This window comes from Brassica napus, chromosome A10, assembly GCF_020379485.1.
Source record: "Brassica napus cultivar Da-Ae chromosome A10, Da-Ae, whole genome shotgun sequence".
NCBI lineage: Eukaryota > Viridiplantae > Streptophyta > Magnoliopsida > Brassicales > Brassicaceae > Brassica > Brassica napus.
In genome coordinates this window covers 9374925-9437373 of record NC_063443.1, presented here as the reverse complement: position 1 = coordinate 9437373, position 62449 = coordinate 9374925, and the positions used below count along the sequence as shown (strand labels likewise).

Sequence of the window (62449 nt, the reverse complement as noted above, 5' to 3'; positions counted from 1 at the left end):
ACGTATACGTTCAACATGTAAAACCTCATAAAGCTCAATCATTAACTGCAGATATCCTAAAGCCATGAATCAATATCCATCCCACCAACTCCACACTATATATACCCCTTATCAATTTCTTCATTCCCCTCTTCACCACAGTCACAGAAATCAATTTATAGGAGCTACCGAAGGCAACAGAGACATCGGAATCAACCGGCAAGCCCCCCATGTCTCTCTTCTTCATTGACGTTGTTGCTGGTTTGGATCAGTATGAGCTATGGATTAGATTAAATTTAGTTTTAGGAAGCTAGACACACAGGTGGCTTCGTAATTGGGATGGAGCTCTTCCTATTGATCAACAGGTATGAACTCATCTTTATATTGGGCTCGGTAAAATTCTAATTGGTGACTGAAACTATTCTATCACAGGGTCGTGTCATATAGGTGTTCATCTCTTCAAGTCCGTGTAACGACCTACAGCTCAATTTCTTTGCAATCAAAAGCAAATAGATATAATGTGTTCTCGACCACAGCCTCATCGTCTGTTTCATTCACAACTCGGTTAGCTTGAAGAGAATGGCATGGTGTTTGAGTTGGACAGATTCATGTTCCATTCATCTAAAGAATTTGAAGCGAACTCTATCGAAGGTTTTTTGGTCGTGGTAATCGTTTGAAGAAAGGAATTTTGGTGCACCTTCGGCATAAATAGTAGGCACCTGCAAACTCATTTAACAATTGAATTTCATCTTTATTCCCTTCTAAGTTTTAACAAACTTTAGATGGACATTTGCAGGGGCCGTATCATGAATGCTTACCTGTTGGATCAGCCTGCCAATGAGTCTTATAAGAGCCTACAAACTACAACTGATCTGTAAGTCAACACAAAAGGCATAGGAGATCCCCTTTTTACTTACTGTGTAACTCATTGCCGATTTCTTACTTATGAGTCTGTGAAATATATAACCTTAGATTCCAATTCTTCAGGCGAGTTCTTAATTGAGTATTTATCTTCGTCTGTCTTCTTTGCTCATTTTAATTTATAGTGGTGAACTCCATCTGACTCAAAAATATGCTTTAGGTCAGCTCAAAACCAAGATGTTGCTGTTATGGTCAATGCGTCTGAGGTCACAAAGGTCAAGACGTTAACCATTCGTGAGACCTTTGCCTTCTTGAAACAGGAACCAGCTCAGGTAATTAGTAATTAGTTTGATACAATAACCCATACATACTAAGTACGTATAATGCATACTCTTTCCTAATTGTAGGCCGCCTTTTTAGATGTTTGCATTCACGTTCCTTCTTACGACAAGGTAACATGGTTTTCAATTGATAGAATAACCATTTCGTTTTTTGTCTTTTTTTTTGTACCATCAAGTAACTTCCTTTGTGTTTCTCTAGGGAGTTCCTGCTGAGATCTTAGAGCCGATTGTGGGAAAATGGTTGATACCAGTAGGCAGTAGACCTAGATAACTGGAAGTTAAGAAGAAGAGGTCAAGTAGGTTTGTAATGTTTATGTGTTTTTGATATTGTAGTGATTATGGCATTAATGATTTGTTTCATTTTAAATCTGTGTTGCAGGTAAATCTCATGATTCCCTACATTGTATCTAGAGGCTATGGTCAAAATATTTAGTGCCTGCTCAGAGAAGATGATAATGATGTCTGAGAAACTCTTAAGAGAGAAGGAAGTCTCAAGCGGATTGGACACAATCAAGTTGGATCTTGAAGCATAATTCTAGAGTCTTTTCATATTGTAGGCCTTACTCCGCTTACCGTGTTGAACTGCAAATTTTGTTATGTCACAAAGAGTCCCATGTCATTAAGGTTTTTGATTTTTGAATATGCTCTTCATCAAGTGTTTATAGTAAGCTGATTAATTCTTCTATATTTCTGTTAGATCACATGCGGTTTATGAAACTCTTTTTTTGAGGCATAGCATCCGTCTTCTTTCTACTTCCTGTATTGGAATTTGGAAGTTTTCATAGATCTTTCCGAGGCAATGGTGAATTTCCACAGTGATCTGAAGATTATAAATGATTGCCTTGGTGCTCGGTCCTCATTTTGTTATTTTCCCTAGCAGGAAATAAATGTTGAGAAACTTCAGCAAAGTGACTACTCTAATCTCAAACATGAAGAAATTAAGTTACTTATGTTTTTACACTTCGGAATTCAGTCTGCTACTTGATATCTGAGTTCAAATGACAACCTAGAGCTCTCTATATATTGTGATGCAGATTGGAGTTCGTGTCCAGCATCTCGTCGGTCATTAAGTTCGTATGTGGTTTTACTAGGTGGATCCCCGATTGACTGGAAAACGAAGAAACAGGATACGGTCTCACTCTCGTCTGCAGAGGCCGAGTATCGAGCGATGGCTCAGGCAATTAAAGAGATGAAATGGATAGTTCCATTGGTCACGGATCTTGGTGTGTCTGTTACCAAACCGGTGCCATTCTTTTGCGACAATCAGGCTGCAATACACATTGCCGCCAATCCTGTCTTTCATGAAAGAACAAAACACATTGAACGTGATTGTCATTGTGTTCGAGATGCTGTTAAAGCTGGTCTTATCTCTACTCGGCATGTGCGAACTAAAGATCAGCTAGCCGACATTTTGACTAAGGCACTTGGCAAACCGCAGTTCGAGTTGTTATTATCCAAGTTGGGTGTTACGAACCTTCACACTCCAACTTGAGGGGGAGTATTAGGGAATATACGATAATTCCCAATTCTGTTAGGATGTTTCCATATCTGTTTAGGAAACATTCAAAGTCGGTGTAGAATATTTAACAATTCTTTGTCGAGTCTTTTGTATAAATACATTGTCTTGTACATTCTTGTTCAATAAGAAAGTCTTTTCAGAATCTAGAGTGCTAGATTTACAATATCATTGTTGTTTGAGAATTTAGACAAGAATCTCAACCTCTCATTAAACCCCCTGTTTATGCATTGGTCATCAACTATTCGTCGAATAAGGCTTACAATAAGGACATACAAAATCTTTCTTTTTTTAGTTTCTCATCTAATAAATATCATTTTATTGACATGCTCCCTCCAAAATTACGGTGTAATAACAAAAAGTCAAAAACTAACTAACCTTTATGGGGATAACTACTAACGGGTGGTAAACTGAATATGAGCTTCCACCTATCACTGTCAGAATCACTGTGGAAACTGAAAGAGGTTTTTATTGTTCTCTTAATTTGAAAAATTTATTGAATTTTATAAGACAAATATTTTCAGCCACATTCCACTTTTTAATTTTGACATATACATAACAAACATGTAGATTATAGAACTTTGTTGAGTTGCTCAGTCTGCAATTCATATCTCTGTTGATAATTTGTTATGTGCTACAATCATACGATGATTGTGCATGTACATAGGAAAATAGTATTTTACTTGAATTTGACTAATTAGATTATTTTATGTTGTTTAGATATATTTCGCTAAAAATTAATATTTAAAATAATTTAAAATTAACTTTAAATTTTACTGTACATATTTCAAATATCGAAAGATTAAATTTAAAGGAAATAAATCACATAAACTTAATAAAAAACTTATATTACTTTAATGTGATGAAAAATAAATATCAGTTAATTAATAAATAACTCAACTATTACATTTTAAAAATCAGTCGTTATTCATATTATTGAACTTTCCTAAATATAATTTTACAATATACTTAATCATGTAAACATAACAAACAGTATAAAACTGAAACAAAACACCCACTTTACTCATAGAAAAAAAAAAGAGAAACAAAAATTAAAATTTAAGTTTCCAAAAAAGTTTCCTTCAAATTTAAATGTTGTATTCTTAGGTGAATATATAAATTTACAAATTTTAAGGTTTAACAACAATTTCATGACTTTGAAATTTTTCTGCCTTATAAACCTATGTTAAACGGGGCAATATTTTTTTAAAAAATCTCAAAGTCTGCAAGGAATTTAATTATATATACACTTAAGTTGGTTAATTATTTGGTATTACGAGTTAATGTTGGTTTATATACTAATAGTTTTTGTTTATAAATTTTTTAATTTTTTTTTAAACTATTAGATTTATTAAATAACACTGAAATTTATTTAAATATTGTTTTAATATAATCAAAACTAAAAAAATATGAGCAAGTATTGCATCATGGACAAAAATGAGTCTTGATCAATGATAAAATCATAAATAGTCTGCTAAATTTCTACATTTGAAATTCTCAAACATCCATCACAAACACAACCTTATATCTGTCTCTTCTTCTCTACTCTCACTCAAATCCAAATGACTAAAGCAAATTACAAACTGATAAAACTATTCACTTTCACAAAACAAAATCGGAGACGAAGCCAAATGCTTAGCAAGTCTCTCAAATGGTTCCTAACTTGAACAAAAAACCCAGACATGTGAACATAACCTTGGATGTTATAACTTTTGCAAAATAACTTTTCACCAGTAACATATAACACTATAATAGTCAAAAACCCGGGCGTAGCCCGGAAAAATCTCTAGTAATAAGTAAAAGATCGATTGTATTGTCTTTTTCCTCGACATACTTATTATCTAGATCAAAGTAAATATTCGTATTGATGCTAGTTTATACCAAAGTACATATACATGTTAGTAAAATCAAACAAATAAATAAATTGTTTAGTTAGTTAGATCAGTCATATACATGTGGTATTGAGTAAAGTCTATGACGTACCATTTTTTGGTGGAAGTAAGCAAAGACGAAACAAACGGTTCGAAAACCCTTTAAAACAAACCTTTATTGGGTAAGATCAATAAAAGGCGACGTGTTGATGTTAAACTTGTTATGGACGGCTAAATGAATGTTTTTGAGTTTGGCATTGTTAGGGCTTTGGTCAAATGAGCTTTATTAACAAAGCTCATCCATTTTCCTCTCCTTCACCACAATTTTTTTTTGTACTCCTCCCACATTTTCTCTTTTTAAGATGTCGTGAACCACTTCTATTGTATATAAGATTTGATAGATTAAAATTTGATTGCTAAATCATTTCTTATATTATTCACAGTTCAAAGAATCTTTACACGATAGTTGTCTTCATCAATAATAGCAAGTATTACGTACTCTACGATAGTTTAAATCTTTTATAATGTTTGATGTAATCGTGAACTAGAAAATCTACTTGAGAAATTGTGATCATTTTGTTAAAATCCTCGCCTGGTCAATGTTAATATCTTTTAGTTGAGAGTAGTACATTGGATTTGTTGATATCAGTATTTGTTTACATTCTTGTCTCCTTACGTGGATCGAGTATCACCTTGATCTAATGAAAACATAATAAGATAATCCAACACATGAGAACACGTACGTCGGACTTTAGGCTTATACATTTGATTATTAAAAGAAAAACAAAAATACAATGTCGGTCTTGTATGGAGCTTTGGAAAGAAGTTTGAGTTATATTTATGTATTTTAAATATTGGAAGATCAATCAGTGTGAAGCACAAAATACAAAAATGGGTCGGTAGAATTTTGTTGTGCTTGTTGACCTGTAATGCGATATATATCTTTCATGGGTTTGAATTGTCAAATCAAATCTACTATTAGTATGTGCATATGCAGTGTTATGAAAACAAAATTAAACGCTAGAGTTGAGAATGAACGTATGCATCCTTCTTAGTTTTAGATCTGCATGTCCTTATCTAAAGCACTATATATACACATAAATATCATTGTTCTTCTTGTTATCACTTCGAATTTCAACAATTATTTTTACAATGTCAATGAAAATGGCCTACAATACCTAAATATCACAACTCAACAGTAACTGCTTTTATTATTGGCTCTTTCTTTTTAAAACCATTATTAATACTTTAAACAGTAAAGAAAAAGAAAAGAAAATTAGAAATCAAAGATTCTTGTTTACATCACAATCTATACTATTAAAAGGGAATGAGTTTTAAAAAATCTACCTATGAAAAGTTGTTGGACCCTTTCATTAGACTTAAGTATTTTTTTGGTCTCACCTTATATTTCTCTAACTATGCAATAGTCAATTACCTTATATTTCTCTAACTATGGAATAATCAATTACCTTATATTTTTCTAATTTAATTTAACAATATATTCTAAATATATATATTCTAAATATATTGTTATGATGATTTTTGATAAGAATATATTATAGATGCGATTGAAAATTTATGTTATTAAAAGAAAATATTTTTAAAAATATTTATAAAAGAATTTATAACATCTATATAAAACTCTTTATTTTTTATCCTACCATTAACTACAATAACTATAAATAATTTAAATAATTTAAATAAATCCTATAATTATTTCTCATTTTGTATGATACACTTCTCTAATTATTTTTCTTATTATCATCCAATGTTATTGTTGTTATTCAATAACGTTATATACATCATATATTATGCTCAAAGATGGATATAAAATATTTAGATATCAATTATTAAAATGAAAGCATATATCATACAGCATATTATATCATGTCATCTAACATTATATAATTCTATATATTTACAAAATCAAATTTAATAAAAAAAACACTTTAGCAAATCATTTGTTAAAACAAAATTATATATATTTACGTTAAATTATTTTTTATTACATTAATATATTAGAAGTTTCATTCATATCTTAAAATATTATTGAAGATTATTTTTTTCCTACCATGTAAACCAAATGTCGGGTCACACTTGATTGCATGTTTTTTCGAAGTTTGGATGCTTTAAATTAACGAGTTTTCATTAAATCTAAACCAGCTTATGTACAAGTCATCGTGTTTACTGGTTCGACGACGGGTCCAAACTTGATATAAAAGTATTGTTCTCATCTAATTGGAAATAATTTATTTTAAAATAATAGACGCACTGAATCTGATCAATCCATATAATTTTTTTTTTTTAAAAGTAATCAAACGATTAAAAATATAATTACATAATAATAATTTTTTTTGACATAATACAATTTTGTAACATAATAATGTATAACAAGAATAAAATACTAATTCATATCATATATTTTTATCAACTGAAAAAGCGCGGGTCAAAATCTAGTGTTTAATTAATTATATGAATGGATCATATCGTCGAATTAGCGAACCTCAGTATCTGAACGGTAGTTGACAAAAAAAAAAGTATCTGGACGGTAAGACTCACAACATAACATGTTAGAAAACTTATGTCCAACCCGGTTCCATAACGGACCTAGACGGACCAAATATGCGGGTCTATAACGCCTTTGACACCCCCTACGCGTGGTTACTAACTAGTAATCACCTACGGCTACAGTAAGATATACCACCTTCTCATCATGCACCATTGTGACTAATCGGTAAATGTTAAGCTGACACCCCCTACGCGAGGTTACTAACTAGTAATCAATTATTGTTGTAACGTTAGCCTGTTAGGTAAGGTTATAACTTCAAACGAACGCATCAAACCCACGTGTAACTCAGATAAGCCTCCATCACCATACCTTAGGTAAAGGACCCACTTGTGATTCTGCGAAAAGCCCACACAATAAGGACCACATTTATATTTAATTTCACAATTTTTCCTAATATATATACACACTCACCTATGCTTTCTTTTTTTTTTTGTAGATAAGAACCACCGAACCATAACTCCAAAGAAGAGAGTTCCCGAGGCAAATGAGATCACTCACCATGCCAATTCTCCTCCCTACCTCTTCCTTCAAAAAAACAGCCACCGTCATCATCGCCGGGGTCTTTTCTTTAGCGGCGGCTGTTAGTTTCACCGTTCCTTCAGTCTCACATGTCATGGCGTCTTGCTTTCTGATCTTCTACGATAACACAGTCTTCCTCGTAAAGCCACCGTATCTTTACTTAGTCACCAACTGTATCATCGTCTCCATCGTAGCTACGTCTAAGCTGACGCAGAAAGCGTCTGCCCATATCGATGATCCTGAGTTCTCTGATGTAGTAACGCCAGAGACGTTAGAACCGGTGCCTTCTGATATAGATGCCGGTTACTTAAACGTGGCGCACGTCGTCTCTTATACCGGAGTTGAAGAGAACGATGCACCAGTTGAAGATGTCTCCGAAGTCAACAGTGATGATAACGTGATAGTGGATAGTCAACAAGATCAACATGCAGAGACAGAGAAGCCAAAACCGAGTAGTGCCTCGCCCGAACAGGAATCGAAGGAGCCAAAACCGAAGAGTGATTCTCCGGCGGTTTCCGTTGTGAAGCCGTTGAGGAAACCGCCGAGATTCAGTCAACAAAGATCGCTTAAAAATATTGAAGAAGGTATATATTCTCATTCATATGTGATATGTCTCGACGAATCATTTATGGTAGGGGCAAATGCGTAATTTAACAATTTCCAAAATTTCAGCAGGAGGTGGTGGAAGTAAAAAGTCAAAGGGCTCGAGGAGGGAGGACACGCTGGAGACGACGTGGAGGAAGATAACGGAAGAACGCTCGACGCCGTTAAAGAAGCACTTGACTAAATCCGACACGTGGCACGAAAGGTCGCACGTGCAAAAGAAGGAGAAGATGACCAAGTCTGACAACTTATATGAGGCGGAGGAGACGTTGAAGTTGAAACGAGAGCCGTCTCCGGGTCAGGAAGAGCTGAACAGGCGTGTGGAGGCGTTTATCAAGAAGTTCAACGAAGAGATGAGATTGCAAAGATTAGAATCTTTGGCCAAGTATAACGAAATGGTTAATGGAGGGCCTCGTTTGTAATATTCTTGTTTTCCTTTTTAGCTGTCGATGGAAAGGAGACTTGAGTGGCTTTTTTGTGGTCTTTCCAAGGAACAAATCTAAGAAATAATGCAAGGAGGAAGACAAAACAATGTGTACTTATGCCAAAAAGGATATGTGTACTTATGTGTAGTATGTAATATTGTTATATTTCTATTTTCTATGGCGTCAAGAAAACACATTAATATGTGAACAAAGACTGGACTAGTTTGAGTTGTGAACAGAGACCAGAGAGACTAGTTGGATAAATATTGCGTAAACTTGGTGCATTTACCCCAAAGAACTTTGTTGTACGTGAACCAAAGTTTGAACATACTCGATTAATTTCTTTGCAAATAAAAAATAATTGACGAGTAACTAATGAGCATATATATTATTCATGATCATGATGTTTCAGTCGTATACATATATCATTCCCATAATGTCTAGTGAGGTGTTGTTTGTAAACCTCAGATTTACCGCAACACACTATAACTTTATTCTCCCCATCGACCGCGAAATTGATCCCATAAATTTAATACACTGGTGTGGTGAGAAAAGGGTGGCGACGCAACGTTCCATTGATAGGAGCTTGCTTCGTGATGAGGCTCCAGTGGCAGTATTCTCAAGTTTAATTGCCATCATTCAATCTATTTGTGATATACGCCAGTCTCAAGTAGCTAACATACAAAGTCGTTGTTGCTCTCTGTATTCATTAATAAAGCCAAAACATGACAAGAATGAAATATTAACCAGAAGAAGCACACTTCCAATCTCTCTATAGAGGAATCAAAACTTATTAAAATAATCTCAGTTAGATTGTGATGACGGATGACCATAAGCAAGCCAATAAGTGTTTCCATTCACAAACATATGATCTTTCTGACGATAGATCCTGCTAGGAGTAGGATTTACTGAGAGCATACACATCGGTTACCTTGTAGTGATTTCTTGGTTGGATCCACCAGTTTTCCCCTTTACAGGATTCCAAAACACGACTATTGTTATCGTACATAGCAACACGACTATTGTTATGGTACTTTGAGTATATCGACTACTTCTATAAAATTTGAATCACCAAATATGAATTAACCATTAATAACTTTTTAACTACACATAATGTCACTAGAAACTAACTAATCTTAATTTTTAGCATTAATTATTTTTAGCAAAAAATTCTTTAAAAATACAACCAATTAATTTTATTTATTGTCAACGTTAATGATTGTTTCAAATGACAATATATTTAATAAAAAAATGTTAACGTAAACACTTAATTAATTTTATCTATAATTTATTATTGTATATATAAATTAATACAAATAATATAAAATCATTTTTTCCATTTCGTAAATATTAAAACAAATCATTTTTTTCCTATAAAACAAGTAGTGCGTTTATATTATAATAACTACTATTTTTAAAATAGTAAATAATAATGTACATGAATAATATAAAACTGACATAAAAATAATTAACAATTCAATGAATCACTTATTTATTGAATTACTAATAATTTTGTAAGTATAAAAGTTTGAATTAAAATACAAAACAACATTCAACAGTGTATATAATTAGTATCACAATACTAAAAGCAAGATATGGAGAGATTTTAGCATGTCCACGTCACCAAAAATAATCAGCCAATCACAACATTTCATCTGGACACGTCACATAGGCTGAATCACATTCTGTTACGTTTGGGCCTTTGGTGAGTATTTTTTTTATGGGTTTCGTTATCAAGTACTCTCTCATGCGATTAAATTACAATTACGGATTGTATGTTTTTGTTGGGCTTTCTACAAGGGATGGCTGGCCCAGTGCCATGTGTAATCAAGCTTCTTTGTTTTCAAAGCCGCATTCTATGAAACCTAATTTCATCTTCTCTATCGTAAAACAAAACTGAGCAACGGAATCACCATGATTTATGTTGCAGCCATAAACTCGACATTTAATCTCAGTAAAGTCTTCCCCCACTACTTCTCATTACATCAGAAACTTCGATCTCTTCAGATTCTTAACGATTTGGAAGCTATAAATAAGCGTTTCTGGCTTCATGATTATCACAGAATCATTGATTTTTCCTACTTATAACTCAAACACAGAACGGCGAGAACGATGGCTGCTTCCCAGATCTCCCTTTCCGAGTTGAGGCCAGGTCGTTGTGCTCGGGTCGTTGTGACAGGCCTACTCAGATTTTGAGAAGCTATGAATGTTAAGAAAAGTGGTCAACTAATGGGTGTCGATATGTTTCTCTTGGATGATCAGATAAGTTTAGAAGTTTTTTGTATTACGTCTTTGTTGTCATGCCCTCGGATTCTAGGTTCTGATTACAAATATCCTTATTTTGCAGTCTTCTCTCATCCAAGCATTTGTATCTGTTCATCGGCTGAACACTTTCCGAGAACTTCGGGAAGGAGCTATATATGAGCTTAGTGGATTTGATGTGACTAAAAGCAACAATTGTTTCAAGCTTTGTGATTCTGTTGTGGCTATCTCGTTAAACAAGTTTACAAAGATGGTTGAAGTGCCTGCAGTTGCTAATCCGATCCCTACTGAGATGTTCAGGTTCCGATCTGCTGAGCAACTCATGTCGTTAGGTAATACTAACGTTGAGCTTCCAGGTATGTCTTCATCTCTACTCCATCCGACGTCCCACCAGTTTCACCTGAAAGGAATCCACCGAAGAAGGATCGAAATGCATAGACTTTGAAAAAGCATATATGACGAACTAAGCCAATGTGTTGACATACGTTTTGTCTTTTGTTCCTCAGTTTATGTTGGTACAGTTGGTCCACTATCTAATTTATAATTTTGTCGTAGATGTTTTTGTTTCTATTTGCTTGACATTGGAAGTTTTTAATTTTACTCTTTCCTTATTTTATAATGAACCCACTCTTATGGTATACATGACTTGAAACATAGATGAAACATATAAGTCTACATATTACAAAAATCACTCCAAATCTCTTAACAATGCTGAGATAGTTCCATTTCTTTGTTGATTTGTTGATTTATCCAAAAGATTTAATTAATTAGTTGCAGTTGTTGTTAGTGATTGGTTCTGCCCTCATTATAAATCTACTAAGGGCTTAAACATAGCAGCACAGTGAGAATTTAAACACTGAAGACTCGAGAAATAAGCAAAATTATGGTTATTGCAAACAGAATAATAGTTACAAAAGTTAGTAACCTTTAAAAAGTTTAGTAGATTATATATTATGTATGCTTCATATTACTTCATGTTACTGTAAATCCACTATTGGTTTGGACTCTGATGATTTGTGGTTGTATCATATGACCAGTCTGCATATGACCGTGGATATCTTTACTTATTCATAAATTGATTTTATACAAAGATAGCTATTGCGGCGTAACATTTCCTGCAAAAAATTATTAGGGCCACCATGAGTGAGAAGATGCTATTAATATTAAAGCGGTTTGAAAACGGAAATGACATAAATTTATAAATCATTTTACTAATAAAAATTCATACAGCATCATATCTTATATATTAAAACAGAAGTCATGACTTCTTTTCATGTGTGATTTTTTTTAATTTGGACCATTCCTAAAAAATATCATATTTTACATAAGTTCATTATTATATTTTTTAACATCATTATCTTTTTATTTGAAATACAAATGAATATATTTAAAATGTTCTAACAAAATCTTTTAAAAATCTTCTTAGAATCTTTTTAAATTTACTTTCAAAAATTAGTTAGTTTTAATTTAAATTATCATAAAATATAATTAGAAATTAAAATTGAATATATTTTTGATTTATAAACGAAAATTTAAATAAAATAAAATTAATTAATTTCACAAATACATTTACTAATAATTTTTAAAGATTTTGTTAGAAATAAATATTTATTTTAATTTTAATTTTTTCAAATTTGTTTTCTAATAAAATAAAAATCATGATTTTTAGATGAGTGATATTTTTATTTGGACCATCATTTAAATTTTATATTAAATGTATATCACTAATGCTAATATACATAATATTTTTAACTACTTTAATCATAATATCTTTTATATCTTTTATTTTTTTTTAAAAAAAAATTAAAATTCTAACAAATCTCTTGAAAAAGATTATAATAAGATCTTAATTGTCATAAATTGAATATAAATATTTTCAACTAATTTTGTAATTAGTAATGAAATGTTACTAAAAGAATAAAATTATATCCTATTTTATCAATTTTATAATAATATCTATCATTTTATAATAAAAATATTATATTGAACAAAGTATGATAAAATTATTTTAAATTGATAAGTTAACATATTTTATTTTCATAAATATAAAATATTTATGCTAAAAATATAATATGTTGGTAGAACGGGTTAATATTAGTAAACTATATAATACATTTATAAAAATTTAACTTATCTTAAACTTTTTAATATACAGTAATTTATTATATAAAATTAATAAACATTAGAAAATTACTAAAAAAATCTAGCGATTTGAATTACGGATCATGATTATAATAAATTAAATACAAAATTGTCTTCATATATGTTGTTTCATGCATTAAAAAATTTAGTTTAGTAATCAAACGCAAATTCAATAAGACAAATATATAATAAGCAACATATATATGTGATGATTTTAATTTACAGCATGAAAACTATAAAATTATTATTTTTGGCATAATTGTACAAAAATTTAAATATGTGAGTAACATTAAAAATATATAATGATTATGTAAAACAATTATATATATATATAAATGTGAAAATATATATCCGCACGGTTGTGCGGGTGGAAATCTAGTCATTTTTAAAAGACGCCAAAATTATCTTTTTTCATAATTATCAGCTTAGTACAGGCTATTGTTTTAAATAGTAAACATTCCCTCGAAAAGAAATAACATTTAAAACATATTACCTTTAGGCCTCTTCAAACCTTCATGCAGCACTGGATATAGAAAAAAAGCATAGAAATGCATAGAAAACGGCAACGCGTGTCAGGCAACCAAAAGCATGTTTTAGCTGACACCTGATATCTATAATCTGGTAGGGCCAAACCAGGGGAGAGAACAAAAAAGAAAACGAAGATGGAAGAGAATAATAACCTCCATGAGTCTCTGCCACGATCAAAGAAAGAACATATTAGTTTTTTTCGCCGGTGAGTTGGTGTTTGTTCTTTTGGCTCTTTACTTTCTCGACAAAGCCAAGTCTACCTCATTTTTACGTCTCTGAGTTCCAAATTTTTTTCACATATATATCTCTTTGTTAATAACTTTGCATAAATTAAGTACGTACGTACTTCGGTTAAAATGTATACTGACATATACTTAGAATAATTAAATAAAGATCCATGTAATAACTTATAGCATCATAAACTTTAACTTCTTACTTTAGCGAACGAAAATTACTACTTACAAACTTATGTTAACTCGGTATCAGTTATTATGCTTTAAAAAAAAATATGTTAACTTAAGTTAGTCATATGTTATAAAGAACATGAGGCAACACTTAATAAGCGAATGGAGGATCACACAGAAGCAAAAAATTGGTGGAGGAGAAAGGTATTATCACATACATAAATTCTGCAATCGCAAATCATTAAGAGACAGTAGATAATCTACGTACGAATTTAGAAATGAGAGGAGAGGAGATATAAACTCGCATGGAGAAGATTACTAACATGAGGTTAAGCTACTATTATCGAACCAAAAATGGAGTGTAACTGAAGAGATACTAACAGAAAAAAGAAAAGGCTTTCAGAAAAGAGAAACTAAACACTTAGAAAAGATCACTAATGTAAAAGGCACCACACAAATAAATTGATACTTTATTTATTTGTGGAGGATGAGAGTATATAACGATTAATTATTAAAAATAAATAAAATTTTACGAGCATCCTTAAATCAATGTACTAAAGTGAAATAAAATCAAAATATCCTCATTTTTCTTTGGATCAAATAATATTTACTAACTTAATTAAAAGTGTTTAGTCTTGAGTTACATAACGCAAGAGCTAAATATGACTTTGCCAGTGACTCCGCTTCAACATTAGACAAACGAGGAATAATCAAAAGAACACAATTGAAATGTTATACTGAAATAGAGGATTATCAAACACGATGCCACTGACTCAGAACGAACATCCTCATATTTTATTATGAATATTTTCTTATATCCCATAAAATTGGTATTACATATACAAAATTGCTTCCAATTATATACTAAAAACGAAATCATGTTTTCAAATTATTGTATTAAAATAATTTTAAATAATTATTATTAAAAACTAATGTAAACATCTAAAATATACACAAAATAAAAAAACCACTCTAAGACAAAACTTAACGAAGTTAAAATGCTCAAGAGCCTTGGAAAATGTTTTATACATATGTTTAATGAAAAACATTAGCAAATTATTTATTTTTTTAAAAAAAATTACCATAATACTTTGATTAAAAAATTGTGAAAATTATTTTTTTCACCAATAAATATTAAGAATACCAACGGATTTCGTATAGGTGAGAGCTTTTCATTTCTCTTCTGCTCTTTGATTTTTATAATTTGTTAATGTTGTATTGCAAATAAAAGTATTACTGATTAATAAAATATTATCCATCTTTTTAGATGTTATGAGGCTGAAGAGAGGCGTGAAGACGGGAAAAAACATCCTATTAATTTCAAAGATACGCATGTATTATAAACCAACATCCAGATATATAAAAATGTAGGTTAAAATTATATTTTTACAAAACAAAATTCTGTAAATTCATTAGATTTTAAGAAAACTATACATTTAGAAACATGCATTAACATTAATGATCTATTTACGTATTTTTCAGTGACAAACCCGCCCGTAGGACGGGCCAAACCCTAGTATAATAAAAAGCAAAATAACATTCAATACCGTAATAATTCAATGCTAATATCACAATATTTATGTACAATAAATATATATCGTATGTTTTTAAAAGTTAAAATCAACACCCTCAAATTCTAGTGGTTTTTAAAACGGACTTCCCTTTAAAGCTAAACTAGATTTCTACCCGCACAACCGTGCGGGTATATATTTTCGCATTTATATATATAGATATTTGTTTTACATAATTATTATATATTTTTAATGTTACTCATATATTTAAATGTTTGTATAATTATGCCAAATATAATAATTTTATACTTTTCATGCTGTAAATTAAAATCATCACATATATATGTTGCTTATTATATATTTATCCTATTGAATTTGAGTTTGATTACTAAACTAAATTTTTTAATGCATGAAACAACATATATGCAAATAATTTTGTATTTAATTTATTATAATCATGATCCGTAATTCAAATCGCTAGATTTTTTTAGTAATTTTTTAATGTTTATTAATTTTATATAATAAATTACTGTATATTAAAAACGTTTAAGATAAGTTAAATTTTTATACATGCATTATATAGTTTACTAATATTAACCCGTTCTACCAATATATTATATTTTTAGCATAAATATTATATATTTATGAAAATAAAATATGTTAACTTATCAATTTAAAATAATTTTATCATATTTTGTTCAATATAACATTTTTATTTTTAAATGATAGATATTATTATAAAATCGATAAAATAGGATATAATTTTATTCTTTTAGTAACATTTCATTACTAATTACAAAATTAGTTGAAAATAATTATATTCAATTTATGAAAATTAAGATCTTATTATAATCTTTTTCAAGAGATTTGTTAGAATTTTAAATGTTTTTAAAAAAATTAAAAGATATAAAAGATATTATGATTAAAGTAGTTAAAAATATTATATATATTACCATTAGTGATAGTTTACAAAAAAAAATTACCATTAGTGATATACATCTAATAGAAAATTTAAATGATGGTCCAAATAAAAATATCATTCATCAAAAAATCATGATTTTCATTTTATTAGAAAACAAATTTGAAAAAATTAAAATAGAAATAAATATTTATTTCTAAAAAAATATTTAAACATTATGAGTAAATTTATTTTTGAAATTAATTAATTTTATTTTATTTAAATTTTCGTTTATAAATCAAAACTATATTCAATTTTAATTTCTAATTATATTTTATGATAATTTAAATTAAACTATCTAATTTTCGAAATTAAATTTAAAAAGATTCTAAGAAGATTTTAAAAAGATTTTGTTACAACATTTTAAATATTTTAATTTGTATTTCAATTAAAAAGATAAAGATATTAAAAGATATAATAATGAACTTATGTAAAATATGATATTTTCTAGGAATTGTCCAAACTAAAAAAAATCACACATGAAAAGAAGTCATGACTTCTGTTTTAATATATTAGATGAGAAAATATATTTAAAAATTATTTTATATTTAATTTATACTAAATTTTGACCCGTATTTCAAAACTGGATTTCTTTTTACCAATATTTTTATGCTTATTCATTTTAGATAATTTATTATTGTATATATAAAAGTATAAGATATGTTAATTTTTAGACATGTATTATACTCCCTCTGTCCGTTTTTAAATGACGTTTTACACTTTTCACTTAAAACAAGATAGCTTATACAATTACTTGACTATCCTCATTCATTAATTGACGTATTCTTACGTAAGTTGAATTTGTTAACTAATAAGAATAATATTAAGGGTAAAAACAGTCATTATCATCACATTTTACCTAGTTTTCTGGAAAACGTCATTTATATTGGAACAAGATATCAATTCCAAAACGTCATTTAAAAACGAACGGAGGGAGTATAGTTTGTTAATTTTAAGCCGTTCTATCATCATATTATATTTAAAATAAATAGTTTATATTTATGAAAATAAAATTTATAAATTTATCAATTGAATATAATTTTATTATATTTATTTTAGTATAATAATTATATTTTAACATGATCATGACTATAAAAGTAGATAAAATAGGATATATTTTATTTATTTTCATTTCTAAACAATAACTTAAAATACATTAAGTTATTTTTTAAATATTTTTACACAGATTTATTAGAATTTTTAAAATATAATAAAATATATAAATATATATTATATTTAAAATGAAAATATATTATGATTAAAGTAGTTACAAAGATTTTATATTATTAACTTTAAAGAAATACATGTTAATTTTTATACATGTATTATATAGTTTGATAATGTTAACCCATCTTACCAACATATTAGATTTTATTTTTGAACATAAATATTTTATAATTAAGAAAATAAAATATATAAATTTAATACAATTTTATTATATTTAGCTCAATATAATAATTTTATTTTAATATGATTGATTATGATTATATAATAAATAAAATATTATAGATTTTTTTTATTTTTCATTTTATATAACTGAATATATTAATGTATAATAATATTTTAAAATAATTTCGAAATTAGTGAAAATATTTAAATATAGTTTCGAAAATGAAGATCTTGTAAAAATCTTTTTAAACAGATTTGTTAGAATTTTAAAATAAATATATTTATATTTTAAATGAAAAGATATTATGATTAAAATATTTTAAAAATTTTATTTATTATTAGTCTGAATTAAAATGTAGTATGAATTTTTATGAATAGGTCCATTAGGTCCTTTTTTTTTAAAATCACACATGAATCAAGGTTGTGACTTCTGTTTTAATATATAAGATTGACTTGCGACCTTCACTGCTGATGGGCTAAATCTTTTGAGGGGCCAAAAAAATTATGTGTCCAGTCCCTCTTTCTATCTTATCTTAAACCCTACGTCACTCTCAACCTGGAGATCGCATGTACTAATCGAGTGTTGGGATGATTCTTTCACGGGCCTAAACTTTTGTGTTTAAAAGCCTACGAAACAACCTAACAACTTGGAAAGGCCTAGATGTTTTCACTATTTTTTTCCGTTACTTTATAATTGTAATTGCCAAGAAAACAATATATAAATTTTATTGATATCACATCGCGCAATGAGTGACTTTATAGTATCAAGTAAGTAATATTTAAAGCATATAAAGTACCATCTCCGATAGTTTCCCTCATTTTTTCTCTCAAAATAAGATTGTGATTTGCTCCAATAATTCTCTTCATTTTCTCCTTCAATTCTTAATATATTCATTTTCAACTTCTTATTTATTGCAAATAACACCTTTATTTTATAAGATTTTAGACTATACTCATCTATTTTTAAATTTTACAATTTAACCAAACTTTTTATAAAAAACAAATATTTATTACATTAATAAAATTACATTACAACATACAAAGTAATAGTAGAATTTTACTTAAACAATACTATTATTATATTTGTCCACTTTGTATTAGTTACGTATCTCAATAGTATTGTTTTTTATTTTATTTTATTTTAATTATATATTATAATTTATAAAATTATATATTATATTTTAATAACTTATTATTGGTAATTATATTTCAAGAAGATTAATCAGTATATACATATTGGATATAAAGTTATTAAACTTATGTTTAGTGTTAAGGGTCTGACTGGTTCAAACGCAGCGGTTGCGGTTGCGGCTGCGGGCGTTTGCGGATGCGGGTGGTTGCGGTTTCTAGCGGTTTTAAGAGATTTGTACGACTGGTTCTGCGGTTAGAAATTGGTGCGTTTGCGGGATACTTATGACTGGTTAACTACCAAATACAGCAGCGGTTAAATAATAAATTAATAATATTTACATTTTATATAATTATAAAAATATCAAAAATTATAATATTATAATAAATATGTAAATTATATTTTCAAAGTTATAGTTTTAAATTTTTAAAATTATAGAAAATATTTTTATTTTAAAATTTTATAATATTAATTAAAATATAATAGATATATTTTAGTATTTTTATAATTCCATTTTAAAAAAATTATTGAATATTTTTATTTTTGTATTTATATGGTTTTTAAAGAAAAAGAAAAAAAAATTATCTTCCCGCAACCGCCCGCAACCGCAAACGCTAGCTGGAACCAGCTTTTGATTTTAAGAGGTTCGGAGCGGTTTGAAGCGATTTGTAGCGGTTTGTATGATTATTTCGAAACGCTGTCAACCGCTACCAACCGCAAAAGCTGCGTTTGCGGGTGGTAGCGGGGAAACCAATCAAGCTCTTAATGTTTTGTTTATGCATAAAATAAAAATTGTCAAAAATAAATGAACATTATGTAAATAAAAAAAGTTTGACATCAAAATGAGGTTGTGAATAGTGTTCCCTCAAATTTGAGGAAATACTATTCATATCCTCATTTTTTTCCCTCAAAATAAAATACCATTAGAAATAGATTTTCCATATTTTTTTATGTTTTTCCTCATTTTGATGCACCATTGATACTTTAAGTAAGTAATATTTAAAGCATATAAATCAATTGTCATTTTCTATTTAGCTGGTCTTACCAAACTTTGCAACAAAACCAAATTTACAAAAGACACTTTGGCCCACTTTAGGTTTCTACTTTCTTGCAAACATCACTCGCAAGTATTAAAAATAAAAGTTGTGGTCGACATCGATTCGTGGGGACCTTTTTTAAGATATGCATGGATAATGGATTGTGGAGAGTGTATTTTTTTTTTTGCTAAAAGGTAAATATCATTAACAAGATAATGAAGGTCTGATTACAAGGAATTGCAATCAAAATATGCAACTAAGCCATTCAGATGAAAAGGGCCGCAAAAAAATAAAAACCCTAAACATCTAATTAAGATCACAAGTTTGATCAAGAGAACAAGACTTTGACCTATCAGTTAAGCATCAAACATCAGCAAAGGTTCCTTACAAGCGCTTCCAGGTACCAATAATGGTGACGAGGAGAAGGCTATGCAGAGTCGGTTTACCTTAGAGGAAATCCAAAGAGTTTCTTTGCCGCGACGACGGAGAGGCAGCTACCACTCCGGTGCAGGCTTAGGAAGACTCCACAGATTCTCTCAGCCGCGACGACAGAGGGCCAGGCAATCCACTCCGGTGCAGGCTGAGGTACGCTCCGTTGAAACCAAAACCAGAAGCCTCTCGGAGAGCTCACACTCGAAAGAGGAGCAGCCGGAGCTTGTAGACGGAGTTGAAGATTGGGAGAAGCCATACGACTTCTCAAAAACAGGCAAAATCCATCAAAAGCAAGTCTCTTCCGGCGTGGTTTTTAGAGACACAATGGGTCTGTCCTCAAGGACCCTGAGCATCAACCATCAAAGCACAACAGAGAGAAACAGAGCAACAACAGATATTACCATGGAAGCTGATACTTGAAGCTAAGAGAAGAGGCTCTCAGCGGAGAACCACCACTCCGCCGCTCTCAGAGGAACAAATCCTGAGGAGAGGCTCTACGCGCCTTGGATCTACGCGACTGACATACCACCAGGAGGCAAGTCGGACGTGATGAGAGGAGAGGCAGTGACGCTTCCAAACTATTCACGATGGCTTGGGCTTAGATCTGACCCAGATCTAACGCTGGCGGTTTGGAGAGGCGGAAAGGCAAGGCCACCATGATTCACGAGACCGTCTCGACCTCGACTAAGTTCCAGGGAAGAGAGGCACTCACCAAACTTCCGATTAGATTTGTAGTGACAAAAATCCAGAACCTAGAGACAAGAAGGAGGAGACAGTGATTCTGAAACGTGGTGGATATGGTTGAGGCAAGCTACAACTAACAAGTGGAGGAGGCCGACAGCCAAGGCTGCCGCCGGCCTCTTCGAACAAGATTCAGGTGAAAAAACTAGGGTTTAGTCGGCGGAGATGGAGAGATCAAAGAGAAAAAGTTACTTCTCTCTCCTCTCTCTTAGTTTTTAAGTTTTGCTTTGCTTTGTTGGGACGGCCCTTTTTAAATCATATTAACTGGAACGATACAAACTACAAACATACGTTTCTTCCTTAATCTATTACGACGTGTTGGTTCTAAGAAGTTCAAGAATTATCATATATTTGATATCAAAACCAGAAACGTTCAACGCTAAAATCTTGAGCTCACATGTAGCATATGAATGTGATAGTGAGCATATGATGCGTATAACGTGATCATAGCTTTGATTTCTATTATGATTTTGTCTTCGAATCGTTCCTTCTTTGATTTTTTTTTTGTTTTGAAATAACTTCTTTGAAATTATATATTGATCTGCGTAGAAACATTACTGATACTCTATTGTCTGATTTAAATAATTACTTTCAGACATTTTTGGTCATTACTGTTTTGGTGTAGTGGATCAATAGCTAAGACGTTAATTCATACTTGCATAATCATGCATAATTGAAATTAGTCCAGTTAGGCATATAAACATTAACTATATATATATAATATCAACTACAACCACATAAGTAATTATTTAATCATCCATTAACTTCTACTAGGTGAAATAAGCATGGGGGTACGTACTAGCCAATTAGTTTAGGGGATAATTGCAAGGAACACAAAATAGTGGGCAATTTGGGGGTTTGCGTTTGGCAATTTTTATTAAAGCAATAAAACAAATTGACGTTATAACAAATAGAGTAAATCATTAAGATAGTGAACAATCCAGATAAATGCTTTTTCGTACTGTATTTCCGACTGCAACATGGCATGTGAATACATATACTAGCTTGGCGAACTTCAATATATGTAAGTAACCCGTCTACTGTGTAAAACCCTTGTCTCCTCCGTGAACATAATCAACAACTAGAGCTTGCGTCCGTCCGGATATTGGTTATTTTAGTTTTATAAATTAATATTTATTTTTCATGATTAGTGTTATATATTTTAGATATGTTGTCATATAATTAATTATCTATAAAAGATTAAGATTGAATCGGGTAATATAGTTATTTTTGGCACAAATATTTCGAATCCGTTTTAGATACATTTGTTATTTTGATATTTTTAGGTTCCTAAACATCAAAACCGAACCATCTAATTCCGGGAGGATCCCACTCGAAACCTACACATAAATTTATAATATCCAAACAGAGTCTAATTTCAAACTCAAAAAATTGATACCCAAAAGAAACAATCCATACCTGAATGGTACCTGAGTGTCCATGTCTAACTGATTCTATAAACAAATTAAAAAAAAAAAACTCTTTCTATGTGTTTAGCTAAATTAAATTAAATAGATTTTTTTATTTAGTAAAATAGTTATATGGTGTGAAAAATTAAGTGACAATATATGTAATATGTTTTATTATTTGATTTAAGTTATTATTTTGTTCACATAAACTATATCTTTGAATTATGTGTTTGGATACGTAATTTTTCACCAATTAAAATTAAGAGAAAATAGTAAAATAAACTAAAACAAATTTTAACCATTTGCAAAACCCGATTATTTTACATTTCGATTTTATAATTGATACAAAGTTAATGTTACTTAACTAATAAATAAAAATCTACAATATTGTTATATTGTAATATAATTAATGATGTCATGTATTGTTAAAGTAATATAATTAATAAAGTAGTTAAGATGAATGAAAATAAGGAAATAAAAGATGTAATAAAGATGTTGAAAATAAGGTTAGTTCTACAAGTGAAATTATTAAAGGACACTATACTTTTTTTATACTGATATCTATGTTTTCAGAAATTCTCATTTATATTGTTATCCAAGTTCCAAACAATACCAAAAGCTACTTCAGTTTTAATAATATAGATGTAAAAGTTCAAAAAAAACAATGTAAAAAGTTCATATTTTATTACTCTAGTTAATATAGACATATACTGCATGTGAGAACCCTAATTAAATTAATAGTTCACACTATGGAAACCCTAATTAAATCACTCTAATCTCAGATCAGTATAAGAACAATAAACTTACCAATATACAGTAAAACCTCTATACATTAATAATGTTGGGATTTTAAAATTTTATTAATTTATAGAGATACTAATTTACAAAAATTCCCTTATTTAAGCTTTTTATTTTAAGATATATTCATTCCGAGATAATAAAAATATTTGATTTTAGCTTATAGATATTAATTGTTATTTTTTGTATTTGACATTTGTATTAATTTTATTATATTATTTGGTGTATATAATATGTATTGCATAAAATTTAAATGTGGTTTTAAATATAATATTACTAAATCTCATCAAAAATATATTAAGTGTTAAGAAAATATAATGGTAATACCGTTGTGAATATAAAATGAAAAATATAATAATAGGTTCTTGCTTATTTAAAAAAAACAAAATTATTAATTTATAAATTTAATGGGACCATATATTTACATAGAATTTTCTAAAAAAATATGATCTTATTATTTTATCGATTTGTGTCAAATTTTAAACTGATACAAGTTACGACTTGCAAAATTTATTAATTTATCAAATATTAATTTATTGAGATTCTATATTTTTATTTAACCACTTCTACTTTTCTTTTCTTTTTTGAAAGGGTCACTTCTGTCTTCTACTATATTAATCTCAGTATTTGCCATAAACCCGTCAATGGTTCTACAACATTCACACAGTCACGTATATCGAGTCACCGACTATGCGACTGTACACAGACGCCGTACGGCTTCAACCATCACCACATGTCCGTAATGATTAAAGGTCTTAAATCCACTGGTAACTGTTTGCAATAAATTAATTGTTAGGCTGAGTTAATTACGTTTTCGAACACGAGCACAACAAGAACAACAAAACAAGGAAAAAAGGAAGAATGTTGGTGACTTTAGGACAAAAGGATCGGGATAGACATGAAGAGACATGAGTGTAAATGAGGACATTCCCTTGTGAATATGTCAGAAGATATATTTAGAATTTTAGATATTACTCTCCACCATCCTCAATGATGCTAAGCATTTAACTTTTTTTTTTCGGTAAAATGTAAAGATTATATTTCCAACTTTTCTGTTTTTGACAGAGATTACATGTGAGAACTAGTAGCAGAGGTAAAATAGTGAAACTAAACACAAGCTATAATACAAAATCTAAGAGCATTCGCAATGGTGAGGTTCACTATGGAATCCTTAGGCTTAGTTTACTATTTTTTTTTGTTAATAGTTAAGGACTCTAATCCAATATGTAAGTCCAATGGCGAATCTCACTTTTGGAATCCTTATTAATAAAAAATTATATTTTTTTTAAAAAGTGAAATTAATTTTTTTTATTTATAACATGATTTAATAGAAATTTTAAAAGTGGTTTCTATAAGTTATTTTTTTTTAATTTTTTTTTCAATGTTCTATAGCAATTCTAATATTTTAATGAGTTCTAAAAGTGGTTTCTATAAGTTATTTTTTTTTCAAGTTTCTACAGCAATTATAATCTTTTAATGAGTTTTAAAAGTGCTTTCTATAAGTTATTTTTTTTTTCAAGTTTCTATAGCAATTCTAATCTTTTAATCAATTTTAAAAGTGGTTTCTATAAGTTAATTTTTTTTAAAAAAAAATTCAAATTTCTATAGCAATTCTAATCTTTTAATGAGTTTTAAAAGTGGTTTCTATAAGTGATCGGAAGACGTTAGTTCCGATGATGATCGGAAAAGAGCTTGCCATGTCACTAAGGATTTGCTCCTTAAAACCTCTTAATTTAGGACTGCTCCTTACCAAACTGAACTTTGTTAATATTATTTTATTCCAATTAGTCTAGGATTATGTGATAAGGACCCTCAAAATATACCGTTGTGGGTGGTCTAGAGCTCGAAAGAGGAAAGCAGGAGCATCCAATTACTGGAGGACAGCTACACATTTAACTTATTGCCTAGACTACACATCTATTTAGTCTAACTAGTATTAATAGTTTTAACAAAGTATTACTAGTAGTCATTACCATCATGTAGATTTATGTCATAATTTGGTTTTTCATTAAAAATGTCATAAATTGGTTTTGTTTACTAGATGTTTCTTTTCCTTTGGTTACCAACTTACTATGAAATAAAATTCATATAAATACGATCATATGTGTTATGTATCTCTTTTTCAGTTTTTTTTTTGTAGTTGGATCTACCTGACCTATTAAAAGTACATGTAATGAGACATGATCCTGAAAACGATAGGATAACTCATAGCTGATTTAACATTTCAGTTGTTTTGGCAATTAAACTATGGTGTGATCGTTCCGGTGTTGTCAATATCGTTCGCCCCAATTTATATTTCTTTATATTCCAAGTTATTTCCAATAAAAGTTAAAAAAAAGTAGTTATTTCCAATAACCTCTCAAGGAAACTACAAGGCTACAACATTTTAACATAAAATTCCACCTCTTTTTAAAAGTATTTGTAGAGACACTTTAGTATAAAAGCTGTTTCACGAATTTTAAAGCTACAAAATTACTCTATTTTCATTTTTTTTCAAGAAATGAAATCATATACTCCCTCCATTTTATAAAGATATACTTTTTAGTATGTTCACATAAATTAAAAAAAAAACACATTAAACTGCCATAATAAATATATCATTTTCTGCAATTTTTAATTTTTAATAATTTTTAACAAATAGTAATTCAATAAAGTCAATTAATATTTTTGAAGTTTACAATTTTTTCATAGAAAAAGATAAAAAATATATCTTTGTGAAACAATTTTTTTTCTCTAAAATGTCTATCTTAATAAAATGGGGGGAGTAGTTGACAATGTCAGATAATAATAAATAACATTAAAATGATAATATTGTATGGCATAGTTTCTATTGTATACATTGTATACATGTTCGAATTTTCTTAATTTCTTATCTTTTGAGATTTTTTTCAAAAATATGATATTCTGATTTTCTGCGAAATTGTAAGAAAATTGTATTGATCATTGATTCTCCATGCATATTGATCATTGATAATTTGATATATTTATTATAAAGAATAATTTTTTCACTTCCAGGAAAAAATTATAATATAGTTAATATTTATAAAAAAATATATAATTATTATAAAGAATAATTTATTATAGTTCTTTAAATATTATAATATAGTTCATATTTATAATTATATAAACTATATTATAGAAATTCAGGGACCTTTGAAACAAACAAATTCAGGGACCTATTCGGTTTTTGGTTTGATTTAGTTTGGTTTAGTTTGGTTTTTGGTTCGGTTCAGTTCGGTTTTTGGTTCGGTTTCAGCTTTCATGTTCTAAAAATACAGGATCCACTAGTTTAATTGATAGGATCCTAACTCAAACCGAACCTTGTTTTTCGGTTTGGTTCGGTTTGGTTCGTTTTGGTTATAGATTGTGCCCATGCCTAGTTTTAGTTTTGCAATTTGAAAATACAATATTTTAGAGGAGAAAATGTTTGAATATGATTTGTAAAGTTTTTTCATATATATCATTTTTTATAAATTAATTAAAATCTCAGTAATAGCATATTAAATTTCATATTTGATTATATAAAACAATTTTAAAATAAAATTTAGATTTTTAAAAATTATATTAGTATCACTGTTTATTTTTTTATACGAATCATGCAGTTATACTATTTATTATACATGTTACCATTTATAATTTATTTTGAACCGCTTATTCTAGATGACCCCAATTGTTATACATCATGCGTTTCTCTTATATAAACCGCAGTTAAACCATAGTGCACTGTTCAATTCGCTTGTCCCGCACCGTTCAATTCATTGTTACCATTCAGAGCCTAAACTGACGATGCTCTAAAGTTACTATTCTGAGCTTAAACTGACGGTGCTCTAAAGGTTTGCATCTAATGTGCAACCATTTTTTAATTAAAACATCATTAGTGTTTAAGAAATGATTCGTGGTCTGGTCAAATTAATAAGGTGACCAATTAATGAAAAAATAATTGTCTGAAACATTAATTTCTCGTTATTGTTATAGGTATAAAGCTTCAGTGCGACATCTTAGTGCTCTTTCATTGCTAGATTAGCGGAAGCCACGTTTATACTTTGTTCATTTAATAATAAAAATAATTTATCTACAAAACTCTATTATTGTGCATATGTGGCATAAATTATTGATATACAATACTAATATTTTATTAATTTACAGAGTTATTAATTCACATAAGATTGTATTTTTTAAGAATTTTAAAATTTAAAGTATATTTTGATGTAAAAAATAAGTAGAACACTTGATTTTACAGTATATGTAGTGATTCAATTGTAAGAATACAAATTTTATGTTGTTTTTATTTTATTATTTGATGTATAAAAAATATTTACCTTAAATTTAAATACATTTTAAGTGTAAAATGACAAAATAACATCAGGCATGTATTTAGAAATGTTAAGAAAATTAAATATAGACTTCACTATGAATAAAAATAAACTATACAATATATATTTTACATTTATATAAACTGATATACATTAATTATTAATTTATGTCTATTTTGAGATTATATATTAACATTTTTTTAAAGAAAAATATTATCTTATTGTCTTGTCGAACTGTAATATATTTTACATTGGTCTAATTCAAAACCGATAAAATTTATTAATTTATCGCATTTATTAATTTCTCGAATATTACTTTATGGAGATTCTACATATGGACTTTGTATTTGAGAGCTAGACACTATTTACTCAGTCATCAAAGTAAATACCAATATGAATGTAATCTTCCAAAGAAAATACTGTGCAATTATATAGACTGAGATTTTTCAAAGATATGGTAGCATAATATTCAATCAAAAACTTAGGGTTGTAAATTTGTGAATATTGACCAAGAACTATACCCTAATCATTTATATTAGTATCATCCTTATGTTTTTAATCTATATTTAAATTGTGTAAGTTATGATAGACAATGCAAATTTTTGTAGATATAATAATATATTAATATTATGTACTTTTATTGTCATTTGTAATAAGTTAACATCTTCTTAATTTAATTGCATGAAATATGAACTTAACATAATTACATAACTAACTTTTGAAAAATTACCCGGATATATTGTTTCTATTATTTTGTCCTAAAGATAAAGATGTTAGGTTTGAGTCCCGGTCTCCGTGGGACAATGTTTTTAAATCCAACCCTGATATCGTACCGGACAACTCTCCGAGTCACTAGAGTACTGGGTCGACCACATGTGAATTGCAAGTTAATAAATTAATTATTATTATTATATATGACTATATTAGTTATTGAAAAATATAAAAGATATTTTACATTTTAAAAGTATATAGACAATTATTTTTTTTTCTTTATTTTATTTTAATTTCACGTACAAAATACCAAAAATAATTTATATAATTTAACAATTTTTGTAATAAATTAAGAGTTGTGACATATAATAAAATATCAAAATTTCATAAGTATTTAAATGTCTAATATGATAATAAAATTAAATTTTAAATCAAAAATAAACCAAACATAAAACATCAATGGTAATAGATTGACCATAACAAAAATAAATTAATATCAAATCACATCAATTGATTTTGATTCTCTTTATCATCGTTTACTTTATTTTCTTCGGATACCTTAGTGTAATCTTTATCAAATTTTAAAGTCAGAAATAAAATAGTTTAATGGATATTATGTATGATAAAACATCAGAAAATTCAGTGAAAATTTTAAAAGTACCTTCAAGATTTTATGGGTCACTTTTCATTTATGGGATACTTTCAACAAGAACATTTTCTAATTCATTATAAGTAATAATAGAACCTTAAAACCTAATTTTAATTTTAAATAAAAATATATTTTACTAACGTAATAAAAAAGTTTAAGAAAAAAATGTAAAAGCTACTTACTGGTTTAACCAGTGATTCAACCAGACTTGGATTTTAAGTTTTAACAGAGTTTTGCGAGTTTTATCAAGTTTTTGGATAATGATTTTTTTTTTAAAACCTAACTGAATTACATTTTGAATTATCGAGTTTACCAGATCGACCGTGGATCCACGGGTTTCAAAACACTGCTGCGGGGTTGGCAATCGGTCCACCGGGAAATATTGCAATAAAGAAAAAATATTTGCAAATTAAAGTTTGTGGAGAAGAGTCGAGAGGGTAGTTGGAGTTGAGAGACTTGAATAGATGTACGTGAGTGCCTTGATTCAAGGGTGTTATCGGCAAGTTCTGATAAAGCAAAACCTTAACAACCATTAATCTTTCCTCCAACGTGTCACGCTCTATAACAAATACTTTTTGACTTTTTGTCATTTGTGGATCTATTTCAAATATTAAATCTCTGTGTCAACGTCTATTCATGCTCACGAAATTAGTATATTTGTATTTCCAGTTTTAGATAATCATGGATCATTACTTTTGGTTTTAATGTTTTAACTTTTAAGGCTTCGAATGGTGCATATCGTCCCGCTCCGCCCCGCAGTTAACAGTAACAAAAATCTCTACATATACTATATATCTATACATTTTTATAACTGTTAAAACCGTACTACAGTTGAACCGCTTGTTCCTCATCGCTCAAACCGCAGTCACCATTCAGAGCCTTAGACTGGGCTTGAGCTTTGAATACAAAATAAAATAAAATAATTAACTACCTTTTGAAAAATAAGACAAAGTAAATGGACATACATATTAAAACATAAAGCTTAAGATTTTGTTTGAGAAAAATCAGGATATTAGTGTTAGAAAACTAAAAGTTAAGTAGAAAAAAAATCCACTACGAAGCTTTTTATGGTTATTACTTATTAAATAATTAAAGGATTAGTGTTTCAAAATAAGTACATTATTTTCTTTTAACAGGTCGCCTTAGTTAATTATTAGGTGTATTTTGTGGTTAGCAGTTAGATGATCAAAATATAAAAGAACAATGAAGAAAATAAAAGATATGAATAATTTTAAATTAAGTTACAAAAATAAAACTTAAAGCAATTTTAATCAAATATATTTTAAATTAAAAATAGAAAACAAAGTAGTAATTTTAATATTTTTTTATAATAACATAAAACAAAACCAGTGATATGATAAAGTTTATGAATTTGGTTAACTTAGACATAAATTTGATTAACGATCTATCTATCAACGGGAAGTCATCTATAGATGAAAATATGTAGTAGATGTTTAGAATAAATATCAGCATTGAAGTAAGCTCTAAGGTAAGTTTTTCATAATACATTATAAATTTAATATAATTAACATATTAATTAAAAATTAAAAGAAAAATTAGACCAACAGAAAATGTCAAGTTATAAATGAGTCTTTTAATTTTATTAACTTAATTAGTAAAAAAATTCCTAAGTATCTATTTGACGAAGAGGCCTCATAGTTAATGATTTTGTAACGTTCCGACAGCTCACAACTAATGGGCCATCCACGCCCGTTCACTTGGCCCGTGGATCTCATTCCATCTGACGGACAGTGCGTTAATTTTTAAAGATCCGAAAGTCTTATTTACTGACCTTACAATTATCACATGATCTTTCCCCGTACTCACACAGTATCACAAATCACTTTCCGATAGGTTATCCATCATTCTACTGCTTCATCTCAAGCACGTTTAACTCTGGAGTTCTAAACGGATGTGCGGCGGAAAAGGTAATCGCACTTTGGTGACATATGTAGCCAAATCAATCCATTTAGTTCTTTTCATATATCATAAGTCGGGATGTTATGGATTTGATATTAAGTTAACTACCATAAGGATTGATTTGTTGAAGATCCAGTTACTTCAGTGTGAAGGGGGATTCCTTTTTTTTTTTGAACAACATAGGGTACATTCTTTTATGACAAGAGCGTTCTGTGTGATGCAGATGACAGCGGCAACGTTATTTTCGCGACCAACGTTCTTACGAATATATAAATATTTAATCAAGTCATTAATATAATTCAAATTGGACCATCTTTTGTCTGAACAACCAAAAAAAAAAAAAAACGGAAAAAATTTGAAATTAGTTTGTTGGTCGAAGAAGAAGAAGAGAGGATTTATTTCATTGCTCTTTCCAATAGAAAAAGCAGCAAAAGTTGCAGAGAAAAAAATCATCATTTTCTCAGAAGAGGAAGAAGAAGAGAATATTAGGGTTTACCTCAGGAAACGATTCGTGTGCTCCGCTTTTCAAATCATTTTCTCTTCATCCTTCGTGCAAGGGACCAGGTTTTTGTTGATCTCCCGTTTAGTCAAAATCTGTTTTATTTTATTTTTATATTTTATTTCCAAATCTCTTACCAGAAATGGAGGAGCCCTCGAGATTTTGAATTTCTCTTGAGAGATTCTGCGCTGAATATCTGAAATGTTGTTTGTTTATTATTAAATAGGCTGTGTTTGTTTCCCCAAACGACGTTCCTCGTTCACTGCACCTGTTTGTGAAATTTAGGGTTTATGAAGCGTGCTTGTCGATTAAAAGACTCCAAATGATGTTATCTGCGTCGCTAGCGAAAAGCTCGCTAGAGGAGATGCTCGAGTCTCTCCGGCAGAAAGATGAGTGCCAACAGCAGCCTCGAGACATCCCTCCGGCGCTTCCTTCTCGCCCTACCTCCAGGGCTCGTCTTCCCTCCGCTCGCCGCTCGCTTCCGGCCAACTTTAGTGTTTCTAGTGTCATTGAAGATCAGAATCAGAACGGGAGTGTTGCTTCTTCTAGGCAGCCTGAAGCGGAAGGGAAGAGGCGGAAAGAGAAGGATTTAAGAGTTAAGAGGAAGAGTTTCGGAAGCAAGAAGATGAGGAGGACTGGTCCTAGCTCTGAGTCTCCTTACGCTGCAGAGAAGGAGGAGGATGAAGAGGAAGTTGTGAAGGTAACTGCTAAGGTTAGTCCGGTGGAGGAGCAGAAACCTGAGTGGAACGATAATGTTGACTATTTCATTAAAAAGGTAAATTGATTTTTGAATTTTATCTCCAAGGGAGTGTTCATCTCAGAGTCAGAGGTTAGGGATGAGAGATCAGGAATGAGTCTTTAGTGTAACTTGAGCAGTGAGATTTAGGTGTCCTAGTTGTGATTACTTTTCTACCTAAGAAATGAGATCTAGAACTTTGTTTCGTTTTGTGTTCCAGAAACTTCGAGTTTGGTGCCGGGTTGCAAATGGGCAGTGGCAGCTGGGGAAGATACAGTCTACTGCTGCTGATACGTCTCTTGTTATGTTGTCCACTGCAAATGTAAGTTTATTTGTTACCTTGTTGCACTTTCCATATGAAACTGAAAAGTTTCTGCCTTCTGACTATCCAAATCTTGTGGTTTTTGTTGCTACCAAAGGTTGTGGAAGTGTCTACTGAAGATCTCTTTCCTGCAAACCCAGATATTCTGGAAGGTGTTGAAAACCTTATACAGCTTAGCTATTTAAATGAACCTTCTGTTCTTTTTAACCTTCGTGTCAGATACTCGCAAGACGTTATTTATGTGAGTTGTTTACTACTGCAAATAATTCTTTTACTCTTTTGATTTCTTGTGATTTTTCATAGCTAACTTGGCGTTTTTTTTCCTTTCCCGTAGAGCAAAGCAGGACCAGTGTTGATTGCGGTCAATCCGTTCAAGAACGTTGACATATACGGAGATGATTTCATCTCAGCTTATCAGAAGAAGGATGTGGATGCTCCTCATGTATATGCTGTGGCAGGTGCAGCTTATGATGAGATGATGAGAGGTGAGGGGACACATTTATAATCACGCTTTTTTTTTGTATTTACATGACTTCAGTAATCCTAATCGGTCTTCCACTGAGCAATCTGGCACTTACATTTTGAACCTTTCTACATGCAGAAGAGAAGAACCAGTCTATAATTATAAGGTACGCGTAGCTTTGTATATTTCTGGATTATTTTGTATACGTGAGGTGTTTTTTTCTGGTATTTACATCAAAAATGTTTATGCAGTGGAGAAAGTGGTGCTGGGAAAACTGAGACTGCGAAATTTGCAATGCAGTATTTGGCAGCTCTTGGTGGAGGCAGCTGTGGAGTAGAGTATGAAATCCTCAAGACAACTTGCATTCTCGAAGCCTTTGGAAATTCTAAAACATCAAGAAATGCTAACTCTAGCAGATTTGTGAGTTGTAGTTTTCTCCATTCCGTATTTTGTCAAGTTATTATCATGTTAATAGAGAAGTTGAACATTAGATCTTAACTGGCGCAGGGTAAACTCATAGAAATTCATTTTAGTGCAATGGGAAAGATATGTGGAGCCAAACTTGAAACTTGTGAGTATAATCTAAGCATACATACATTGTTTATCATATTGTATGTATTGGGAGCTCACTTGTTTCTTTTGTCTTCTTCTCCATGTTTTGCATAACTACTCTTTGGTAAATGCGCACAGTTCTGCTAGAGAAGGTAACTTTTGTTTCCATTGAGAATCCTTTTTCATCTGGCTTTCACTACTCAGCCATCGGTCACTAACTGGTAGTAGTATCCTTTGACCAGTCAAGAGTGGTTCAGCTGTGCAATGGCGAAAGATCCTACCACATATTTTATGAGTTTTGTGCAGGTGCTTCGCCTGTTCTCAAAGGTAACATAACTGAAATCTCCGAAATTTAACACTCTTTATCGTTCTTTAGAAATGCCTTGCTGAAATAGAAATACAGACAGACTTCAAATATTTGCATACTTTGTCTTGTGGCTAAACTATTGTTACAATGATTTTTTTTTTGTAGAGAGGTTGAAGCTTAAAACAGCAAGTGAGTATACTTACCTAAACCAGAGTGATTGCTTGACCATCGACCGTGTTGATGATGCTCAGAAATTTCGCAAGCTACTTGTAATCTTTCTGTTTTTTTTTCCCCTGCTTGCTTCTGATTCCATGGTTAAGATGCCAAAGTTTTATTATGGTTTTTCTCTTCTTTTGTAGGAAGCTTTTGACATTGTTCAAATCCCTAAAGAACATCAGGAGCGTGTATTTGCATTGCTTGCGGCGGTGTTGTGGCTAGGGAATGTATCTTTCCGAGTTACTGACAACGAAAATCATGTGGAGGTGGTCGCAGATGAAGGTAGAATCTCTTATCTTAATTCATCAAAAACAGTGACTTGGTGATGCTTTCTTGACACTTGGCTGCTATTTCTTACAGCTGTCACCAATGCCGCTATGTTAATGGGGTGCAACTCAGAAGAGCTTATGGTGGTTTTGTCTACCCGTAAACTTCAAGCTGGTACAGATTGTATTTCAAAAAAACTGACGTTGCGGCAGGTACCGTCTAATAGTCATAAGCTTGATTCTTATATACATGTACATCGATCATAAGGTACTGTATAAATTTCTGGACTGTTTTTACCTGCAGGCAACGAACATGAGGGATGGAATAGCAAAATTTATTTATGCAAGCCTTTTCGACTGGCTTGTTGAGCAAATAAACATTGCATTAGAAGTCGGTAAATCACTCACAGGGAGATCTATAAGCATCCTTGATATATATGGGTTTGAATCATTTAAGGTTAGTAGTACCCATACATTGTTTTAGATTTCTTATTACTATCGTTCTCTTTGAACTCCTGACTCCTGAGACGATGATTTGTTTCTCTTTGGTTTCAGAATAATAGCTTTGAACAATTCTGTATAAACTATGCAAATGAAAGGTTGCAGCAACACTTCAACCGGCATTTATTTAAACTTGAACAAGAGGTGATTTGTTTTGGTCTAAAATGATATGATAGTGTGTGCTTTCTGCTATACTGTTCCATTCAATATTGTTCTTCTCTGTTCAGGAATATGAAGAGGATGGAATTGATTGGACCAAGGTCGAATTTGTAGACAATCAAGAGTGCTTAGATCTAATTGAAAAGGTAATCAGTGTCCACTTTTGTTTTATTTGCTTCAAGAAGGAAAGAGATATGTTACTAGTTTGCTCTATGTTATAAGGACGTTTTCTGCATGTTTTAAAAAAGTAATCTCTTGCATATGTCTTGCCTGTGCAGAAACCCATTGGTTTATTGACCCTACTAGACGAGGAATCAAATTTTCCGAAAGCAACTGATTTGACCTTTGCAAACAAGCTCAAGCAACATTTGAAGACCAACTCTTGCTTCAAAGGAGAGAGAGGTCGAGCCTTCAGAGTTAATCATTATGCTGGAGAGGTCAGTTGATCCCCTTAGATCAAAAACCAGTCTCTACATCCTGATTGTGTACAGCTTTTCTTGTACTTATGGGGGTTGTTCTTTGAATTTTTTTTTTTTGTTTGCAGGTTCTCTACGATACAAATGGTTTTTTGGAAAAGAACAGGGATCCGTTGCCTGCTGATCTTATCAATCTTTTATCATCATGCGACTGCCAGTTGCTGAAATTGTTTTCTACTAAAATGCGTGGCAAATCTCAGAAGCCGCTTATGTTATCAGACTCCACAAATCAAACTGTCGGGACTAAGTTCAAGGTAAAGAGGCTTGAATGATGCAGTTTTGCAATCTTTCTCAACTCACGTTGCATCCTCATATGGTTATTTATCTCTTTACAGGGTCAACTTTTCAAGTTGATGAACAAGTTGGAAAACACAACCCCTCACTTCATTAGATGCATAAAGCCAAATTCGAAGCAGCTTCCCAGAGTTTATGAAGAGGATCTTGTCCTACAACAGCTTAGATGTTGTGGCGTGTTGGAGGTTGTTAGAATATCAAGATCTGGATATCCAACACGTTTGACACATCAAGAGTTTGCAGGAAGATATGGCTTCTTATTGTCAGACAAAAAGGTTTCTCAGGATCCTTTGAGCGTATCAATCGCTGTTCTGAAACAGTACGATGTTCATCCTGAGATGTATCAAGTTGGGTATACAAAACTGTACCTACGAACTGGGCAAGTGAGTAACTCTTTACGCAGAGATTTAGAGGCTGTTTCCTGATTTTACACAATTCTTATGCGCTTCAAATTCAATTTTTTCACAGATTGGTGTCTTTGAAGATAGGAGAAAGAAAGTTCTTCAAGGCATAGTGGGCTTACAAAAGCATCTCCGTGGTCGCCTGTCTCGTGAATACTTCCAAAATATGAGAAACGGAGCATTGGTACTTCAGTCATATGTACGAGGTGAAAATGGTAGAAGAATGTTTGATACTAAAGCAAAGATCCATGCGGTGTCTGTTTCTGAAGCTAGTGCAGGAGAGTTGACTGCAGTCATAAACTTGCAATCTGGTATCTTATTTGCTGAACTAAAAATTTAGGTTATCCAATGTGGAATATATGGATCTTAATGCTCATCATTCTTTTATCTCTCTTGCAGCGGTCCGTGGATGGTTGTCTCGGAAAAGATTCAACAGTATGCAAAGACAGAAAGAACTTGTCGATGTGACGACTAAATCAAAGAGGAAAGGAGGCAGGAGGGTTTCAGAAGACAAGGTACTTACTATCAAAAGAAAAATTGTACACTTCTGAATCAAACACTATAACACTCTCTCGTTTGTGATGTAGGATTTGCCGGTAGAGCGGTTCCAAGTTCAACAATCAGCTATGTCTGATCTCCAGAAGCGGGTTTTGAAATCTGAAGAAGCTTTAGTGCAGAAGGAAGAAGAAAACACAGCATTGAGAGATCAGTTGAGACAATTTGAGGAGAGATGGTCAGAGTATGAAATAAAGATGAAGTCGATGGAGGACACTTGGCAAAAACAAATGTCATCGTTGCAGGTTAGTTCCTCAGGACCTCATCCTTGACTGATTCAAGACACAAACATAAAATAAAGATTAAGAAATGTTTCCTTTTTCTCTCAGATGAGTCTTGCTGCTGCTCGAAAGAGTCTAGCTACAGAAAACAATACAGGTCAAGCAGGAGGAAGACAAGACGCATCGATGTCACCTTTCGGCTATGACTCGGAGGACACAATGTCTACTGGAACTCCCGGAGTGAGAACTCCCACAACTAAGTTCAGCAACGGGAACACTCCAGAACTCAGAATCAGGGAACTCAACGGAAGTTTGAACGCGGTTAATCATCTAGCAAGAGAGTTTGATCAAAGGAGACTCAATTTCGACGAAGATGCTAGAGCTATTGTGGAGGTGAAAGGTGGACCGCAGGCAACTCCAAACGGGCAGCAACATCCAGAAGATGAGTTCAAGAGATTGAAGCTAAGATTTGAGACATGGAAGAAAGATTACAAAGCTAGATTAAGAGAGACTAAAGCAAGACTCCATAGTGATAAAGGTCGTCATCGGAAATGGTGGGGCAAAAGAGGCTAAGGGGTTTTCCACCACTCGCTTAGGGTTTGTTTGTTGTATTAGTAAAACACAATCACCAGATCATTGTAGATTCAGCTGAGATACATGTATTTGTTTTGGAACTCTTTTTTTTTCTGTGCATAGCAAATAGAGTGTTGTAATTTGCAGAGGAACAAGAAAGGTTATGTTCATATCATTTCAAAGCATTACATTAAGACTTAAAAGAAATCAAGCACCAGGTACAAACTTTGTTGCAAAAGCCCAAGCATTGTTAGCAACAGGGTTATCAAGATGGTCAAGGAGATTCTCTAAAGGACCCTTTCCTGTAACAATGGCTTGAACAAAGAAGCCAAACATTGAGAACATAGCCAACCTTCCATTCTTGATTTCCTTCACCTTAAGCTCGGCGAAAGTAACCGGGTCATCCGCGAGACCCAGCGGGTCAAAGTATTGCCCGCCCGGGTACAAGTCATTGCCTTCACCAACACCATCAAGACCGTTGATGCGGAAACCTTCAACTAATCCCATTAGGATAACTTGGAAGCCAAGGACGGCTAAAATGCTTTGGGCGTGGACTAGGTTTGGGTTGCCCAAGTAGTCCAAACCGCCTTCAGAGAAGATTTGTGAACCGGCTTTGAACCAGACCGGCTCTTTGAAGTCCACACGGACCCATTTCTGAAGAACTTCAGGGGTTATGCAACCTAATGCTCCCAACATTGCCCATCTCCCATGGATCACCTGTAACATGGCGATTAGTGATTAGTGTTTACCCAATTGAGTGAGTGAGAGTTAAGAGTCTAACCTCAAGAGCTCTGTTCTTGGCAAAGGCTTCAGGGTCTGCGGATAAACCGGCGGTGTCCCAACCATAGTCGCCGGGAAACTCTCCGGTGAGGTAAGACGGGGTTTGGACGGAAAACGGTCCTAGGTACTTAACTCTGTCTGGTCCGTACCAAAGATCATTTCCCTTCACATGTCAAGTTTAAAAAATAAAAGAAAATCAGACACCAACTTAACAGCATAATAGATTAAACTCTTAAACTTAAACAAGAGATTGATGACAAAAAGAAACAAACCATAGTGTACTTGGGAGATCCGAGAGAGACAGCATCACGAAGAGGGTTGAAGGTGGAGCCTTTAGTCTGTCCAAGAAATGGTGTTGGGGTCAAAACACTGCTTGAGCTCATGAATGTTGAAGCCATTGAGTCTCTCTAGGATTTTGAACGTTTGTTTTCTCTCTGTGGTGTTGTTCTTCTTCTTTGCTGTTTGGTGGAGAATTGATCTAAGGGAGTTTGAGTTTTAAAGTGAGTGTTTTGTGGATGAGAAGACACGGGAGAATCAGATATGGGATATTGATAGAGTTAGATGTTGGGATTAGCCAATCAGGAAACAGTTTTGGATTTGAAGAATCTCTAACTCAATCTCTTTTTTTATCCATATTTTGTTTTTTTGTCTTTTCCCCTTAAATTTTTAACCTTTTTACGAAAAAAAAAGTAACTGCGTCTTCCCCTTGTCTTTGGATTATACATTTAGTTTGACAAGCATATTATTCAACTTATTAAATTATACTCGCTCAAATGTCCGCTAGTTCTTCAGACATTTCAGACTTGCATAAAGCAAAATAAATCAAGCCTTTGTTAGCTCCAAAAGTTTGGCAATTTTTATTTTATTTTTTTGAACTAAAAAGCTTGGCAGTTAATGATGCAAGATAGACTATATAGAGTGATTGTATATAAATTCAGAGTAATATACCTGAAAGATTAAACCGCATCTTTTGTCTTTTGGCCATTGAATATTCTTATATAACAAATACAGTATATGAGTTTGCGGCCATGGATGTGCATGCAATCAAACAAGTATTAGAAGTGTATCAGTATCACTCCACACACTCAGTTCTTGGAAACAAAAGTAACAGTTGCAGATAGGGGTGGAAGCGAAGTGGATATCCGGGTTCTTAGAGGTATTCATGATCCGATTGTTTCGTTCAAATAATCAATTATCCGATTCGATCTGTAGCCACTCAAATATTGGTATTCCGGATCTTCGGTGTCTCGAATACCTAGATATTGGCTACACATACATTCATTTCTTAAGTAATTATATTGGCTAAAATTATATATATATATATATATATATATGTTGAACTGGTTCCCTTAAATGTTGTTGATTATATAACTTTCTTTTCTGAACAACACATAGTTATCTTATAATCTAAAATTGCATAACACATATTCATATATTTTAAAATATTAAAAATTCAAATATATTTAAATTTGGAATAATTAATTTTGATTTATAATATACACATATTCATATATTTTACAATATATTTTAATTTTAAAATCTAAACTGTTAAAAACATTTAAATGTGAAATAATTAATTTTGATTTAGAATATAGAAATATTGTAAGTCAGAATATTTATAAATAAATCAATGCATTGCTGACAATTAACTAAAACAAGTTAAACAAACGGGTTAAATAAAGAGATTCAAGTTAGAATTATCCGATATCTCTAAAAATAGAGTTCAAATAACAAAAAGCAATTCTAAACACAAATTTAAACATAAATCATAGAAAATTTTAATATATATAATTATGGATAAAATTTATACGTTTCATTATATTAAAAAAATGATATAGAACCTCATTTGAAAATCTGGAAAGAGGTTCTATTTATTGTCGAAACACATTAAAGATTAGTATAAACTCTTGAATATGATCGAAATACCTAAGTTAAACAAGATTCATGTTTGAAAAAGTATTAGTTCCGAGCTTTAGAGCTTGAGTCAAAAGTTTGAATCAATTTTTTTAACAATATCATGAGGCTTTATGTAGGATTTTATCGGGTTAACCAATATTGGATCGCATGTTAGTGATAGGTTTTTTGGGCTTTTACATAATTTTCTCAGATTATTTAATATATCAGATTTCAACTAATTCTAGACCGGATATATACGAATCACCAAATTTACCAGTTCACATGGAGGCTGGATCAGATATGAAAATGCTGTTAAAACTATTATAAACCTTATAAATCTATACTATTAAATTAGCCAAAAGTCTACCTAGTAAATTTTATGTTTCACTAATTCATACAAAATATACATAAAATATAAAGATGACATTGTAATACAAAATCTCAAATAAGCTAATTTTAAACAAAAATTCATTTACTTTTTCGATATAATACAACTTTGTAACTTCATAATGTAAATCAAAATTAAAATAATAATTCATATTAACCAAAATCATATAAAATTAATTTAAACAAAAGTTACAAAGTTGCGGTGAGCGTGGATCGAACACGCGACCTTCAGATCTTCAGTCTGACGCTCTCCCAACTGAGCTATCCCCGCTTGTTGTTTTCCATGTTAAACATTATATTTAGAGCGCTCTTTACATATTACTGACACAAACCATGTTGGACGAAGATGTCTGATATAAAATATATTTCCTCATTGATCAACAACAAAACTCAAAAAGAGCACGGTAAAAAGTACACTACAAAATTCTCACTACACATTTCACAAAGACTCATCAGTGTTTGGTTGCTCTTTTCAGCGTTATTTGGCGTGAGAAGTCGCTACAAATGAAGAGAACACACTATAAAGCTTCGTTGTGAGCTGGGACGTCGGAGAGCTTGCCATTTTATCTTCTTAGAGCTCCATAGTTCCTTGTAACCTACGTTTACAAATCATACAACTAAGTGAGCAAATATCATATGGTAAACAGGAACTTGAACTCACTAACGAGCCCGAAACAGCAAAGAAAATGGAAAACATAGATGTGATTAACATACCCGAGGCTGAGATCTGTTTAGCTTCTTTTCAATATCTTCATCATCTTCGTCCTCGTCTTCGTCTTTGCTACTGAGCAGCCTATGAAGTGAAGAAGAGCTTTCGTTTTTTCTACCACGTTTTGATGTCACCGTACCTCTACCTCTGCCTCTCTTAGTAGTAGCTTGTCTTTTCCGTCCTTTGCCTCTAGTGTTCTCTTCCTCCTCCTTTAATTGATATAGAAACAAGAATCATGATGAGACGAACTAATTGCAGTGCACAAATGAATAACAATGTAGGAATTGTTCATACCGAACTGCTGTCAACTTGGTTAAGATCTTCAGGCTCTGCTTCTTCGCTTGAAGGAGAATCTACATCGTCTTCTACAATGGTAGAAGCACTTTTGAAGGAAGCTGAAGCAGATCTAATGAAAGAAAAATCACGGACATGACATTAGCTAGCTGAATCAAACCCGTACGTTATGACAAAAAAATACCTCTGAGACTGGCGCAAACCAAGAGAACCATCAAGAGTGGTTTGCTTCATCGCACTTGAGGCCTTGCCTCGGCCTCTTCCTCTGGTTGGGGCTTTAGCTCTGCCACGAGATGTACCAGTGGATGAACCTCTCCGTCCTCTAGTGGCAGGCACTGAACCAGAGATCTGAGTCGTGTCTTCATCATCACTGAAAGAAGCATTCGCGATGCCACTGCTTCTTTTCGTCAAATTCTGTACCAATCTCAGGCAGAAAACAGCATTGTAAGAAAGCAACGTCATGACAGAGATGAATGTGAAGTCAGAAACTGCAAGGAAACTCTTAGAAAGAGAATATAAACCTCTGATGTCAATCCAGTGGATAAAAACTGTGAGGAACCACTGGGTCGAGTTGACCTATCTTTCAAGCGTTCCTGCACAAACATAGTGCAACTAGTAGGTTGATATTTTATACCTTTCCACAATCTACAAGATAAATTAACTGAAATTAAATCGTCTTGCCTCTAAGCACTCTCCCACTTTAAGAATCAGATCGTCCTCCTCAAATTTCTGGGCATCTGAATCTTTTGCAAGTTTACCCTGAAAAAATGGGAAGAGAACATCATAAATACAACAATCGTGCTACCGAGTAAGAACTATATCCTACGTAGAACTTAGTTTCAATGGTGACCGAAAAAAAAAGTACATACACGAGTCTCTTGAAGATTGTACTGAACGCATGAGTAGAAAGCTAGTTTATCATCCTTGTTCACAAAATTTTGAAGAGCAACGTCAAGATCGTTAACTGGAAGGATCTCCATTTTCTGCAAAAGAGGATAGAGTGATTATCCCGTTGTGTATTCAAGCACATTTCGTAATCTATTCAATCAAGTCTATATCATTCTTTGGTGAAAGTTCTACAGGGGCTGAAGCCAATAACACAATCATAAGTATAGAAGGTTGCGGATGTACCAGGTTGCTTTCAGCTACTAGTGCTTCTATATTTTGCTGGTTCAGTTCTTCTGGACGGAGCCGCTCAGAATCATCGATGGTGCCTGTAAAATGGAAGATAGAAATATATGATAACTAAATCACATTAGATAAAACGCAACAATATTGTCCAACTGTGATAGTCGAATGCCCCTACCTTCGCGTTGACCTTTCTTAGAAGCTTTGGAGAATATTAAAATGTCCTGGGGATTTGCAACCTGTAATTGTTTCAGAATTTGTCACAAGTTAACCAAACATTGAAGAAAGATGGTGAACATCAAGTTATACCAACTAATTTTTAGGTACCTTTCCCACATATTTTTGTCCAAATCTTTGAGGATTTATCGTCATAAATCCAGAGTAATCTACCTGAAAGATTGAACCTGATCTCAGTATTTTTTTGGTCATTGAAATAAAACAACTAGAGTATGAGTTTGTGGCTATGGGTGGGTGTCCATGCCTCTACTTTTGTTGGACAATAAAGGTTTAATTATGTGAGAGTTGCTAGAACTTGCAGCGGTGTGAAGGAAGCTTGGAAGCCGGAAACAAATTACCTTGATTCGAACCAAGGGGAGCTGGATATCTGATCTGTTGACAGCTTTTTTGCTTGCTTTTTCTATTAGATCTCTGACCTAACAATTTTGTAGATATTATTAGAGGTATAATCAAAAAAGAGGCAGGAGAAAAACAAATATCCACATGAAATACGAGAAAATTGAATAGTTACCACTTTATCCAAGTGTTCGAGAATTGAGTTTTGATCATTGGGATCAATATCATCTTCATCCTTTAAAACAATCTGCATTTTGAATACATGTAAGCATAGAAGTCTCTCACCGCCATAACATATAAGGAATTTTTTTTTTACCTCTGTATACTCAAAAGGCCTCACAGATGTCAAAGGTATCTTCGTAGGACGATATTGATTGCCCTGCAAGTCATATATTTGAAATTACTCAGGCTTACATGCTTGATTGAAAAAGAGCAAAAACCCATACTTGAGGCAAGTAGATTAAGCAATACGATCAAAGTAAAGATAAAGTCTCAGATTGTTAGCTGAAGAACCTTGATTTCTAAGAGAAGAACATGCTTTGGCTTTGATTCCCCATCAATCAGTGATGTTGCCACAGAAGATCCTGGTTGTGTGATGTGGAAGCCCATTCCAGATACCTCCTTCAAAAATTTAAACGGTTTATCTCAGAGACAATGCACATTGTGCCTCACACTTCTTTAAATGCAATAACTCCAAGAATCAAAGTTTAAACGGACCTGGGGGTCGATAAGGCATTCATGCTCATGGCCCCACACAATGAAGTCGAGGAACCGAGGAAGAAAGTGCTCGCTTATTGCATTTTTGGGGTTTGATTTCACCCTGCAAGTCATAGAATATGAGTAAAAAATCAAAATTTCTGATATAGAATCTAATATACTATTGCAATGAGATCAACCTATTTTGATGAAGCACCAGAATATTGAACCAGTCAGAAACGTCACATCCTTCTTGAACTTCAGGCCTCATCCATTGGACAGCGTGTGGGGTCTGTAAAACCAACAAGGCAATAAAAATTAACACAATAAACAATTGTATAGCAAAAGGTGAGGAATCCTCTGGATTACCTGAAACATTCTGTTGAGACGTTCATCCCTGATGTTTCCTAAACCATAGAGAGCCACAGTTGTTGAACCCTGAATATTAATTTGATTAAATGTTAATCCAAGAAACCACGGAGGAGCCAGACAAGTGTCCAGGCTACAAATTCTTCGCACCAACCTTCCTCATAAGTATAGGGTAGAGAGAAATCTGGCCAACACCTGAACCACCAAGATTCATCTTTCCAAAATAATTCACGAGGTTGCATGCTGAGAGGATATCAATTGCAGAAAGGTTGTCCTGTTGCCAGATGCCACAGAAAAGAAAAAACGAAATAATAAGCTTAAGGAAGAAGCTTCACGAAATAAACAAGTCCCAAACATATTCAAATGAATTTTTCATAACCAAATAATGAAAATGTACCACTCCAGCTGGATCGTCATGGTTTCCATGAATACTAAAGACGGGCAAGCCTACATTGAAGTGTGGATCCTCATAATTTACATGACCAAACCTGTAGGAAGAAAATAAGGCGAAGGAATAGTAGATTGATAAAATCCACACTATGAGAAAATGAAGTGTACAAGAGAGCACATATTGAGTCAATATAGTGTTTTAAGAGTAAAATAGGAAAAGAGTAGAGAGTCTCTCACGCATTTTGAAAATTGACAGTCTGGTCGCTGACAACTTGAAAGTGGACGGGTTTATCATTAAGGCAATGGCGACGAAGAATCTCAATGGCTTTAACAAGCGTAGTTCGAGAGGGTTTATTCTCATGGAAAAGATCACCTCCAAGGAGTAAGAAGTCCACCTGTTTGAAAATAATGAGAAAAAGTAAGAAGAAACTGAAAATAGTGGCAAGGGAAAGGATAAAAAAAAATGAAAAACCTGTTTATCCTCAGCAATAGAGCAAATCTCTTGAAAAGCCTTGAAGGAATCGTGGCGCCTTATTTCATCCTTCTCCATGTAGCCCAAGTGGCAATCAGTTGCAACAAGTATCCGAAGAGTATCACTCAAATCCTCTCTGTCAACCATACACCAACACACTCAATTCTAGAAAAAAAAAAAAAAAAAAGTAACATCTACAGGAAAGAAAAACGAAGCCAAAAAGCTCACCTAGACATGATTGATGGCAAGCGCTTGCAGTTCTGTAAACCTGAAGTTAACAAGAAAGTTTCTCAGTGAAGAATCAAACAAACATATCACTGATTGATTCCATTATTGAGATAACTAAAGGGGTCACTTTTCTTTGGTGTTGATTCAGCAAACGCTCTTTCTAAAACCCTAAACCCTTTACATTTTAAAAAAAAAAAAGATGTTTCGTTTCAGAAAACAAAATTCAATAAACCAGGTCCGAAATTGATTCATAAAAAAAACAACTAATCAGTAGTAGGACTGTTTCCACAACTTTCTACTAAGTCGCACTTTCTCAGCAGAGTGGAAATAGAACCCTAACCTTGTCTTCGATAGGAATAAAGTAAAGCGACGGAACTCCGGTCACCAGAAAGAGAGAATCCGACGGAAACGAAAGTGAGAATCGGAGTGAACTGAACTTTAAAGCCCAGAGAGCGAAAGAGAGAATGACGGACCAATTTAGGGAGACGACGACGAAGGACAACACATTTTTAGTATATTACATATTTGATCCTCTATTGAAGACTTAATACTCAGAAAGCACATTATATTTTAGTATTAACTAAAAAGGTCTATTTCGTCCAATCTTCAAAATGGGCTTACTGTTTGTTTCGGCTTTTCTATTTCGTCCAATCTTCAAAATGGGCTTGCTGTTTTGCCCCATTAAAGCAGCGCACGAGTTTTTTTTTTTTTTTTTTTGGACAAAAACAGCGCACAAGTTTCTTTTACTTTATTCAATCGAAAGTTTTAAATGACTGTTATTCAAACATAAATTTTAAAAACTCATTTAAAATTCATTGTCATTGAACTTAACATTTGGTAGAGTATTCTAAAATCTACTGTTATTGAAAATATTTTAAATTGTGGAGTTTTAAAGTTTTCAGGTGATTTTAAGGTGTTTGGGTGGAATTTCTTAGTTAAAAAAATTAAAACTCAAATCTCATAGTTTTATGTTATATTCTAGAGTGGTTTAACAAAAATCACTTAAATCTCTACAACTTATTGAAATCATCTAAAACTCCATTAAAAGTCAAATCACCTCAAATGTTATATTGAATACACCCCCCCCCCCCTTAAAGAGCATACCCACACGTCTGTGCGAGTGTTAGTTCTTATTAGTAAGTTGATTTTTGTTCTTAGTTCTTAGTAAGAACTTCTTACATCTTTATAAGTTATGTTAAGTGTTATACTGGATTTTGATCCGCGCTGTACAAGCACGAAATGTTTTATGAAAAAAAAATGTTATTAGTAACTTAACACATATTTTGTTAATTTGTAAGAATTTTGTGTATTTAAAATATATTTTTTAATCAGTTCTTTTAAATTCGACTCGAACCGGTCAAACCGGTTAATCATAATTCAATTCAGGTTTTTAGAAATATACATATTTAAAAAATCACTAAAGTCCGAGACTAAACGATTGAACCAATGGATGACCGATATGTAATCCAATTTTATTTAAATTGTTTTATAGTTTCATAATTTTTCATCTTTTAATCCAAATTTTAAAGTTCACTGTTTTGCAATTTTATGAAATTATGACGTTTTTACAAAAATTTGATAAATAAAATGGTAGATATAAAATAATTAAGAACGATAAAGGCAGAGTTATTGTGCCGTGTAATAGGTGACCATTCCGTGCGGTTCCGGGGGGCACTTGAGTAAGCACTGGTGCCCGACTGCGTCTTGACCCCTATGCAATTTTTCGGCTAGCTATTGGAGATCCCATTTATGTACGCCAATCACATGAAAGAAAGGTCTTTTAGGAGAGTTGGCGTCCGTGTCTCCAGGGCACATCATTAACGCGAGGTTTAGGATACCAGGCCGAGAAACCCAGACATATAAGTGAGATCCGACCATCTTCCACGCCCTCATCCACTAGGCCAACTCCAGTCTCAGATTAACTCGGAACTACTTTCCTTATTCTGGTCAAACTCAATTCTCGTATGCTTAACATGTGGTGGAGCTAAGGATTTAAAACCTTTTCTATTTTCTATCTTTCTTCTCGTCGACGTAACCCATCCAATAGTATTTAACATAAAAAAAACTGCTAAATAAAATGTGTCCCATGCCGAAATATCACAAGTACCACCTCGTTCCGTACCATCGCAAAGAAATATGTCTTGACCATATTTTTCCTTTTTATATAGCTTAATTAATTTATAATAGCTTTATATAAAATTTATCTTGTTAATAATTTTGTTTATATTATAATCGTTTAAATTTGTTGTTACCCATTAATGTTAAGCATTTTTCTCTAAATAACATATATTTTGAACATTTTTCATAATTATTTTTATTATTATATTTATTGTACAATGAAAAAAGTTTATATATATTTTATGTAATGGCTATTATTGAATTATTATGTTACTTAAATAAATGATATAACCATTATTTAGGAAATATAAATAAAATAATCCATTAATTTAACTGATATATTACTCATTGAATTTTTTATTATTATTTAAACCTTTAAAAATAAGTTCTATTTATTTTCGTTGTTTTATAATTATTTTAATTTTTCAATTTTAATTTATTTGATTTATCTAAATAATTTAAAAGATTTTTTTTAGAAATTATTAAAAAGATGAAATCTAATATTTTATATTGTTTGGACACAAGATTAATTATAGTGTTATTTGGAAACATGGATAGTATTACAAAGAAATGAGTATATTGGCTGGAAACATTGATAATAATATAAATAAAGAAATATTAATGATTTAGTGTAGGTTTAACTATAAAGTAGAAATGTGTATTTAATTTAAAATTTACAAAATAAAGGTTATGTCCAGCACAATGTTTCTCTTTTAATAAGATAGATATTTTATACATGCCACTATATAATTAATTGTATATTAATCTATTTATAAAATTTATTTTAATTTAAATGCAAATTTTATTTGAAATACTGATATTGTATTATTTTTGACATCATTGATATTGTATTAGGAAATGTGATAGCTTAAATTAGGAGGAGATATGGAATGATTTGAATCGTATCTAGTAGGGGTAGGCACTTTACCCGATACCCGAAGCCGCACCCGAACCCGATCCGAAAATTCCGAACCGAAATCCGAACCGAAGTAGCAAAATACCCGAACGGGTATTAAGTTAGGAGAGATTGGATATCCGAACCCGAACGGGTAATATCCAAACCCGAATGGATATCCGAAGATAACCGAACATATGTATACTTACCCTTATATTTCTAGTTTACATCTCTCGTTTTATTTAAAATATTTATATTAATGTTACACATACTTTAAGATCATATAGTATATCTATAATTATGGAGAAAATAATTTGATAATCATTTAAAATGTATATCAAATTTTTTTTTTATGTATTAACAAAAGGTACATCCAAAGTTTAAAAACAATAGCCAAATTAATATCTATTTGTTTTTGAGATATTATCTCCAAATCTATTAATCATTCAATCTATAAAAAAATAAAAATAAATCAGTTAAGTGAAATCTATATTTTTAAATACAAGAAACTTAAAAATGAAAATTTTATTTTTTTCTTTTAAAATATAAATATCCGAAATAACCGAACCCGAACTAAAAATACCAGAACCCGACCCAAAGTACAGAAATACTCGAACGGGTTCTATATCCCTATACCGAAACATCCAAAAATCCGAAATACCCGATTCGAACCCGAACGGGTATCCGAACGCCCACCCCTAGTATCTAGATATTTGATTGCTTAATTATAATAGATGTTAAGGAATATCATTTACTCTTGTGTTTACCTATATCCAATACATTTTTTGTAAGTATTTGTAAAGTGATTTCACACATGTCTTCTTTACAATTACTAGGGATTGGTCCGCCATACGGGCGGAAGAGTTTACACAAAATTATTCTATATTAAAGTATATTTTAATTTTACAAAACATTTGTAAAATTATTTTAAATTGAAGAAAATAAAATAATTTGATCTCTAATTAGATCCAAATCAACGCTTCTTATAATCAAATATTTAAAGAAAGCAATTTTTATCTTCTTTATTTTATAACTGTAATTATTATTTTTTACTTTTTAGTTAATTACACACAAACACGAATAATTACGTTTATATATATATATATATATATTGTAATTGATTATAAAAATAAGTTAGTATACAAATTTAAAACTATTTTGTTAATTGTTTTCTGCTTAATAAATTTAAAATGTTAGAATTCATAGTTTGCTGTGTATTTTATTAAATAATTTCGAGTTGATAGTATGAGTTTGAAGTAATCAATATTTTGATCTAAATATTTTTTATTTCTTGATTATGTAGGTTTTGTAACTAATTTTTTTTTCATAATCAAATTTACCAGTCTAACTTAATTTATATAGTATGCAATCTTGGTTTGATATAAATATCTTTTTCATTAGTTTGACCAAAAAAAATTCTCTTGCTAGATTATTACGTAGAAAAATGGGTAACGTGATTTAGATAAGCAGATAACTAAAAGGTTTTCATTCCAAACTGAATCATTTTATTATAGAGAAAAAGTTTAGTTGAAATTGGCCAAACCAACGAAATGCTATTGTCCTCCAAACAGATTTATGAGAACCTGTTATAAATGAAAAATTAGACGAAAACCAAACTACTCTTAAGCAAACTACCACACCAAAAGGCCAAAACTTTATATTTATATCACGAGTGAAAAAAAAAAAAATACGACCTCTTGTTGGAGAGGTCATTATTTTCTTTTATCTATTGGCCATCATCACGAGTGACAATAAATTCTTACACTATTGGTCTGGTGAAAAAACTGAGACACATAGGGTATATATACAACACACTCGTGATGAATCTCTCCTCTCCTTTTCTTTTCACTTTTGGCTTCCTTTCATCATACTCCAGCTTCTCTTGTTACTCCTGGACCTGTTTTATAAGTAGTAAATCGGTTTTTTACATATATCATATAAGATACAATAGGTATGGATCAATAACACTTGGCCTCAAGAAATAAAAACAATAAATACATCGTAAGAGGAAAAGATCATACCCAATGGCCATCTCGAGGATAAGCTTATCTTTATCAATCATGTGAGATGTCTTGGTGAAGACAGTGTTCTAAGGGTTCTAATCAAAGAAAAGATCAAACGTGAATCTTTTTGGTTCTTTAAACCTATTCAGTTTGATATCTTTGAGATACTTGCGAGCTCATTCATCTTGCTTATATTTAGTATAATCATTGGAAATCCATCTAGAAAGAGAGTAACAATTTCTTTAAAAACATATCCTAATAACGAACCTCCAAACCGGCAATCTCATTGTTCTTCAGTGCAATAAGCCTCAAAGAACAGCTCAAGTGTGAACTCTTTTGGTTCTTCAACCTTTTTCCCACTGGAAATCTATAAGATACTTGAGAGCTCATTAATGTCGCTTATTTATCTATAATCATAGGGAACATACATCAAGTGAGAATCAAATTTTCATAAACGAATCTCCTCACCGGCTATTTCATTGTTTCTAAGATGTTGCAAACTTAGTCACCAACATGTGTGTACATTGTATAGATGATCCTAACAAAAAATCTCGTTACCACAAAATAAACTAACACTAAATGCCTAGATGACAAAGCCAAGACATACCTTTCACAGTCTTTCATTTGGCGTTTCTCAAAGAGGATGCTCGAGTAAAAGACGAATGTGGATCCCATAACTTCATTATCATCACTGTTGTCATAACGAATGTTTTTTTGTATCAGCTTTAGTTCTGTTTCTGATTTCTCTGTGGATCTCGCCGGGGCAAGCGATCTCCACTGGCCAATCTTGACTCGCCGTGTTTCCCTCCATGCCGATCTATACCCGAAGCTGCTCATCACGACCTCCATCGCTTCCGCTCGAAACAGATCTAAAAACCACCACTTCGTCCTCACCGTCCTCTAGCAAAATCGTGAAGAGGAAGAAACCAGATCTGTGCTCGCTTCCAAAGCTTCAGCCGTTTTGAAGCAGCTCCGCCGGGCTCCACACCACACACGTTGATATAGAATTGAAGACTAAGTAGCGAGAGCTCCGATTCAGTGCAATGATTTACAGCGGTAACTGTATCAATTGAAATCGCTCAGAGGTGTTACCGGCTGGACTTTCAAGAGACGGTGGTCGTCTAGGAAAACCTAAGGACACAGAAAAGGAAAACTCAGTTGAGGTCATTGAATAACTCATATCGGAAACAAAGAAGAGGAAGAGCAAACGGAAATAGAAGAGAGACTGAGAACGAAGAGCCAAGAAGATAGAAAAATTAGGAAAAGAAAATCAGCTTTCGTTCTCCTTCTCTCTCCTCCATTATTTTTCTGGGTTTCTTCTCCCTCATCCTCTTTGTTTTCCTGTGATTGAGCAGTTCACGATCTAGAATAAATATAGAACAATAAAAAAACCTAATTTATTTATTTTCATTCAGAAAACAGGAGCAACCGGAGAGAGGAGGAGGAGAAACAAACCGTGGAGAAGCGTCCATGAGGAACAACAATAACGATAATAATTTCGAAGGGAAGCGACGAACAAAAGAAGCCGTGAAGAGGATCATGAGAGCAGATCTGAAAGTGATAACGTCTAAGGTATCTCCGGCGAAGATCAAGACGCCGACGATAATAAACCTCCTCGGAAAAAAAGTTACCACAGACACAATCCTCAACAAATCCAAGAACTCGAACCGTACTCCTCTCTCTGTCTGATTCAAACACATGCCCTTTCGTTTGATCTTAGATTGATTAATGTCTGAGTGGCCATTCAGATTCAACATTTGGGCTAAAAAAAACGCAAGCCCAACATTACCAGAGCCTTGCTGACATGTCAAAAAAGAGTCTTCTGATTGGCTGATTTTTTAATCCCATGTGGACACCCTCCCCATGGTTTATATTCTTCTTTTAGTATATAATAATAATAATAATAATAATAATAATATATATATATATATATATATATATATTCAGGGGTGAATTAGTGAAATAACCAAAACAAACAAAATTAAATTTGTAGAGAGAGATAGGAAGAGAAGAGAGGAGAAAGAATGAGATTTTGGTTACTTGGCAAATTTTAGTTTTTTGTATGGTTATAGAGTGCGATTTCTGTATATTCAAATTAAATTTAGATTATTTATAATTTATGTTTTAAATATATTTTTTCACTGATACTAATTACACTATAACAACTATTAGAAAAATTTGTAGTTTTTTTGTATTGTTTTGGTAATAACAATTTTGAAATTATTGAAATTTCAATATTTTTTCTTCAATATCAGAAAATACATATAAGCTGGTATGCATGTTGAATATTTTTTAATTATTCTTATTTAAAATTCAATTATTCTTTTTCTTGTTTATTAGTTTTTCAAATGAAAATATGGTTAAACTAATATATAATTCACTTTATTTTAATATTAATATTAACCAATATGAATATTTAAATTTTAACTATTGATTATTGATTCTTTGCTACTAAAAAATCTATATAAATTTGTTCTTGTGTTAAAAGCAGTGGCGAAATGAATAGCAGATGGAATCTAAGAGCAATGTACATTAAAAGAATCCTGAGATCATGTCAAATGCGTTTCTTTCCATGCAGCAAACAAATTCAAAATAAAAATATCAAAAACATAATAATAGTATGGTTTGCCCTACAAAATCCAAACAGTTTTGTTATTTTTTTATAAGAAAAAAATCTTAACAATTTATTCATAGTCAATTTAATCAAGCATATTATTAATTTTAGAAATAAGTATATTTTCTTAGTTCAAACTATTCCGAAAGAAAAAATAGAGTTTTAGCTCCGACTACATTTCTAACCACCCTTATATTTGCTTCTATGATAGCATTTAGAAGTAAATTCACTCTAATCTAAAAGATAGAGATTACTATTTTTTCTATAAATAGAAATAGAGGTAGAAATCCTATATTTTTTACTCTATAAATAGATATTGCTATTTTATAATAATACATTGGAGTAAGTTCCATTTCTGTTATAGATATCTAATATTTTGTAGATTAAAAATAGAAAAAACTTTAGAAATGGTGTCATTCACAATTAAAACATCTTTTTACAGTTTCCAATTCAACTTAGTTGGGGTTACAATCAGCCACTTTAACTTGAGGGCCTCCTTATCTTTCTTTTTTTGGAGCAAATAGCGCTTCCTTATCTAGAACTTTGTTTCTTAGCTTATATTTACCATCCCTAATCCTTTTAATTAATGTTTTGTTTTTTTTTAGGTTTTGTCAACAGTTTAATTTTTATGATCATCCCCTTTACATTATTTGAGAAGTGATTTTGCCATATGTCTTTCTACAATTATTTTCACAAAAATAGTATGTCATGGTTACTAAAATTGATGACATGATGAAATGGACAATTACATTTAATGTTTAATTTATATTTTTTGTAAGCTTTTTAAAATATGGTAACAACTCATATATTACATTTAATGTCGATTTATATTTTTTGATTTTTTAGAATATCGTAATAACTCATAAATCATTATTAAAATAAATATATTCAAATAAGGCATTACAAATTTTCAAATATTATTTAATTATATATTTTTATATTATACATTTGTATTACTAAAATTTTCAAAAATGTATATAGATTTTTTAGAAAATTATAAAAATTTAATCGTAAAATCATTAGTTTCTTATATATATATATATATATATATAATTTTTTTATAAATTCTGTTTAATTTTAATTTTTAATAATTATACAAAAAACTTTACAAATTTATTTAATATATTTAATTAAAATAAATAGATAAAATCTATCTATTAATTTTAAATATATACATGCATATTATTAAATATAATTTAAAAACAAAATTATTTTATTTTTATATAAATTTTATGCTTGATTAAATCAAATATATATTAAAATAATGATAAAAAAATTTACAGTATTAATAAAAAATCTTTTCAAATATAATTTATATTTGTCTATTAAAAAATATTTTAAATTTTTTTACTGCACTTGGTGCAGGAAAATAACTAGTTTCTTATTGAAAGATATGTTTGCATTGTTTTAAATCTCATCTAGATTAATAACTAAAAGGATAAATTTCCTCTTAAAATATTAAATTTATGCTACATCACATAATTTCTAATATTAAGACTCATATGTACTTATACATATAGGATTATCATGTGCGTAGTGATTGATAGAACGAAGAGCAACACAAAAGGAATCTTCTTCCGGTAAAATATTTTTCGAGGCGCACCATTTGATATTGCTGCTTACATTCATGATCTCATAAGCATGCGCTTGGTGGGGAGGAGGTGATATTACATGAGCTTCGGAATAATTAAGAGTAGTACCATTGCTTCTGACTGTAAATCTGATCCTACCCTCCCTAAAAGAGATGACCCCTAGATGATTGACCCCTGAGAGCTACGTCCACCAGTTAGTTTGGAAGCAGCATCATAGTTGCTTTCCACCATTCCTTCAGTTTCAAAAGCTGCAGGAAAAGTACTCGTGTAGCCCTTATATTATCCACATTCTGAATCTATCACTGAACAGATTGTAAGATACAATACCTCTTAAGTATTATGGAGGGGATAATTTTTATTGTATATATGAATAATTTCAGTTTAAATATTATATGAGGGCTCAAGAAAATACAGACACTTAATCCTTAAAAATTGGTTATGAATATGTATATTTCTAAGTGGCTTTATGAAGTTTTTTAACATTGAACTTAGTTAATATAATCAACACTTGGAATCATATTCAATCGTATATCTAATGTAAATCGTATTCAACTTAGTTTTTTAACATTGAACTTAGTTATTTTCATTGTTTTGTCTAACTAAATTTTCAATAATAAAACTTACCTTTTTAGGTGTTTCAAAAAAAACTTGCTATTTTTATTATCAAAAGCTATGTATTACATAATGAGCAAAACAAATAAATAATGAATTAAAATAATTGTTAAAGATACACAAACTAAATTTTACTTTGGCTTTAGAAGTAACTTTTAAGGGTCTTAGAATATTTATTTTTTGAGTTTTTTCTTCAACCTGTTCTACATATATTTTGATTTATTTGTACCACCTATATTTCAAATATATATTGGAAATGTCTTAAGCTTGTGCCTAGAGTACAAATGCCACTCGGTCACCACCATTACGAAAGCATAACAAATATTTGAAAGTAATGCATGATCATTTATGAAAGCATAACAACACCTCTGTTATACAATTTTTTTTCTAAGTATGTTATAAATTTTCAACACTTTTGAAATGTGCGTACATAGAGAGGGTGTTATCATGTTCAAAGCGTACATGTATGTACGTATATTGTTAAATTTGTTAATGCTACTGAATTGTTAGACGCACATTTTACTACGTTGAACGTTCATTGGACACAGAAGAGCTCATATATGAGTTACATCGTTTTTAATCCTTATTTAGATGTAGTATTTTTAATTTTGTTATGAAAATATGTGCTAGCATGTGAAGCCAATCTTATTGATTTAATGAGATGTGATAAATTTGATAAATAAGCATTTTATAGAGAGTTTCAAAACATATCAAAACCCATTAGAGTACTCAAAGGTTAAAAAAAGAAGGAAAACAACATCGATACAAAGCATTATTCAAAAAGTACTGCATCCAGGTAATTCATCATCTTCACTTAAGCCACTCGTCCTTCTTGGTCACCTTGGTAGTTGCTATTGCTAGCCTTTTGGAGGTGAGCCCACTTGAAGATGTTCTCACAGTTGCTGATTTCCAACGATCTTACCACTTACGTCCACCTTTTGGAGGTGAGACCACTTGAAGATGTTCCCACAATCAATGTTCTCCCCTGCATTAGTCTCTTTGTCGAAAAATATATTGCTCCCTGACGTGGCGTTCAAGAACAACCGTCCTGCAAAAAGAAAGCAATGATTTTTGTTCCAAGAAATATTATGTTCGTCCTACTACTCATAAAACAGAGAATAAGAGCAAGACACTAATATAGTGATTCTAATTTTAGTAAAAAATACACCTACAATTTTACCTTCTTTAGCGGATCTTTGTCAAGGTCAATCGCAGAAACATGTTCAAAACCAAACCCGAACCAGTAGCAAGTAGATTCATGTAACCACAAAGAAAAATAAAGCTTGTTCCATCAGCCAATGCAAAGACTGTGTGTTAATGTTTATGAAATGAAGCTTGTACCTTATTTGTTAAATCCTTCTTCAGCGCTCTCGTTTCAGCAACCTATAACTCCCATCCGCCATTACCCCCAAGATGTTAAACTTTGGAATTGTACTTGTTCAATTTGTTGATGAGCTCCACATACTTAAATCTAAATCTGTTCTGCTCTAAACCATAACAGATCTATTTCTATCATTCTCTTGTTCCTCCTACTTCAATACAGTTCAAAACAGCTTGTTAGAAGTCATCAAAGAGGCACTTGTTACAAATTGTAAAACGTTAACAAAAGCAAAATTATTTATTACAGCTTACCTTAGAGCTTCGATCTGCACTGGGAAACATAGACTCGGCTGTCTTAAACTTCACAGCTCTACAACCATAACTTAACAGTGTTTTAAGAGAGCCGAGGACGAAGAAACTGTTAGAGGTAATTGGCAAAAAAAAACAGAGTTTTTATTTAACTATGTGATCTCCCATGTGTAGATTGTTATTAGTTAATGTCTAAGGTTCCTGTTTAATTTAAAAAAAAAAACAGAATATATGAACGTACCATGATCTGATCCGCCTGCGAGGAAGATCTGTCCCTGAAGCAGAATACTAAATGATCAGAACTGATTAAACTATTTAATTGGCTAAAAATGTAGTGTCAGAATCAGGCACAAGCCACACACCTCTGTTAAAAGTCATCTTAGGCTCTCAGCCCATACTGGAACAATGGCTTTAGCATTAATCCATCAGCAAACGTCCTCCAGAAGCGCACAACTTCTCTAGCAGCTGTTTTGATTCTGCTCTTTAGCATACAATATGAGTGATGACGTGACCTCAATTCCAATTACATTTAGTCAACATGCACAAAAATATTCAACTACTCTAAAACTGAGAAAATCTTACCGTTTTAGCGATGACGTCTCTACAACCTTCATCAAATGCTCTCTTCATGACAGAGTAATTTGTACTGGGCAGATCCATCCCAATGTCGAAAGGTTAAAACCAACAGATTCCCCTTTTTTTAACATGTTGATCGATGTCAGAGACATAAACAGTTCTCTTGATTACATCTTCCTTCTGAGCCAAGCTGGTTCTTTTGTTCACTCTTCTCTTCCCTTGGCCAAAGCTCCTTCTCTGCAGCAACCGGTAAAAAGGAGATACCCAATATTTACAAAACTTATACCCAATCAAGCAATCAACAGGAAACTATTGCACACATCTCTTTCACGTTTTTAGCAGATAATATACCAATCTCAAGCCATCTGAAGAATGTTTCCACAGAAATAATGTTTACTTTCTGGTCATGTCCTTTCAAAAAACTGACATACCAAAAAGAAAATTTGTAACCATGTTCTCTAAGTGTAACTGAATAAAACAAAAGGAAACAGCTAATACCTATAGCTGAACAAACCACACACAAAGAGTAAAACTGCTTCTCATACAATGATTGATCAAGGGATAGATTCACAGAACACATAAAGCTCGAAACTTTCTGTTATCTGTTAACACACAAAGCTTATTCAACAAACCAACAAAACACGCACAAAAGGTCAAAACTTTATATATACCGTTCAGTACGAAGTGATACCTTGAATCTACATGACTCTCCACATCCCATAGGAACGAACCAAACGTCACAGCCTCCAACAGAAGCCTCTTCGGTCCCTTGAAACTGATCTGTATATGCTCGTCCTTGGACGAATCAATGCCTTGCGGGGTTATCACAATCTATGGCCTCCCAAACAACCGCTTCTCTTGATCTAATTGTAGCGTATCCCTGAAGAGTTTCTCCGTCAAAGGACATGACGTACGTCTTCAACCGGGACTGTTTCATTTCGCTGCTGGAACCACCCCTCGCATTGATCCTCCCACAAACGAACCAACTTCTTGGTTTGAGGAAACAGCTTGATACGTCTCTTCTGTTTCTTCATAGAACATTCTCTCTCCTTCCCTTCCCGCCTGCTCAATGCCAGTCTCACCTTCATCCGACCCGCCTGGGAGAATCTTCATGGCCTTCTCGAGCTGAAACGTTTGGTCGATCCGCTTCAGGAAATACAAATACATCACAGAGGCAGCGTACACCTGTCCAACCCCGAGCTTGCTTATCTGCGCTACAATGTTGAGATCACCCTCACGGTTTTTAAAAATGATGGAGAGATATAGGACATGAATCGTCGAATTTATGTGAATCTCAATAGAATTGATCTGTAAATATCTTCAATTAAACGCTAATTTGCAGAAATTCGTAACGATGAAAACGAAGTGGAAGAATTGGAGACGACATATTATTTTGGTTTAAAAGGAACTCAGAACCATGCTGACGTGGGAAAACGGGAACATATGATTGGCAGATTTAATTTGTCTACGTGGACACACTCTCTACTCCTCATATAACCCTTTTAGTATAGGTTAGATATATATATATATATATATATATATATATATATATTTTCAGCAAATAAATATGTTAGGCATGACATACTAAATTGATGACATGACTTATGGTTAAATATGATATGGGTAATTACATTTAATGCTAATTTATATTTTTTTGTAAGCTTTTTAGAATATGGTAGTAAATTATACATCATCATCAATGTAATTTATTCAAATATGACACTAATAATATAAGAATAAAAATATAATCATATTTTAAAATTTTCAAAATATTATTTATTTGTATTTTTATAATTATATAATTTTTATTACTAAAATTTCAATTTTTTGAATATTTAAAATTATAAAAGTTTAGCGTAATATCATTAGCTTCTTTTATATATCTAATTTTTAGAAAATTACTATTTAGTTTTAATTTTTGATAATTAAAAAAACTTATATCAAACAATATTTCTAAATTTTATACAAGTTGATTTAATATATTTTAACCAAAAGAAATAGATAAAAACTCTATTATAAGTTTATAGTCTTAGATATACATATCTATTTTTCAATATAACTTAAAGTAAAATAATTGTTTATTTTATCTTAGTTTTATGTTCAGCTAAATCAAAATTTATATTAAAATATTATAAGGGAAACAATAAAATATAAAATAATAATAATGTTTTAAAAAAATATAAATTCAATTTTTAAAAAACTTATTGTTGCACATATGGTGTAGGAAAACACCTAATTTAGATTAATTAGAACGAAATTATCGGTTCAGTATATAACTAGCATGTAATGTAATATATACACCGGAAAATATTGTAAACAATAAGATTAACCTTGTACTAGATTTTGACCCACGCTTTGAAAGCGCGGGTTTTTTTTTTCAATTGACAAATATTTAGTAAATGTCATATTTTCATATATTTTGTTCTATTTTATAAAAGACTTAAACTTTTTATCTTTATTTATCGTATTTTATTTTAAATAACTATTTATGTTAAAAAACTTAAACTTTATTTCTTTAATGAATTAAGTTGGTATAACTCTGATAAATTAATTTTATTATGTGGTTAATATTTTAATAAAAAAATTATATATTTCTAATAAAGATTTATACTTTTAAATGAAAAGTTCAATTTTTTTTTATGAATGCTTAAATTATATTAAGAAAAAAAAAGTAATTAATAATAGTTGAAAAAAAATATTTGAACTTGGACTCAATGGCCCAAAGGAAAAAAAATTGTGAGAATTGAATCTGATTTCTTAATCGGCTCAAATGGCCCAAGAGAGACTGATGTGGGCTGGATCCGAAAAGAATGACCCAACATATATGTGTTATTAATATTAATTAATTGTCTTTAATGAAACATGCAATGTTAGTAAAAAAAAGGTAATCTATTCTAAGATAAAAAAGATAATAGGATTCTGCTTTAATAGTATATATGCTGAGTATATACATGCATTACAAAAATCTTTTTTTGTGCATGCTTGGTACGGTACTTTTGTACAGAAAACCGGAATCACTATGCATCACTGAAACAAAATGTAAAGGATTATTTTCGCTTATGAAAACAATATTTAGATGAATCACATTTCCTTGATAGTGATGATCTTCAGGTTATAAAAATATGGATAGTGATAAGCTCATGTCTTCAGTTGACCGAGTTGGTTTATATTATATGTAAACAGCTTGTATTCCAAATTAAACCGAGGTCCGGTTTGGTAAGGGATGGTTAAATTGTCGTATTATTATGTCAATTGATTTATGAACGTTTAGTAATGTAGTTAAATGACAAAAAGACAATGGCATAAGGTGTTATATTAAAGAAAAAATAAGGGTTAATTCTCAACTGTACTTCAATTTTAGTAGATTAGATGATTGGTTTTTATGTTTTTTTTAGAAAATCTTCAAATTCTGCTAGTGCTACTGCCACCAAAAAAAATAGAGGGAGATTTTACGAAGCAAAGATATGCCAAGGACAATATGTCGACTGCAAAATAATAATATCCGTAAATTACAGCGAATATGTAGAACAACGGTCTGAAATATTTTAATATGATGAGATAAGAGAATATGAGGTGGGGATACGGTAGAGAGTGATAGTTAGAATTGACATATGCAAGATATGTACATATTCTGAGAAGTGACAAATAACCATGTTGGAATATAGTGAACAAGGAAGCTCAATTACAGAAAATACTTTACTACCCAACAAAAATGAACACTTCATGTGACTCTAGCCAACACACATATTTTCTATCTTCCACTTTTCAATTATGAACTCATTTTCTATTCTGAAATAAACTACCCCATGTTTAAGAATGTGGTTAGATATATCTTCAGTCTTAAAACTTTAGAATATTTTTTTCGTACATAATATTTATCTTCTATAATTATTCTACCTGTAGAAAATAGAGGTTGTAGAACTTTGTATTATATATATTCGGACCCAAAGAAAACATATTTTGTTTGATATGGACACTGAATAAAACGAATGTATCATCCAACGACCAGTGAGTAAATTAGAGGATAACAAAGAACAATATATACAATGAGCCGAATGCCTACGAGGCGCTTATATATGCATCCATTGTAACAACACATATTTGTTTTACTATTTCATCTACGAGTATAGAACCAACCAGCCGAGAGAAAAAAGAGTAATGTATAATTTGTGTGTGTAACCACTGTTAAAACCGTTATTCATTATATAGATACGCACACATGCAGAGTACTTATTCTTTTTTTTTTTGTAACTTATTCTCGAATTCATATTTTCTGACATTGTCGTATCAGCTTATGGTACAATTCTGTTTTGTTTCAATCATATTCCATTTATTACTAATATAACGAGATCTATTATTTTACTAATTTAACAGGATCAATAATGCTTCATGTATTATTGAATCGACAAGGATATATATAGTCGCCATCTAAATGTTTTGTTTGCTTCTAGTATATATAGAACAAAAAGCTCTGATAAAAAGATAAGAGAATTTTACACCCAAAAACAAAGATAAGAGAAAAAGACACTACAAGAAAACACAAGTTTTACGAGGGCAGTTTTCCTCGCTAATTCGTCGTAAAAGCAGTGTTACGACGAATTAGCGAGGAAACCCGTTTCGTCGTTATACGTTTGTCGTAACGCATATATCCTCGCTAATTCGTCGTAAGTTAGCGAGGAAATAATTTCGTCGTAAAAGCGAAGGAGGATATTTCGTCGTAAAGACCACGTAAAGATTCCTCGTAAGGACGTCGCTAATTTTCCTCGTAAAGACCACGTAAAGATTCCTCGTAAGGACGTCGCTAACATTCCTCGTAATTACCACGAAAATCTTTCCTCGTAAAACCCACGTAAATAAATACTCGTAAAATTAACGTAAATACCTTGAAAGCTTTCCACGTAAAGAAAACGTAAAAACCTTGATAGATTTC

General features: G+C 31.4%; 4 protein-coding genes, 2 long non-coding RNA genes, 1 other non-coding gene and 1 pseudogene across 14 annotated transcripts; 3 read left to right on the top strand and 5 right to left on the bottom strand.

Moving 5' to 3' along the window:
* Positions 1 to 7370: 7370 nt before the first annotated feature.
* On the top strand, positions 7371 to 8896 carry LOC125579147. Of its 2 annotated transcripts, none has more exons than XM_048742811.1 (2): positions 7371 to 8240; positions 8332 to 8896. In XM_048742811.1, the coding sequence occupies exons 1-2, from the start codon at positions 7622 to 7624 to the stop codon at positions 8679 to 8681; spliced, it is 969 nt and encodes a 322-aa protein (XP_048598768.1). In that variant the 5' UTR covers positions 7371 to 7621; the 3' UTR covers positions 8682 to 8896. The 2 variants fall into 2 exon arrangements, with proteins under 2 accessions (XP_048598768.1, XP_048598767.1); XM_048742810.1 differs by having other exon boundaries at positions 7381 to 8240; positions 8329 to 8896.
* A 1395-nt stretch (positions 8897 to 10291) lies between these two features.
* On the top strand, positions 10292 to 11582 carry LOC125579146. Its single transcript, XR_007317156.1, has 2 exons — positions 10292 to 10638; positions 10784 to 11582. It is a non-coding gene; the product is annotated as an uncharacterized LOC125579146 (long non-coding RNA).
* A 19741-nt stretch (positions 11583 to 31323) lies between these two features.
* LOC111201417 (myosin-2) lies at positions 31324 to 37900 on the top strand. Its single transcript, XM_048742808.1, has 23 exons — positions 31324 to 31581; positions 31743 to 32291; positions 32473 to 32574; positions 32672 to 32815; positions 32909 to 33059; positions 33176 to 33203; positions 33289 to 33457; positions 33545 to 33608; positions 33728 to 33741; positions 33832 to 33916; positions 34062 to 34165; positions 34256 to 34394; positions 34473 to 34591; positions 34683 to 34835; positions 34934 to 35023; positions 35107 to 35184; positions 35317 to 35475; positions 35583 to 35768; positions 35850 to 36191; positions 36277 to 36520; positions 36609 to 36724; positions 36797 to 37009; positions 37094 to 37900. Exons 2-23 carry the CDS (start codon positions 31839 to 31841, stop codon positions 37556 to 37558), a joined length of 3618 nt encoding a protein of 1205 aa, XP_048598765.1. The 5' UTR covers positions 31324 to 31581; positions 31743 to 31838; the 3' UTR covers positions 37559 to 37900.
* LOC111198551 (chlorophyll a-b binding protein 3, chloroplastic) lies at positions 37708 to 38870 on the bottom strand. Its single transcript, XM_022693253.2, has 3 exons — positions 38611 to 38870; positions 38340 to 38501; positions 37708 to 38275 (listed from the first exon to the last, which is right to left on the bottom strand). Exons 1-3 carry the CDS (start codon positions 38734 to 38736, stop codon positions 37766 to 37768), a joined length of 798 nt encoding a protein of 265 aa, XP_022548974.1. The 5' UTR covers positions 38737 to 38870; the 3' UTR covers positions 37708 to 37765.
* A 1949-nt stretch (positions 38871 to 40819) lies between these two features.
* On the bottom strand, positions 40820 to 40892 carry TRNAF-GAA. The gene has a single exon. It is a non-coding gene; the product is annotated as a tRNA-Phe (tRNA).
* An 80-nt stretch (positions 40893 to 40972) lies between these two features.
* On the bottom strand, positions 40973 to 46026 carry LOC106434510 (double-strand break repair protein MRE11). Of its 2 annotated transcripts, XM_013875384.3 has the most exons (23): positions 45821 to 46026; positions 45481 to 45520; positions 45253 to 45388; positions 45018 to 45175; positions 44788 to 44878; positions 44545 to 44664; positions 44391 to 44459; positions 44222 to 44313; positions 44043 to 44145; positions 43839 to 43946; positions 43642 to 43704; positions 43501 to 43572; positions 43328 to 43405; positions 43080 to 43142; positions 42931 to 42991; positions 42756 to 42838; positions 42494 to 42607; positions 42306 to 42383; positions 42146 to 42217; positions 41809 to 42038; positions 41625 to 41736; positions 41336 to 41539; positions 40973 to 41217 (listed from the first exon to the last, which is right to left on the bottom strand). In XM_013875384.3, exons 2-23 carry the CDS (start codon positions 45486 to 45488, stop codon positions 41185 to 41187), a joined length of 2148 nt encoding a protein of 715 aa, XP_013730838.1. In that variant the 5' UTR covers positions 45489 to 45520; positions 45821 to 46026; the 3' UTR covers positions 40973 to 41184. The 2 variants fall into 2 exon arrangements, with proteins under 2 accessions (XP_013730838.1, XP_048598766.1); XM_048742809.1 differs by having other exon boundaries at positions 43501 to 43704.
* Positions 46027 to 50137: 4111 nt separating this feature from the next.
* On the bottom strand, positions 50138 to 52331 carry LOC106434509. Of its 6 annotated transcripts, XR_002654642.2 has the most exons (6): positions 51952 to 52238; positions 51104 to 51837; positions 50965 to 51034; positions 50764 to 50863; positions 50515 to 50591; positions 50138 to 50390 (listed from the first exon to the last, which is right to left on the bottom strand). It is a non-coding gene; the product is annotated as an uncharacterized LOC106434509 (long non-coding RNA). The 6 variants fall into 6 exon arrangements; XR_001286764.3 differs by having other exon boundaries at positions 50764 to 51034; positions 51104 to 51859; positions 51952 to 52331; XR_007317153.1 differs by lacking the exon at positions 50965 to 51034 and having other exon boundaries at positions 50764 to 50903; positions 51104 to 51859; positions 51952 to 52239.
* Positions 52332 to 55985: 3654 nt separating this feature from the next.
* LOC106395321 lies at positions 55986 to 61327 on the bottom strand (annotated as a pseudogene).
* Positions 61328 to 62449: the final 1122 nt, after the last annotated feature.

Coding starts and splice junctions, on each gene's coding strand:
- LOC125579147 (XM_048742810.1), top strand. CDS start 7,622: ATGAGATCACTCACCATGCCAATTCTCCTCCCTACCTCTTCCTTCAAA. Junction 8,241..8,328: donor GCTTAAAAATATTGAAGAAG/GTATATATTCTC, acceptor CCAAAATTTCAG/CAGGAGGTGGTGGAAGTAAA.
- LOC111201417 (XM_048742808.1), top strand. CDS start 31,839: ATGATGTTATCTGCGTCGCTAGCGAAAAGCTCGCTAGAGGAGATGCTC. Junction 34,592..34,682: donor AAAAACTGACGTTGCGGCAG/GTACCGTCTAAT, acceptor TTTTACCTGCAG/GCAACGAACATGAGGGATGG. Junction 36,725..36,796: donor GGAGGGTTTCAGAAGACAAG/GTACTTACTATC, acceptor TTTGTGATGTAG/GATTTGCCGGTAGAGCGGTT.
- LOC111198551 (XM_022693253.2), bottom strand. CDS start 38,736: ATGGCTTCAACATTCATGAGCTCAAGCAGTGTTTTGACCCCAACACCA. Junction 38,502..38,610: donor GATCTCCCAAGTACACTATG/GTTTGTTTCTTT, acceptor TGACATGTGAAG/GGAAATGATCTTTGGTACGG. Junction 38,276..38,339: donor CCAAGAACAGAGCTCTTGAG/GTTAGACTCTTA, acceptor GCCATGTTACAG/GTGATCCATGGGAGATGGGC.
- LOC106434510 (XM_048742809.1), bottom strand. Junction 44,460..44,544: donor ACCCTATACTTATGAGGAAG/GTTGGTGCGAAG, acceptor ATTAATATTCAG/GGTTCAACAACTGTGGCTCT. Junction 42,384..42,493: donor ACAATCTTCAAGAGACTCGT/GTATGTACTTTT, acceptor CCATTTTTTCAG/GGTAAACTTGCAAAAGATTC.